The sequence below is a fragment of the Gymnoscopelus braueri genome (assembly GCF_963280865.1).
Source record: "Gymnoscopelus braueri genome assembly, chromosome: 16".
NCBI lineage: Eukaryota > Metazoa > Chordata > Actinopteri > Myctophiformes > Myctophidae > Gymnoscopelus > Gymnoscopelus braueri.
In genome coordinates, this window is record NC_137616.1 from 26,209,512 (window position 1) to 26,281,600 (window position 72,089).

The 72,089-nt window shown below is 41.4% G+C and overlaps 1 protein-coding gene across 1 annotated transcript; it reads left to right on the forward strand.

Annotated features, from left to right (window-relative positions):
- The first annotated feature begins 1,764 nt into the window (after positions 1-1,764).
- On the forward strand, positions 1,765-59,554 carry afg1lb (AFG1 like ATPase b). Its single transcript, XM_080453996.1, has 13 exons — positions 1,765-1,881; positions 3,260-3,567; positions 6,179-6,236; positions 7,281-7,382; positions 7,701-7,828; positions 19,481-19,580; positions 22,410-22,468; positions 30,283-30,365; positions 31,400-31,470; positions 32,606-32,706; positions 38,336-38,476; positions 38,954-39,061; positions 57,427-59,554. The coding sequence occupies exons 1-13, from the start codon at positions 1,767-1,769 to the stop codon at positions 57,571-57,573; spliced, it is 1,521 nt and encodes a 506-aa protein (XP_080310122.1). The 5' UTR covers positions 1,765-1,766; the 3' UTR covers positions 57,574-59,554.
- Positions 59,555-72,089: the final 12,535 nt, after the last annotated feature.

The following is a 72,089-nucleotide window of genomic DNA, read 5'->3' on the forward strand; positions in this document are numbered from 1 at the left end:
TAAACTGTGCATTGATATTTTATTATTGTGAATTTGATACGAATAAAAAAAAATATCTCAAAGATATTGGCAAGTCAAATGTGATACATATCGGCCCTGTTCACATGAACTGGGGACCCCCAAAAAATAATTATATTTGAACTGGGGAACCCCCCCACCCCTGATAAGCAATTGGAATTGTAGCCCTAGACTGTCTGTGACATTTCATGTATTCCAAATACACAGCCATAGATCGGTCCTATCCCTGCCCAGTGTCCGCCCCCGCCCCCCGGCTAGCAGATTGATCTCTGAACTTCACAGCGCTGCGTGTGTACTCGCCCAATAATTCATTCCTAAGACTTGGAGTCAGATTGTCCTCTAGTTTCATCTACATTTGAAAGTTCTGGCAGAAAACGTATGTTTAGTCAAATATCTCCACTTTTCCACGAGCTTCAGTTCACACAGCCGACTTTCTGTCCAGGCAAGGGGCCAGAAATGAGTGCAGGACTGAACATATCAAAACTTCGTTTGGGAAGCACAAATTGTATGGGGCATACACTTGACAGGTGGTGTGATTAATTACCAAGTTGTTATTGCGTATTACAACGCACCTGTCAATTGTGTGCCTCATACGTTTGTGCTTCTTAAAGGAGGTTTTCATATGTTCAGTCCTGCACTCATTTCTGGCCCCTCGCCCGGAGAGACTGTCGTTAGTTCGTGTGCATCTCGTGGAAAAGTGTATTATATTAAAATTTATATTTTACTAAACACACGTTTTCTGCCAGACATTTTGTTTGACTTGGTTCCACAGATAAATATTGTGAAAATAGCAGCTCACAATGCCTGGCGTTGTTGTGAGCTTGTAGATCGGCTATTTTCACAGTTTTTGCCTCTTTCTTATATTATTTGTCAATTTGGCCAATGTTTGACACGTTTGTATTACTTTTGATGCAGTAATATTATTTTTTTGAAGTTTTAAAAAAAGCTATTAAAAGTCCTTAAATTGTCACTTCACTGTCATCTGGGGACCCCCCCCCAAAAAAAATTAAATAAAAAATCATGTGGGGACCCGCTGGGGGTCCCGACCCACAGGTTGAGAACCACTGCCATAGAACAGTGATTCTCAACCTTTTTCCAGTTCCAAGGTCCCCCCTGTTTGATATGCACCATCAGGCTACGGTTGATTTTGATCTCTGGGATCCCATTGCCGTTCTACACTGTTCATTTTAATTTAACTGTTGACTGTTCAAAATGTAACCAAATGGACCCAGGTCCTATGTATGATTCCATTTGTATACTCTCGGAGACCGTAGGGATCCATTTGTTTTCCAGTCATTTCTTGGGACCAGAGGACCAGTGACAGAATCATTTAAAAATGCCAATAAAACACTAATTTGAAGGTCTACATGGATTGATTAACCAATAGCCATTAAACGTGAAAAAAACTATACATTGTAGAATGCATTTCAATTTGGAAAATAACTGTTTGCAAACCAGTTGAGAGAGGCGCATTCGTCTATGATTGGTTCAAATTTGGACCGTTGAAAATATAGACCAATCAGATTCTAATGCGCTGTTTTTAATGCAGCAATAATGAATGTGGACCTAAACGAAGCCTATTCAAGAACCTTGATCAATTACAAAATTATTTGATTGTAAAATTATACTGCGAGTTACTACTCGAAAGCGACAATTTTTTCAAGTGCTGCTACATAAATGTAATCGTGATTATGAATGCATTGTTTCTCTCAGGTGAATCAATAAAGTTTTATTATTTTTGAAACAACATGGCGGCTTACGCGTCGCCCTCGGCGACTAGAACTTTGATGAAGTACTTAATGAAATACACCTTTATGGGGCCAAAAAAAATGCGTTGTCTAAGTTCCTGTTACACCGCGAAAGGTGAGCTTTTCTTGGTTTTGTTTTGAGTCTTAAATTGTTGACGTCATTCATTGTTGGTTTGTTGTAGGCTATTATGTAGCCCTGAAACATGACTGTTACATCATGACGGTCATGACGAAACTTCAACCTGGTTTGTGCATTTTCTCCATTTACAGCCCGTACATCTACATAAACGTTCAGATTTCAAATATAAAGTGCTTATCCTATGGCCACGGATGTTACAATTCACTTCGGGTGGCTATAAGTACCCGTATCATCCGTATTGTTAAATAAAAAACATGTTAGTCCGATCGGCGGCCATTTTCTCATAGTTATAATGTATCAAAGTGCAATACACCTCCCAACCGATAAGGTCGCCTAGTTGAAAGCATATGTAGACAATTGCCACCGATCGGATTAAAATGCTATTTTATTGAACAATATGGAAGATACGGGTACTTATGTGGGCCCGAGTAGAATTTTAACATCCGTGGCCATGGGGAAAGCACTTTATATTTGAAATCTGAACGTTAATGTAGATGTACGGGTTGTAAATGGATAAAATGCAAAAAACAGGTTGAAGTTCAGCCATGACGGTCGTGACGGACGAGCGTCGTGTGATCAATGGCTAGCTAGCTATTATGCAGTGTGCATGGCTTTCATGCACTGCAGCACTTCTGGCATTTCTGGTCACACTTTCGAAGTTGTGGCTTCCCTTACTAATGACAATGATTCAGTGGTCGTCACAAGTGTCCGTACAAGGACAAATGTGTCCGTGGCAAAGACCTCATACTCGTCCTTGTCCGTGCAAATGTTACGTTTTTACATAACATTATAATGTTATTTTGATCATAAGACCCAATTACTGAATATCAGTCTCCAGGTTTTCTTCAGAATATATATGACACTTACTATGACACTATGGCATATTAGGAGTCCATTGGTACAGACTTTAGACTTTTCAAGGAGCCCCATAACTCTTGAGTGTGTACAATGGAACCAAACACACTCTCAGAGTTACAGACCACCTTCAAGGTGCCCCGAAGGTCCCTTGACCACTGTACAGTATATTTTAGGGCTAGCTCTTTATGTGTTTCTCTGGTAATATTATTGTCCGCTCATTTGTATTTCCGTACTCTATTTTGTGTATATGTCTGTTGGTTTTTGTAAAAAAAAAAGAAAAAAGGAAGCAATCCATATGTATGAACAAATGTATAATATAACCCTGTGCTTCACAATAAAAAAAGATTTGAAACATTTGTATTTCCGTGGCAAAAATATAAATTTAACAAATGTCCACCACAAGCCAGCATGGTGATGACCCCGTCTGCATTTATTACATTTATATATGTTTGATGATAGCTAAACTAATGGTCATTTGGTGATTTGTGGTGTCTAGGTTACTCCTCGAGCACAAGCGATGCATCTACTACATACTTCGTGAGAACGACACACTCAAATGTTAGCACCTCTAGTAAAATGATTGGACACTATGACGACCTCACTCAGGGCGGCTCCCTGGTGGAAGATCCTCAGCAACGAGATGTCCTACACCAGTTCAGTCAACTGCAGGGGACACTAAAAAGCTACTCCAACAGTATATACTTGAAGCCACCTACGCCAAAGGTAGAACCAAAGGGTGACAAAAGTAAACTTCATAAAGGAAAGGAGGAGCCCAGGTCCAGCAAAACTGAAAATGAAGAAAAGGTATGCCATAACACACAAACTATTCATCTCTCTTAACTAATTAAGTGGTTTATTTTGCATTTTTTAAGGGTCAAGAGCCTTTAGTAGCTTATTGTGCCTTCAATTTATTTTAGTGTGAACATGCACCTCTTAACTAAGTGAATGTTTAATGCTGTGGCTCATTATGGGTATGTTGTTAGGAAGGGTTTGTTGAACCCCAAATTGCAGGTAATTTCAGTGGGCTTTCCTGTCTGCAGTGACCGCACAGTGTGCAACATCTCTCTCGCTAAACATGATGCACACAACCTTCCTGTCGAATAGGAAGTAAACACTTAAAGTCAGTGTAACTGTAAAAACAAGAAAAAATCGCATTCAAAACTGCCAGCTGGAGCTCTGAATGAGACGGCTTTCATTCAGGCCCACCATTTCCCTCTCTTTGATGATGGTGTATCATTGGGGCTATACGCTGGTTCAGTGCCTCGTTTATAACAGGGAGAGGGATATAGGTATGTAATCAAAAATAGACAGGTTGTGTTTATGCATGGCTTCACTTTTACACTTAACAGAGAGTCATCTGAACTCCCCTCTGTCATAGAGCCCCTTTGCCATTTAACATAATGGGAGTACAGTACACTTTAGCAAACCCATGGCATTGTAATGCCTGTATTACTTATAGTGGGCATGGGGCTCAGGTCAAAGGGAGGGTAGGGGTCTGGGAAGTGTATTGTGTGTGTGTGTGTGTGTGCGTGTGGGTTTTGGGACAGTGTTGGGGGGCTGTTGTTTTTAGGTCAGGGGAGCTGACTGTCTGGTGGTGGGAGTTTGTGGATTGTCTGGCACACACACGGTGTTCGGGAGAGATTTTGGAAGGCAGCAGGACAGACCTCCCGCTGAGCTTGTCCCAGCAGTCCTCTCACTCTCACCGGTCCTATGCGGTAATGAGGGGATCCCCATTGTCCGGAACATTCTCGTCTTTTTTTGCTTTTGATTCCGGACTCCGCCAAATCGACACCAGCACCCCCGCTCCTCTTCAACCTGTCTCATACACACACACACACACACACACACACACACACACACACACACACTCTGACTGGCTGGGGCTCTTATGCAATTATTCTGGTTTGAATCAGGTCATAACACTGTCCTCTCAGTGTCTGTTCTCCCTGTGAAAGTGCCGCCATTGTGCTCCACTAACTGACCAAGTCTGTGAGGAGAGCACACTTGACTTAATATTGACCCAATGTGGCGTGGTTTTGCGGGTGGTCGAGTAACAATGAGCCATTGTTTGGGAAGATCCACCCAATTCAAGTGAGCCTCGCTTCATGAATTTCTCCTGTATAGGTCTCAAACTGATCAGTTTTATCAGTTGGCCTACTGTAACTGAGGAGACACTCATCATCATTAACCTTTCTTATAAGGGATATGAGTGGAGCTAGATCTCGTGGAAAAGGGCCATAGTGGCCAACACGGCATATGAACTTTCTACCAGTCTTCCAGTCTTTTACCTTCTACCAGGCCCAGTAGGCAACGAGGTGAGATGAAAGCTGGGTAGCTCTGCTATACAGACTGCCGGGAGCTCATTGGTTGAACTGCCTAAGGGGACAACGTTGTCCTTCTGCACTCTGCACTGTAGCTGTTGAGCCCACCATAGGAGAGGGTATCTTGGGAAGTCAGAGAGAAGTCACACACTGGTATGCCAAAGCAGACAGTTGAGAGTTGTTTTCTCCTCCATAGTTCCCTCTAGCACCAGACAGGACAGCCACATGATGGAGGAGGTTATACCAGTATCGGGGGTGGGGGTTAGAAAGAGGTGTAGGATCATAGGATGGCATTTTTTTAACCATAGTTCATGAATCATTGTCTAGAGTCAAGTGTTGCATGGAAGTGAAAGAGGACATTTATATATTTATAAATAGATTTAATTTAGAAATTATCAAATTTAGCTGGGTTATAAAGATGGGAAACCGTCTCAGCAACTTGCATTGTCCTAAAGGTCTAATGATCGTTCCTTGATTAAAAGTTGGACAACGTCAAGTAGCCGAGACCTACTTTTACCACATTTGGCTTTGCTATGAAATTCTCAATACGTCTCGCAGCCTGGTCACATGGAAAACAGTGTTTTTTGAAGCTTGGCCCTTTTGATGATAGGAGGCAGGCAGCACAATGACTTCCAGCAGCACCTCAATGGAACAGCACCGTATCACAATTAGCAGTGCTAAACAGGCTCTGTGGAGAAGTCCACTCCACCTCGTATAGAGCCTCATCCAGTCCTCCCCGTTTTGTCTGACAAATCCCCCCATTGTTCCTCTGATGATGCTTTTCTTTCGTGGGAACCCTGGCTTGTCTTGTTGATTAGATCCCCTTTGTCTTCCTCCCCTGCAGTGGGCTAGTCTGGAGAATGTGAAACCTCACACTGTAGTGGTGGCTTAATGCCTTGACATACTGTTTACTAAACGACGATTCAATCTTATATGGTAATGAATTTGATACAGTTTTATGTTGGACACAGCCTATAGTGTCCTATGTGATTTAATAGAAGAGTAATGTATGCTCGATGTTCATTGATAAGATCTGAACTGAAAAAATTGCTGTATTCTTTCTCCTTTTCTTCCTTCTCTTTTTTTCCCTACAGGAGGAGCCCCCTCCTCCACCTCCTCCACCCAGGGGATTCTATATCTGTGGAGATGTTGGTATGTGTATGCTACTACATAAAGACATGATGTTTACAGTGTAGCTATCACCACTGCATTTTCTATTGTGTTGTGTGTGAGAATCAACTGCTTTTGGACCTTGAGTCTGTATAGCACAGAAGATGCCGTGGCGTACACACTATTTCTTCCTAAAAGATAATCTGCCCTCATTGCAGAGGACAACATGAATTGATTTTCAAGCAATGTTCAAGCAAAATCCCATTGTTCTGATGTGAGAAGATCAGTGTGGGAGAAATACTCTATGGCTTCTGTGTATTTCTGTTGTTCTGATGTCAAACGCACCGTTTCGTGTCATCGGGAGTATGTGTCGCGTCATTTCGTACCAACGGTCCTAGGCCAGGCATACACTTAACACATTGATTGCCTAGATCGAGTTAACTCGTTTTTAGAATCCATCGCTTGATTGCCTAGATCGAGTTAACTCGTTTTTTTTTTTTTTTATATATTTTTTGACCCAAAGACCAAGGAGATATCATTTGTCGAAGATCTAGACTCCCATCCACTTCCTTGTTAACTTAAAACTTAAAAATGTTGTATCTCAGCTCCTGAGTACTTTTTTTTTTCAATGTAAAAACCCTGGCATGAAAATGCAAAAAATCTGAAATAATTCTGGCAATCAATGTGTTAACACATTTTGTTTATTATATGATCTCATCAACATCAGAACATTGGGATTTAGTTTTAAGGATTTAGTTTTAAGGATTTAGCGGGCGCCAGTGGCTCAGGAGGTTGAGCGGCCGCTTGGGTTCCAAGTTCGATCCCGGGCTCCCCCTGAGTTGGTGTCAAAGGAGCAGGTTGCTGCCTTGCAAGGTTGCATCCTCTGCCGTCTGTGTGAATGAGTGAATGTAATGCACATTGTAAAACGCTTTAGATAAAGGCGTTACTAAATGCACCATTTACCATTAAAACATTTTGGCTGAAGTCTCAAGTTTAGTTACAGTAATAAATAGTAGTAACCAGTAATAATTATTAGTAACCAGTTCTAATGGTTTTCTTTGTTGTTTTCATTTCTGGCACTCTCAGGCACAGGAAAGACCATGCTAATGGATATGTTTTACTCTCATGTGGAAAATGGCAACAAAAAGAGGGTCCATTTCAACGGCTTCATGTTGGACATCCATAAAAGTTAGTATGCAATCTACTCCTTCTGCATCAAACAGAACTAACTAACTGGGTTGGCATGACTTAGTGGAAATTGCAGAACAGATGTAACCGGTGCATTGTGTTGCATTTGTACACTCTCCGAGTCACAAATGGATAAATTAACACTGAGGATTTTTACTGTGTATATTTACCTCTCTGTTTGTCCTGAAGCAGTGCCACTAATTGTCTGCCATTATGCACATATGTAAAATTACTGCTTTAGTGTGTATTGTGGGGGGCTTCGGGTTGCCGATGCAGGTGTTCTTTAAGATTTTCCTGACGTTTGTGTACCGTTTAAAGGGATCCATCAGAGGAAACAAAGCCTGCCTAAACGAAGGCTAGGGGAAATGGTCACCTATGACCCCATATCGCCAGTTGCCATGGAGATAAGCAATGAAACCTGCCTCTTGTGTTTTGACGAGTTTCAGGTGAGTGAGTGAGTGAGTGAGTGAGTGTGTGTGTGTGTGTGTGTGTGTGTGTATGTATGTGTGTGTGTGTGTGTGTGTGTGTGTGTGTGTGTGTGTGTGAGTGTGTGAGTGTGTGAGTGAGTGAGTGAGAGAGAGAGAGAGAGAGAAAAATGGAAAGAGAGAAAGAGTGTGTGTGTGTGTGTCTCTCTCCTCAAGCAGGTGCATGCAAACTACCCTGTAGCTGCAATAAGAATAAGTATTATGACATTTGTTAAGGCCATATCAGTGTCCTATATATCAGTTGCAAAAAATACCATAAATTAGTGATACAGTGATAATGTTTCTGATGCCTTTAGTGTTGCCATAAACATACTGTTGCTGTAGTGGTGCAGTGTTTATTTCTGACACGCAGGCCTTACCTGACCAGTGAGGGAAATATTGACCATGGATCTTATGCATTCCACATGCAGTATTATTAACCTTCATTCACCATCATGTCTCTGCTGTCTCCAGATGAACTTGAACCCATGAAACAGGTCTGGGGCCACCTAGTGGCTAGTGTAAATGTAGCAGCTATGTTGGGTGACAAGATTAGGAACACAGAGACATTCCAGTGTATGAAATGCGTGACATGTTACATACATCTCTGAGGTTTAACCTGTACCACTTCTATCCTGTGTATTTGAGCAAGCTATGCCCACTGGCGAGTATTACCTGTTACCCATTCCCACGCTACTCATAGTCAAGTTAGTTGATTCTTGAGTCATCGTGGCTTGACTGTTGAGTCAAACAGACTATTCTCTCACTGGAAACAAAAAACAAAAGGAGGAGTACTGCAGAATGCTTTATTAGCGCAGTATTCAGTCAGGGACGGATTAACCCCCACACGGGCCCCTGGGCCGGCAATTTTTTAGGCCCCCCCCTAAAAAAATATGTTTTGGAATAATCTTTCTTTTAAATCTTTTTTTTGGGGGGGGGGGGGGCTAGTGAAAGTTACAGGTATGGTGTGTATGATTTGAAATCCTTAATCATATTCCATCATATATGGAAGGGCCCCAGGAGCTCTTGCCAGGGCCTCAAACCCAGCGAGAATCACTGCTGTAAATACAGAGGAAGGGCCCACACATTTGATATTTGATTAACCTATACATTTCAATTGAGTAAATTGTCGATGGCCGCGCGGCCCAGTTCCCCCGAAGGGCCCCTGGGCCCACGGCCCCGGCGGCCCAATGGCTAATACAGCCCTGCAGCCAGCAGTGGTGCTGCTTGCAAACAATGATCTTGGAGTGAGTCAGTCATTCAGTGCAACAGTGACAGACATAATATGCTCATGTCTTTGTCATTTATGTTTGTAATAGGCTATAGTCCTTCAGAGGCATACTGCTCATAGATATCATTATCTATGAGCTAATACTAGCAGGTCAGAGGTCACTGAAGGTGCGGTTATTCTCTCTAACCATTCTGGCTGCAAGCATCAAGAGCTGCTCCTTTCATCCCTGTCTTTCACATTTTAAACTACGGTGCAATTCTCATTGATTCGTTTTGTTTAGCATTGCCTGTTTTGTTGTTTTTTAACTGTTGCAACTGCCTGAGAATATGGGGGTGGGAGAAAACACGTGTGTGTGTGTGGTGTTTGTGGTGCATAAACAAGAGGTTGGGAGGTTGTAAGATAGGGGAGGCAGGCGTAGAGGGGAGGGGTTGTGTGGAGTCTATACCAATCAGTATCCTCCTCCACTCAGCCATGCAAATGATGCTCTGGGTATCAGTCGCACTCTCTTGGTTCCTTAAGTTGAGTGGAGCTAGAAAGCGACTGGCAACGGCGGCGGGTCAGATGGATCTTATCCTCTTAAATGCTAATGACATTTCTCCATTCTCTTCATTAGCGCTGTGCCATTATCAGTAATTTGTAGCCCCCTTCCGTCCTTTTGTGCCCCCCCCCCCAGTTCACTTAATGAATGCTCACCATTGAGAGGTCCAAGATGGAAAGATGGAAAAGGGTGGGGGGTGCAGACGGAAAACGAGAAGAAGGGTGAGAAGAAAGCGCTTCAGCGACATTGTCTCAGGGTTCCAGTCACTGTGGGCCCTGTGAAATTGCTCATAGGTTGTGTACATAAAGAGGTGTAGGATCAAAGAGGCTTAATTTGGCACCCGTGTGCCTCGCAGCAAACTGACGCCCGCCAGAGTAATTGGATGCTCATTTAAATATCGCCATTGACAGGCGGAGATCACGCCGTTATTTTTGTGTTCCGTAAGTGTAGTACATTAGCCCCCCCCCCCCAACCTTTCTCATTCTCAGGTACCTATTCTCTTTACACTCCCCCCGCCGCAACCCCTCCTGCTGCTGCTCATTCAGCAATCAATATGAAGCCCTCGTGAGTATGCCCACGTTGAGGGCACATTAATAAACAAATCCAGGTTCTATAAAAGGTCATTTTTAAATGATTCTTTTGAAATGAAAATAAAATCCTGTGGTTAGAGGAAAGGGGAGCCCATTCAGTGGAACATAGAGACTTGGCTTTCTGTTGGTTCTCATTACACAGACACGTACAGTACCTGGACATACTCATTTGATGCCCCGAGCCACCTCTCCTTAGCGAAATCAAGGCTTCTACACAAATGTTAATAGAGCATTGACAAGGGCAGCGAGGCTAATATGCAAAAGCAGAGGACTCTCCAGTGTATCAAAAGCAGCATATGTTGTGGGTATGGCCCCCAGAAGTGCCTGTTTTACACAGGAAGGTAGGTAAGAGGGGGTAAGAGCAGGGGGCGGAACACCCAACGACTGGAAATCATTCCTTTTCTTCAAGACGGGACGTCTTTCATCCTTCCATCCATGTGAGACACTTAAAGAAAAGGAAAGCTCATCAAAAAATGTAATCCGAGCGGTCATTTAAAAATTATCTAGTTTTTTGTCTTCGGCCTGGCGGATACTGTCCATCCGTGTGTTTGTCCGTGTCTGTTCGTCCTTGTGTGTCTGTCTCTGTCTGTCCGTCCGTCTGTATACAGCTAATCTCCGGCACCGTTGGACAGATTGATTGATTGATTGAAAATGTTATTAGGCAAAAGAATGTAAAACAACACAGTTACAATACTTTTGTCTAAAAGGTCCGATCAAAAAAGTCCTTGCTGACTTGTTTCCGTTGGGGTCCTTGTATTAATTTCATAGACATATATAGTAGCAACCAAACAGTTCAAATATCAACATAAACATACAGAGAAAAAATACCACTATGTACAAAAAAAATCACACCCTGTGTGAAGTGGGCGGTGTCTTGCTAGCTAATCACAATACTGAATGGAGTCAACCAATCATGTACAAAAGATAAATACATTTATTGAAACACTCTTTATGATGGACGAAATTGCTTATATAGGGTTATGCACATGTGTCATGTGACACTGGCCAATCACAGTCCTGAATAGACTGTGATTGGCCAATCACAGCGCAGGATAATTGTACACATTTCCTGGGCCCAGATCACAGCGCAGGAAAATGTACATTTCTCCAAATCTCACTTATAGGGGCGGTTTCACCGCCCAAAAAAGCATGAAAAATAAAAAGATATATACAAAAAAAGGGGAGGGGGGTCGTCTGTCTACCGGGAAACTGGTACTACCTCCTCTTATGGCCACGATGAGTTTTTAGGGCTATTTTAAATGAGCCCAGCAAACTGCATTTTTTGAGGGATGGGTCTCAGATCGGCGTTGAAACTGTGCACACACTCCCTGGAGGCCAGAGCAGAACCTGACCCACATTTTTCACATCAGCCTGTTATAGCAAAACTATTTTTTTAATATTACTCCTACAGATTTTGTCCAAGCTTCACGCAGATCGGTACATATTATCTCTATAGTCATGTGATCAAGACGGATCTGTCGATTTGTCTTATTCCATCCTGATTGGTCTAAGGTTGGTATCTAAAGGAGTGGTCCATTTTGAACAAAATCCGATTGCCATGAAACTTCACATTGGCCTTCACATTGACCACCAGGAGGCTGTTTTTAGCTAAATTATTATTTTGTCCAAACATCACAAATCGATACACTATCTCATTTTTGTTGTTGATATTTCAGCACAGGTACCCTCCCTCCTTCAGTAGTTCGCAGTACACAGTAGAGAGAGACAGGAAGTGACACGCTGCAAAGGTTGTCGGGAATCGAACCTGCGACTCGCATTATAGATGTGGTATGCACCTTAACCGCTAGGCCGGTCCACATTATCTCTATAGTCATGTCATCAACACGTGCCTGTCCGATTTTTCATATTTCATCCATATTGGCTAAGATTGACTTCTACTACCTGGCCTGGCGGAGACCTGTGCTCCAAGGAGCAAATTTTTCTAGTTTTATATACTTTTTGGAAATTTGTCACTAAACTATCAAACAAAAAAGAAAAACAACAAAAAACGTAATTGAATCATCAGAGTATAGGGTCTTTACAGAATGGACCTCTGATTTGGCATGAGTACTGCTAGGTGTCCATTCTTTCAGTTCGTGTGTGTCTCTTTTGGAAGAAAATTAAATTAATAAATTCTGTCACTGAATTGGATATTTCTATATTAAATAAGAGAAAAGGCACATTGTGTTTATAATGCTGTCCACTCTGAATACGTTTCAATGAGAAATGTTTCGGTTTCTCATTTAAAGGTGGTCGGTTCTCATCAGTCAGTCATGACACTGAATCAGTGCTTGACACAGCACATAATAATGTAGGCGCTCAGTTGAATGTAGCGTGTAGTTCAGGGTAACATGCTTTCTATACTCATGGATCCAACAGAGGTAGAGAGGGGAGTAAATGAAAGGATAAGAACAACGCGAGTGCCCTGGATTACTAATAGAAGTAGTGAACCTCTTGTGACGGCCCCTTGGCCTTAGAGCAGTGGCTTACTGTGTCCATGGGTGTTCATGGGATCCTCTGGGGAGAGACTCGTTAGTGGGGAATCCTGTACACCTGGGTGGGGTGATTGCTCACCCTATATAATGGGGCCTGAGTCTTCATTCTGTCTCTCCACCTGGTTTGGTTTGGTTGCGTTGCTTTGGTTCTTTGAGTTGTTTGTTTGATTTGCTTACGTTGCTTTGAATTCTCATACATCCATACCCTTGCACACATCACTGATATATTGATAAACTACTTTAACTCAATTACTTTATTTACTATTGCTTTTTCTAAATAAATTTACTTCTTATTGAAACTGAAGTCATGTGTGGTCTCCACTTTGTCTGCCTTTTACTTTAAGTCATGACAAATGGGGGCTCGTCAAAACAAATTTGGACTTGTTAAAAAAAAAATTTGGTCATATGGAGTGGAGTATCACACATGGCAGTAGTTTTTTTTGGAGGGCATTTTTTTTGGTTTAGTTTGATGAAATGGGGAGGTTTAACTAATCCTTTTGGGCTCGTTGGCTTGAGGTACACGGATAACGTAAGCTAAAATTTGGAGTGGCATTAGGTAGAACTGGTTCTCCTCGGGGGGCAGCAGTCTCTAATAGAGAGTCGGTTGCAGTTTTTTTTTCTTAGGTGACAGAGAAAACGCGGGTAGAGCATCCTAATTTTCCCTTCCCCTACATCGGCTCGGGATCACGTCTCAGGGTCTCTTGGGGGTCGCTGTGTATACAGTTGCCTTCCAACCCCTGAGGTTACAGTGAGTAAATACCCCCCGCAAGTATCTGTACGAAGAGGGGGCAGGGGAGAACTGGTATTTTGAGCCACTCGTTTGGTTATGAAGTTTGCCTCAAGTCTGTTTTTTTTTTGTTTTCTTTGGTTTGGTATGGCTGCCAGGGTAGAAGAGTTTTTTAAGTCTCCATCTGAGGAGTTGCTGGATCACTTTACTAAGGACCAATTGAATAATATTGCTCAACATTATTCCATAGACATTGATACCAAGCGTACAAAAGAAACCATTAAAAGTATCATATGGGCTAATCTGGAAGGTTCTGGGGTACTGGTGAAGGAGGGAAGTAAGGGTGGTGAAAGTGCGATGGCTGGGTTAACATTTGAACAACAGAAGGCGCTGTTAATGTTAAAAATAGAACATGAGAAGGATATGGAAAGAATGAAATACAAAAAGGAACAAATGAGACTGGATTTGGAACTGCAAAAAATAGGATTGATAAAAGAAGGGAAAATGTCTGCAACTGCTTTAAGTGAGGGATCCTCTGGTTCTCGGTTCGATGTTGGAAGTAACTTAAAGTTAATGCCTAAGTTTAATGAAAAGGATGTGGACACATTTTTTTGTATGTTTGAACGTGTGTCTGTTTCCAGAAGCTGGCCTGAGCAGGAACAAACTCTGATGTTGCAGTGTGTCTTTACGGGTAAAGCACAAGAGGCTTACTCGGCACTGTCGGTAGAGGATTGCAAAGAATACACAAAGGTAAAGGCCGCTGTATTGAAGGCCTATGAGTTGGTTCCTGAGGCATATCGCCAACGTTTCAGAGAAGGGCGTAAAAATGGTGGGCAGACACACGTCGAATTTACAAGGGATTTGTTGTCAAATTTTAACCGATGGTGTTCCTCATCTGGAGTAAAAAATTTGGAGGACTTAGGTGATTTGGTAGTTCTAGAACAGTTAAAGCTGTCGGTTCCTGATTATATTGCAACCTACATTAATGAGCGCAAAGTCAAATGTCCCAGTGAGGCTGCAGTGTTGGCGGACGAATATGTTTTAACACATAAGCGTATCTTTGGGGATCGAAATGTGGAGAAATTTCAGAAACCCAACTCTGTAGTACCTAAATTGGAACGCCAGTTTGGTGGTAGAAGTAACCCAGACCAATGTCATTATTGCCATGAAAAGGGACATTGGTTGAAAGAATGTCCTTTGCTAAAAGAGAAAAGGAGTAGTCCATATGTGAAGTCAGCTGGTTTGGCTACATCCATTCAAAATCCCATGGGTGGGGAGGGAGCAGAATTGGTGGGTCCTTTTCAAATGCATGTTAAGCCAATAGACCGTTCAGAGATTGACTTCGGTTATGCTCCATTCATGTCTGATGGGGTGGCAAAGCTAATTGGGAGTGCAAAGGAAGTTCCAGTCAGAATTTTGCGGGACTCGGGAGCTTTACATACTTTTGTAAGAGAGGGAGCCCTACCATTTTCTCCAGGTTCTGATACTGGGGGCTGCATTCCAGTTAGAGGCATGGGCATGCAAACTTTATTTGTGCCTGTGCATAAAATGTTTCTGTGCTGTGATCTGGTGCAGGGAGAGGTGGAGGTTGGTGTTCGCCCGGAACTGCCAGTCAAAGGAATTGACATCATTTTGGGAAATGACTTGGCAGGTTCCCGTGTTTGGGCAAATTACATCAAACCAGAGCAGGTAGAAAAATCTGATGTGTCAATGCAATTTGAAAAGACATGCATTTCTTCTCCAGAACCTTCAGAGGTCCCTGAGCCAGATCGGGCACAGATCACAGAGCAGCAAGGTGTATCGAAGGGAGAAAAACCTGTGTATACTGTTTGTGCTGTGACTCGGGCAATGTCGGCTGCTCTGGTGGAGGGTGATATGGTGTCAGAAAGATCTGAGGTAAAAAACTTTGTTTTGCCAAGTGAACTTTCGGTTTCGCGTTCAGTACTGGTGAAAGAACAGCAAGAAGATCCTTCGCTGAAAGTCCTGTATGATCTGGTTTTGCCTTTCTCTCAAGTGAGGAAGGTTAGGCAGGGGTATTTTCTCCAAGATGATCTATTGCTTAGAATGTGGGCTCCTCATGGTGAGTCATTCAGTGGTGATCCTATTGTACAGATTGTAATGCCTTCAACATTTAGGTCATCTGTAATTCAGACAGCTCACAATGGTGTGGCCGGACACATGGGAGTAAAGAAAACTTACAATCGTGTACTTCAACATTTTTTCTGGCCATGTTTGAAACGTGATGTGTCGGGTTATATAAAGATCTGTCATGTTTGTCAGGTTACAAGTAAACCAAATCAGACTATAAAACCGGCACCGTTGTACCCTATTCCGGCAGTGGGTCAGCCATTCGAACATCTGATCATTGACTGTGTGGGACCTCTTCCTCGGTCCAAGTCAGGCTGTTTGTATTTGTTAACCGTTATGTGTCAGTCAACTAGATATCCGGCTGCATACCCACTGCGTACCATTACTGCAAAATCTGTAGTTAAAGCAATCACTGAGTTCATATCTGTTTTTGGGATTCCGAAAGTGGTCCAAAGTGATCAAGGATCGAATTTTACATCACGGCTGTTTGCACAGGTTCTCAAACAGCTTGACATAAAGCACAATAAATCCTCTGCATACCATCCACAAAGCCAAGGTGCACTTGAGCGCTTTCATCAGCATTTAAAATCATTGCTGCGGGCGTATTGCACAGAGTGGAAGGCAGATTGGCAGGAGGGTTTACCGTGGCTCATGTTGGCTGCTAGAGAGGTTGTCCAAGAAAGTACAGGATTTAGTCCTAATGAGCTTGTTTTTGCACATACTGTCCGTGGTCCACTGTCTGTGGTGCAGGATCAGTGGATGTCAAATAACCCTCCACAGAACTTGATTGCTTATGTTAATGGTTTCCGACAGAGGCTCTATGAGGCTGGGGAAATGGCAAAACAAAACTTGCAAGCATCGCAGAAAAAAATGAAGAAAAGATTTGACCGCAGTACAGAGCGACGAGAATTTAGTACTGGCGATCAGGTTTTGGTTTTACGGCCACTTGTTGAATCTCCCTTTCAGGCAAAGTTCTTTGGTCCTTGCAAGGTGATCCGTCGGGTTTCAGAACAAAATTACCTGATTGAAATGCTTAATAAGAGGAAGTCCAGTAAAATTTGTCATGTTAACCTTCTCAAACCTTATTATGCAATTGATGAGGTTGTTGAGGAGTTTCCAGTGCTAATAGCAAATAACTCTATGTTAGACTTGGAAGAGGAGATGTCGGAGGAAAGTGTGTTGCAACCCCGGCTTAAAAACTCAGAAACTCTAGCAAGGTTAAGTACAGTATTGGGACATCTGGAGAACAGCGAAAGTAAACAGCTTGCTAACATGATACAAAGTTATCCATGTCTGTTTTCAGATACTCCTACTTGTACTAATCTAATAGAGCATGATGTTGATGTGGGGGATGCGAAACCCATCACTCAACGTTTTTATCGAGTGAATCCAGAAAAGCGGAAGATATTGGATTCTGAGGTGTCATACATGTTGAACAATGGTATTGCTGTACCCTCATACTCTAGTTGGGCGTCACCCTGTCTGTTGGTGAGTAAACCAGACTCCACACATAGACCTTGCACTGACTTTCGGAAAGTTAATGCAGTGACAAAACCTGACTCGTTTCCCATGCCAAGGATGGAAGATTGTATTGATCAGGTGGGCTCGGCCAAATATGTCAGTAAATTTGACCTTCTGAAGGGTTACTGGCAGGTACCACTTTCCGAAAGGGCCAGAGAAATTTGTGCCTTTATAACACCATCAGGTCTGTACTCTTACACAGTGATGCCATTTGGATTGCGCAATGCTCCAGCCACATTTCAAAGGTTGATGAACAAGGTGGTGCGTGGGTTGGAGGGTTGTGCAGTCTATTTGGATGATGTGGTGATTTATAGTGACTCGTGGGAGGAACACCTTGCAAGGATACATGCTTTGTTTGAGAGGTTGGTCTGGGCCCGTTTGACCATAAATCTGGCTAAATGTGAGTTTGCTAAAGCCACAGTGACCTATTTGGGTAAGGTTGTTGGGCAAGGCCAAGTTCGAACTGTTGAGGCTAAAGTTATGGCAATACAGGCGTTTCCAGTTCCATCCACGAAGCGGGAGTTATTGCGCTATCTTGGTATGTCTGGGTATTATCGCTCGTTCTGTCCCCATTTTGCCACTGTAACTGCTCCGCTGACTGAGTTATTAAAGGCTGATACAAGTTATGTCTGGTCTCCTACTTGTCAACAGGCTTTTGAACAAGTAAAGGAATTGTTGACATCATCTAAAGTGCTGGCAGCTCCTCGGTTGGACCTGCCCTTTAAGTTGCAAGTAGATGCCAGTGATGTGGGGGCTGGGGCAGTTTTACTTCAGTCAGATGATAATGCTGTTGAAAGACCAGTTAGCTACTTTTCGAAAAAATTTAAGGTCTATCAGAGACATTACTCTGTGATAGAAAAAGAAGCTCTTGCACTGATTTTGGCCCTAATACATTTTGATGTCTATATATGGTCGCGTTCTCAACTGGTAGTGTATACGGACCATAACCCATTGACATTTTTGCGGTCTCTTCAAAACCCTAATCATAGGTTGATGCGATGGGCCTTATTTCTCCAACCGTATCACTTGGATATACGTCATATCAAGGGCAAGGACAATATAGTTGCAGATGCTTTGTCGCGTGCGCCTTGGGCTTAGGGTTTTGTTAGATTTGCTTGTCCTCTTCTGATATTTCTGCTGTCCAAGATTTTCAGGTACTCTTAAAATGCTTCTTCCTGTGCTAAGGTTGCTGGGTCCTGAGGATAAGTAGAGGTATTGGGAGGGGATGGGGAAAATTCTATTGAAAATGTAGAGTTTGTTGTAATGGATTAGAATTGGAAAATGTTTGTGGATTTTGGAGGTTGGTTGCATTTGTGTTGATATTTGTTTTGTTGTTTCAGGGTATGAGGTGGACCTCATTCATGGGGAGGGGGATGTGACGGCCCCTTGGCCTTAGAGCAGTGGCTTACTGTGTCCATGGGTGTTCATGGGATCCTCTGGGGAGAGACTCGTTAGTGGGGAATCCTGTACACCTGGGTGGGGTGATTGCTCACCCTATATAATGGGGCCTGAGTCTTCATTCTGTCTCTCCACCTGGTTTGGTTTGGTTGCGTTGCTTTGGTTCTTTGAGTTGTTTGTTTGATTTGCTTACGTTGCTTTGAATTCTCATACATCCATACACTTGCACACATCACTGATATATTGATAAACTACTTTAACTCAATTACTTTATTTACTATTGCTTTTTCTAAATAAATTTACTTCTTATTGAAACTGAAGTCATGTGTGGTCTCCACTTTGTCTGCCTTTTACTTTAAGTCATGACACTACCAACGTCCTAGCTTCAGTGTTTTCATAGAACCCGGTTTATTGTGCAGTCATGGAAATGCTATGTGTGTGTGTGTGTGTGTCGGGTAGCAGACAGTTGAATAGTGTCAGTGTATTATAACTTCATGGGCTCTGCTTAGTTTAGAGACAACACACACACACACACACACAGTCACACACAGTCACACACAGTCACACACACACACACACACACACACACACACACACTGTTCAATTTCATCAGTCTCTACCTTTATATGGCCAGCTGGGCTACAGGCTTTGTCTGCCATTGTGACCTCTGTTTGAATTCATATCGCTCCATTTTCATTATTCTTTTCTCTTGTGCTCTCGCTCGCTCACCCTCTGTTCAGTTTGATTAGCTCAGCCTCGCTGCCTTTCCTCGACTACTTGTCCTCGGCAGAAAGCCGCTTCGTGACCATTTGCAGTCATCTAGAGTGGATTATGCGTGTTTGTGTGTGTGTGGCCATGACCAAACAGAAAGAGTAGAATGAGCACACCTGAATGACACTAATCAACATGGACTGGAGTGATGATTCTTTTCTGGCAAGGTTTGACCTGTGGAAACATACTCTTAACGCCACGCACACACAGACAAAAAAATAGACATGAATTGCAAATTAATTAATTTCTCTTCTCGTCTGCTACTGTTTGGTCAGGTGACAGACATTGCTGATGCCATGATTCTGAAGCAGCTATTTGAGACGCTATTGAAGACGGGGGTAGTGGTGGTGGCCACATCCAACCGACCGCCTGACGGTACGTACAGTATGACCTGTGTGGAGTGGGCTGTGCTGTGTGCATATCCTGTGTGCTTATTTTCTATGCATATCAACTGTCTTTGTCCTAACATTACTGCAGATAGAATTCCACAGCTTGGGCACCAGGAGACATGAGGAGGGACACTGTCTCTGTTCCTCTGTGTCCATCTTGACCTTCCAATTTTCTCAGCGAATGAAGGGGACTTTAAGGCCCTTGCACGCTGAGTCTGTATTTTTCGTATCCGTTTTTCATCTGTCATCCGATAAAAATCAGTACACACAGAAAGCTTGCACACTGAGTCCGATGTGTATTATTCTATTCACTGTGAAAAATTCGCAGAACGAAACAAAGTTTAGTCATCAAGCAGTGAAGGTGATTTTGTGGTCCTCTTAAATAAAAAAGGAAACATTGGGTCCTTCCAATACTGAGATCACACAAAGAGCAAGGAGAGTTCCACTTGCTGATCAAGGAGCTGTGGAATTATTTAAGTGGCCCAGTTTGTTGCATTGCTATCAATACTGGAGCCACATATTATAAAAAGAAGACCACCAATCTCCACTGCCCAATTGATACTGAACAGTGGCTGGCAGTATAGTTACACACACACACACACACACACACACACACACACACACACACGCACATGCACATGCACATGCACATACACATTTTTCAAGAGTTTAATAGAACCAAATGGACCTGTAACTTAAGGCTTCAGTTGGTTCCATCTTGTACCCTCTAAAGAGTTAGATTACCACTCAGGATTTACAGTGAAGTACCGCAGGAGCTAGGTGGAGACAACAGAATAAGGGTCTGAACAAGGTGCATGATGATTTGGCAACGACGACGATGCTCTTACGCTCTCATCTATCTCGGTCATTCTCTTTCCGGGCCACACACTCTCTCTCCATCTCTCCCTCTCTCTCCCTCCCTCCCCCTACTCCTCTGTTCCAGGGCGAACGTTGGTATCTTGAAACATTGAGTGGGCCCGGGGTGGATGGCGGCAAGATGGCTCTCGCAGACAAAGACCAGCTTCACTGACATTTAGCCGCTATTAAGAACAAAGCGACAAACCGTGCAAACTTGATAGAGAGCCTGCTTGCTTTTAATTACACGGTTAATGGAACGCTAAAAGCCTTAAGAGACAACAGGACATGAAAGGCACACATATTCTATTTTTAATGATTTGTGTGTACACAGCGCTATCAAAAGGCCCTTGGTGTGGTTTGAGTGATTTTTGAGTTTTGTCTTGCTCTGCTAAAGTAGCAGTTTTGATGTGGCTTTCAGTATATTGGTGTTCATAGATACTGATTAAATTGAAGAGTATAAGGGTGTCGGTGTGTGTGCATGAGGGTGGTCTTGGAGCAGAAGGCTCACCATTCACTTCAATTAACTGTTTTGAAACCTGTACTATGCAATGTTTTAAGCAAAAATACAAGCGTTATCAATCTAAATCACACGGGGGATTAAAACCATACAAGATCACCCCACTAGATGTTGTACATTTAATGCACTGAGCTTCAGTGGTCTGGTACGAGTGGCACAGGTATCAAAACGGTTACTTCTCATGACGTTTGGCAGCTAAGTATGAAAGCTCTCCCATACTGCTTTAAGGGCTTAATAGAGTTATCCTTCATCATACTGTGAATTTAGCTGTAGAGGTATAGGTGACATGCATCCTTAAAGTAAGCTGCAAGTGATATTTTCTGTGTGTTAAATAGCTCTATATTCCGATATATAGAATAGAGTGTTTGTTCAGTGACGGGGGTCTCCCTGTGTTTCCAGTAAACACAAAATAAGGTCAGGTCGGGATAGCAGTTGTATCCAACTAGGAGAGAGAACTCATACAGGTTACAAGATATGAAATTGGAATTGATGAAACAAAACAAAATATGAGCAGACATAATTGTAACTGGATAAACTGGATCAAAATTGAAGCTGATACATGATCTATGTGGGGCTCTCTTAACTGATTGGATACAATTGGTATCCCGAAATGAAATGTATTTTTTGTTTATTGAAAAGCTTTAGAGATGGGGAGACCCCTGTTATTGAACTCTATACTCATTGCTATACTATAGCAACGATTAGAATCAGAATATAGAGCTTAAACCTTTAACTTTATTTTTTTTTACAAAAATATATCAGTTATACTCTGTTTATTCGTTACCAGAATGTAGTTTTGTGCAAACAATTATTTTAAGTCTTCGAACATTTTTATGTCAATGATGAGATTGTACAAGCAGTAGCAAAACAAATAGACTGTGTGCTACTTACAACAATTGTCTCCCAAACAGGAACAATTCAGCACACTATAGCAATTTTCCCCAGAAGTATGATTCCTTTGTTAGATCCTATACTGTGGTAAGCACCCCCCAAACCTTTAACAACCACTCGTTTGCATTTGCAGCTGTAAACAGTTTAAGCCTCAGTGTGCGTCTGCCCATGTGTTTGTGTGTCTACCTCTGCACGTGAATCCCTATCTGTTTTATCTATCAGGGATGCTACTTCAGATGTAATTTGTTCCAGCCGAGCTAATTGAAACCTCCATTCAGAAAGCCCCTACGGACATTGTCCGCGCTGAAAAGGCGTCGGTCTTTTCTCCTGCCACCATTGTTTGGGAATGTAATGAATTTTATGTTGCCGCCGCTTGCCGGTAGAGAAATCCATTTTTCCTCCCCTGGTCCCGGACCCTTTTGTGCTGCCTTCCCCACCCATCCTTCAGCTCGTCAATAGCCACTTTATCTGCCAATCTGTGGCGGGAGAATGACATTATTAGGAGGCTAAACAGCAGTGCTAATACAGGCGCTCCCCTCTCTGTTTCAGATCTGTACAAAAACGGACTTCAGAGGGACATCTTCCTGCCTTTCATCAATGTGCTGAAGGTAGAGACAAAGTCACCCCCCCCCCCTGTTAATTTATTCATCTGTTTATTACCCACTTGCACACATGCATACGCAAGCACACACACACACACACACACACACACACACACACACACACACACACACACCTCCGTTACTCTGTTTCTGTCCTTTTCAAATATGCCTCCATCTCGCTCCCGGTTTGATGTGGTGTCGTTAGGATGTGGTGTCCTACACTACAGTACCTGGACAAGCATGTTCTTTGATCATGCCAGTGCACACAGTGAAAGACTCGGAGAAACAGAGATAGATGAAAAAGTGAGTGAGAGAGCACTGTGTAAATGCAAGTGAGCAAGTTAAGCGACTGAACTAGCCTAATTGCATTTCAAAAGTTTGTGTGTGTGTGGGGGGATGAAAGCAGAGGAGTGGAGGTATAGGTTAGCGGCAAAAAACGACTTTGCAAAAGCAGACGTGAGTATTGTCAGTATGCAGCAGAAATGATTATTGATGTGTTTGGAGTGATTATTTGCATAAATAATTGCATTTAGTTGTCATGCATTTTGCCAAAGAGGACCATACCGCTCACAAGGTCTCACAAGGTTTAGCCCATTGACTACAACTCAATATAATTGCGCCATTATTTGTTGTCAAAATTAAGTAGCGATAGATAGATAGATAGATTGTAGATTGATTCCCCAGTGGCTCATCGTGTAAGAGCACATAGCATAACGCTATAGTGCTTCATGCACTCCAAAACAGAGATGGGGTGGAAAAGTCCAAAGCACGTGGGGGAGATTAGCTGGTCCTAGATACGCGCTAGTTGGCTTTTAGACCAGTGGACTCCGTGAACTACTTTGACTCCATGACGTGCACAAATAGATATGTGGACTGTCAAATCTCAGCAGTGTTGGCCAGTAACGTGTTACCAAGTAATATATTACTGCAATATAATTACTTTCCCCAACAAGTAGTGTAACTTATTACAATAGCCATCAGTAATAATATTGCAGTTATTAATACAAGTAAGGGCGCTTTCACACTATGGTCCCGGGTGCGCAGTCCAGACCGCTTGGCAGGTGTCGCGCTAGTGTGAATGTTGCGTATCGTTCCCCGAAACGGATAACCGTATCGTACCCGAAACCACCTCCGGAGGCAGTTTCGGATCCGGATCATGCGTTTTCGGGTACGGTACGCTGCAATGTGAAAGCAAGCGTACCGTTAGACGGAAGTGGCCCGCTATTTGTAATAGGTGACGGTATATAAACTCGACAAAAACAGTCAACAAAAACACGTCGCAGATCAATCCACAGGGGTTCAACCATGGCCGGATCCCGCAGTTAATTACTGACCGCCGCTCCCTCCCGCAAGAAAAAATTAAATCCCATTCTGTCCCGCGTCATCCCACGGGTTCATTTAACATTTACTCCCGCCGCATCCCGCGGGTTAATTTCATCATTAAATTATAAAATGAACCCGCGGGATGATGAAAGATTTAGTACCGCATCATCCCGCGGGTTAATTTTATCATTAAATGACCAAATGAACCCGCGGGATGATGCGCTAAAACCCGCAATATTTATATATAAAACTTTTTTTTTATTATATAAAGCACTCTCTCTTCTCTGCATCATTTGTCAATGAGCCACGATGTGTGTCCGTCCCGCTGCCCAGTCAAACAACATAGTAGGAGGTACTGTAGTCACATGCGAAAAAGGAACAGACCTACTGTACAAGTTATCAACACGCTGTTTTGCAGAGCTGCACCGTTTCTAAGGTTGGGATGGTTCCTATCGACAGTGTAAAGGACTCCAGAGTAATATTTAAGCCTGATTTATTCTTAGTGGTATGACGGTATCCCATGCCAAAAACAGCAGATCTACAAGTTTGTAGATCTTCTATCCTCAGTGTTGGACACTGTTGTAACCCGCCTAATGACAGATGCTGTAAGCTCCGGTAATATGACTGATATCAATTCATTTTGTTTTGATCTGCGACAGATCAATCTATGTATTTTCAAGGCAGATGATCTGCTTGAAATTTGATTGATTGATTGAATACTTTATCAGTCAGAACAGCATGAGGTACAGTCAGACTACGCTAAAAGGATAACACAAAAAAGTCCTGGGGACTTGTTTCCATTGTGGTCCTATGTATTCAACTCATCAACATAGTATAAAAAATGAACACAATAATAGCCTATACAGTATCATCAATACAAAACACTATACAAAGGAGAAAAAGGAAAATGTCGGCAGTGAATGACCTTTCACATTGATTTATTGATCATGATTATTCATAATGGTTCAGTTCATAGCCCGCAATAACTAGCTCATATCTAGCTCATACTGTAAATTGGTGTGCGGGTTGAGGGGTACCAGGCGCACACGTACACACAGACACAGACATCTCTGTATGAGCATGCACAGACAAAAATACAAGTGCACAAGTTACCACTGTAGAACTGTGGTGGCTTCAAGTCACCCCCTTCCAAAGTGACCCCCCCCCCACAAAGCACCACCCTTGCCCTTTCTAATCCACCCTCATCAATGCCCTGAATGCCTCTTGTCCCTTTCTGCTCCATGCTGCCTCCTCTCTTTCAGGGTCCCATGTTCTCCTTTGTGAGGCCATCTGGTTTGGGGTTTGGGGGTCTTGGGGGTGTCTATAGTGGCCTGTTCTGTAACGTTAGGTATGCCTTAGTGGGGTCATCTTGCTAACTAGCTGACCCTTAATCAATTGAATTAAAGCTTGCGGGGACCACTGATTAGGGCGCTCCTCTGACTTGCTGTGTGTGTGTGTGTGTGTGTGTGTGTGTGTGTGTGTGTGTGTGTGTGTGTGTGTGTGTGTGTGTGTGTGTGTGTGTGTGTGCGTGCGTGTGCGCAAGAAAGGAGTGAGTTTTTTTCTATAGTGAGTGAGGGAATGAATGATGGAGTTAAAAAGTAAAAGCCGTACTGACCTCGCCTCCCCATCACCTGAGCTGGAGTGTGAAGGGTTAATCCTTCCACTCTGTCCCCCAGGGCTGATGTCTTTATTTATCTATTGACTTCTGGTTAGACGGGACTCCCTCTGCCACCATGCTGTGGCCTCCCATACTACTACCTTATATGCTCTGATTCCAAATTAACCCTAGTCACACAGTTAAATCCTAGGTGTTTGTTAAAAGGTTAAAGCGCTATATTCCGATTGCAATCATTGCGTGTTTGTTCATTAACAGGGGTCTCACATTCTCTTACAGTTCTTTAATAAACAGAAAATAAATTCTAATCTAAATCTAATCAGGAAAGAGAACCCCATTTATCAGAATCTATTTTGTAGTGTTCCAGTTTCAATATTGTCTGCTGATTTTTTTTGTGTGTTTAGTTTGTTTCATCACTTCCAATTTCACTCATTCTGTCCTGATTGGATAAAATCCTGACCTGGAAATATTATGTTATGTTGACTAAAGAGCTGAGAGGCGGGGACAACCTTGTTACTGAATAAACAATATATAGCAATGAATACTATTGGAATATAGAGCTATTTAACACAGTTATCACTTATCAGTTCATGTTTTGTCAATATTAATGTTTGCCATTAAACAGGCAGGACAGCACAGTGAGGTGAGGTGACAATGTGTCACAAGCTGCAGTTTGAAGCCATGACAGGAAAATACTGTATTAGATATAAGTACCAGATGGACTGTAGCATGTTTGCCTGTTCATTCCGCCATTCTTGGTAAAGCTGTGCGTTTTTCCACTCTTTTCTTTCTTCCACTCCACCTTCTATTGCCCATCCTCTCTGGATGCCTCCAACCCCTCTCTTCTTTGGTCTCACTCTCCTGTTTTGTGCCTTGGCTTTACCTTCCCAAGGTCAGGTCTCTGTGTTTTGGTTGCAATGTAGTGACCCCCCCGCACCCCCCCCCCCCCAACACACACACACACACACACACACACACACACACACACACACACACACACACACACACACACACACACACACACACATACACATAATTAAAAACAGATGAAGCCGCAACCTGCAAGCTCCTGTCGAAATGAATAAATAAAATAAAACAGACAGACAGACAGACAGCCAGCCAGCCAGCCAGCCAGCAATCAATCAATCAATCAATCAATCACTGGCAACACTGCAGGAAAACCTGACTTTAAACTTTTGTTGAAAAAATAAATACATAGAAAGAAAATGAAGGTGCAAGCTCCTGTCGAAATGGTGTTGATGATATTTGGTCATTATTGTCCTATGATGCATTTAGTAGCAGCATAAGGGTGTACTCTGCATGCCTGCAAAAAATACGCACTTCACTTTATGTCAGTAATGGTTGTAAAAGGACCGTTTTTTCCCTCAAATTAATAATGTTGGTATATAAGTACAGCCATCTGTTGTTAGATTATTTTGTATGCATGTACTAGTACAGTATAAGTCAATGTGCGACAGCCACCTTGGAAGTCCTAGATTGCATGTTTATCAACGTATTCTATTCAATATATGGCATATGAACATTGTGCCGCACTAATTGTATCTGTCTCAAATGTTTTTGCACCTCTAACAGTTTTAATTCTTCACCTCTCCACTCACATATAGCACCTCTATTATTACTTAACCTTGAAAGGTTTATAACTACAAATAACAAATAAGAATTATGTATTTGTTAGGCTAGGCTGGGTTGCTTACCAGGGGCCCGCAAAATTTGAAAGCCAGTCATAGCCAATTGGAATGGAATCAGCTAAATCTGATGGATACATCTTGATCACATGACAGAGATGTACAGACTTTTGGACACAATTTGTAGGAGTAGTAGCAAAGTGTGTTTTGAAGAATCTGGAAATCTAGCCTGGCACAAATGGTCGGGGCCTATATGTGGATAAAGAAAGATTTTGATTGTTTGACCTACGGTTCAAGAGTTACAGGCCAAAGGCCTGTTATAGCATGAGGCCAATTTGAAGAATTTAGGGCAGAGGTTCTTCCTTGGCCTACTGGGAGTGTGCGTGCAAAGTTTCACGCCGATTGGTCCAACAGTGCTGTTGACAAACGGACTCACAGGAGTGAAAACATTTCCGGTGGATAAAATACCCTAATATTGAGCTACCTTCATATTAGCCACATTAGTTATTGAATGTGATCTTTTAGTGTGCTCCTACTAACATCATGCGAGGCCCTCTGTTGGCCAGGTAGGTAACACAATATCCCAGCTGAGGCTGTTTGCACAGTGGTTAACTTATGTTTTAGTATGGTGAGTCAAAAAGGGGTGGGGGGAGGTTCAGTGGGGTCCAGGATCACGAAAGGCGGGCCCCGCGCTAAAAAGATGTTTCCCCAAGAGGAGCAACCGAGGCAGGGGAGGTTGTGAGAACGACCCCTCAGAACAAACCATCCCTGGCCCAAGGCGGTCACACTTTAAGGGAATAGATCATTAGGTGTAATTAGGGTGTTCACATTGTTCCCCCCCCCCCCCATTCCCCCACCCCATTCCCCAAGACTGAATGAATACACCAGATACACCCCCCCCACACACACACACGCACGCACGCACGCACGCACACGCACGCAAATGCACACACACACACACACACACACACACACACACACACCAGCTCCCCAGTTACTGAAAACACTTTGATGTCAGAAGAGTCTTCCAGGACTCGGCAGCATAAAGGCACTGTTTTAAGCTTTCTCTTTTTTCTTTTCTTTTCTCTACTCTCGACCCCTCTATCACTGCCTCCCTCTTTTCTTCTGTCTCTCCTCACAAGCCTGTAAGACACACATGGATGAATGAAGGACAACCTTTCCCCTTCTCCCTCCCTCCCCTCATGCTCTCTCTCCCTCCCCTTCCATCTCTCTTTTTTTCCCCCTTTTCTATTTTTCAGCCTTCCCACCCTGCGTTTCTTTGAGGCCCTGGTCAATTCTCTGGGCCAAACAAGAAGAAGAAAAAAAAAAAAGCCCATCAAATGTTTTCTGCTGCCAAGTAATGAGGGAGTGGACCTCATCAGGGCCCAATAGTCGGCTATCTTGGCTTTTGTAGCAGCTCAATGGCACCGCGCTCTTTGAAAAACTCAAAAGCAACTTTTTGAGAAGCAAAAGGATAGAGAAATATAGGGTACGAAGGGAGTGTGTGTGTGTGCGCGCGCACGTGCATGCCGTTTTTATGGTAAACGGCTGTCCAGACAGCTCGGACAATGACATGATTGGAGCTACATGTGTTTGCGATGACTTTCTTCTAAAGAGACTGTGATTCTCATGTCTGTCATCCGTCTTCTTGCTTGCACCCTGACAACCCTCCCGCGGTTTGTCCCTCTGCGTTTGTGTTCATGTCTGTGAACGAACGTGGGTGTTTTCAAATCGTACTCGTAGAACGTAGGGAAACTACAACCAGCACATTCATACTGTTTTATTTGTATATTTGATATACAAAATATTAAATTGAAATAAAAGTTGGCAGAAAAGGACAAGTTAAGACGTAGATAGGCATAGGGCTGAGATGTCAAAGTAGATTTACACGGACAGGCCTGTGAGTCGAGTGTGTGGTGTGTGTGTGTGTGTGGGCTGTGGGAGGTGGGGTGGTGGTGGCTGGGGGATACACTACTAGAGAATATAGGTGGATGAAATCCCAGAGGAGGGAGAACTTGACAATCCCTTCAAGATGAATAATCAAGTAATGACCCTCTGCCTCATCTGATTATAAATAGTCGATGGAATCATCACTGCTGATTATGTTTCCCATCCTACTTCGTTCTCCTCTCTTATTTTCACATCGAGACCATAACCCCCATCAGCTGTCTATAGGTCTGTGGGGGGGAAGTGTGGGGGGGGGGGGGGGGGTGGCAGAAGAAAAGACGAGCGTGGATTCTTAAGACGTGGCGGTGATGGTGACAACTGTTGTGTTTTTTTTATTTTAAAGGGACTCTTTACCCATTGGTGGCAGTGATGAGGTCACGGTATGGCTGATGAAATGACACCTCCCTTTTGTGCGCGGGGGAGGGAGAGTTTGTCAGGTTGTTATTAAAGCCTGATTCAGCCAATTGGCTCGGAGTAGGAACCCCGTTTTGCGCGGACGCAGAGATAAAAAGTTGACAGCAGAGAAGAATGGAGTATTTCCGTCCCCTTGCTTTGTAGTGATTGCTAATTATCCTCCAGCTCAACGAGGCCGGTGGCAGAAATTCACTGATTTCATAATTTGCTGGAGCTGTCAGTGAATAACCCAGTTGCCCGGCGATTGGTTTGGATGGGATGATAGCAATTCTTTTCTTTGCTCTGATAGAATGGAGGAGATGATGATTATAGTTTGCGCTTTACTCCCTGACATGAATCCTGTTGACGTTTTACACCAAATGAGAAATTTTGAACTCTGTATCACAAGTTCACTCTGGTTTAGCCTACTCGACTACTAGATCAGCTCAACAACAGGTTTAGAAGTGACACAAAGTGCCAGAGCTATCACAGAGAGCCCCAAGAGACTGGGTTACACTTGGATGAAGTGTTTTCCCTCTTGCCTCTTGTGGGTCTCGTTAGGAATTAATTAACTTATTGAATGAGGTGACAGTAAGAGGACCATCACAATAAAATCCAAAGTCTTAATGCAACTCACAGTTAAATGAACACTCGACATAATGACAAAGTATTCAATAATAATCTGTTATTCGTGTTTCTATATTATACCTTGCCACATACCTAGCTAGTAGATCTGCAATTTCCAGTGCGTGACACCAGCACACTACTAGTGTATGTGACAATAAACAACCGTGAACCTGGTAATCAAAGAAAATTCTGAAAGCCAATGCATAAACACACAAATTAACTACATTTACTACTTTTAATTGCTCCTGTGTGCACTTATGTGTTTGTAGGAATACTGCCAGACCATCTGTTTAGACTCCGGAATTGACTACAGAAGGCTAGACAAGGCTGGAGCAGGGCGTCTGTACTACCTGTAAGACACACGCACGCACGCACGCACGCACGCACGCACCACGCACGCATGCACGCACACACGCACACACACACACACACACACACACACACACACACACACTCCCATTTGTGTCCCGGTTTGTTTACTAGCTAAGCTGAGAGGGTGCACTTAAGGGTGTTTTATAATAGTTGAATATGACTTTACATCTCACACACACACACACACACACACACACACACACACACACACACACACACACACACACACACACACACACACACACGGATGTACATGGACTGTCCATATTTGTTAAGAGTTTCTATTCAACAGCTGAAAGAGAAGGGACACATACAGTAGCCTATATAAATGGTGAGAAGCAGCCAGGAGCACGTAGAAAGACCTGTATTACCTTGGGAGAACCATCAGGAGAATCAGAAAACGGGAATCAATAGGGTATGAGACAATGGTTCACCTTTTAAAAAGCTACTTTTCTGTTTTTCTCCCATCGCAGAACACACACACACACACACACCCACACACACACACACACACACACACACACACACACACACACACACACACACACACACACAGTATGAATAACGCTGCTGTTGCTCATTGCTATGCTGGAGCTTTCAAGTGCCTTCGTCTTTTCAGTGTATGTAAATAGAACACATCATACTTTCTTTTTACCTGAAGTTAACACACACACACACACACACACACACACACACACACACACACACACACACACACACACACACACACACACACACACACACACACACACACACACTGCAGTCTGATTCTGATGTGCATTCACAGTCTGATGCTTGTGTTTAGAGTCTAACATCCTGTTCTTTTCTGACGGAGTGAAAAGCTAAGTACCCCCCTCCCTAGCTCACGTCGCTTTCACCGTTTGATGTGGCTACTTCAGCAGTATTATATATATATTTCATATTCTATTATTCCCCCTTTCTCTCTCTCACTCTGTCTGTCTGTCTGTCTGTCTGTCTGTCTGTCTGTCTGTCTGTCTGTCTGTCTCTGTGCAGCACAAGTGAACCCGATGCAGAGGCCTTCATGGATGATCTGTTTGATGAGCTGGCCTTGAGACAAAAGAGTGGTATGGAGCTTAATTCACCTCTCCTGATAAAGTAAAAGAGTGAGGGTTGAATGGAGTGATGTGTGGCCAATGTACAGTTTCTATATGCATTGACTACATGCAGGGTAGCGCTAACTGGCTCGTCATTATACCATTTAGTCTTGCGTAGCCAGACTATTGGAGATCTCCGTCTACTCATTAGATTATAGTCTACAACTATCGGGATATCCCGACCAATCAACTTCAAACTGGGTGTATGTACTGTTACTGTATCGCAAGGACCCGGGGGAGTGATACGCGAGGGGGAAGTTGGTCAGATCAGCGGATCTCAAAAAAATATAGATAAATCTGCATATCCCATATGACGTCATACAACAGAAGTCATAGACTGGCCTGGACTCCATATTTGGGCACGCCTGACATGGAACTCCATATATGGGCATAAAATAATAATAATAATAATAATAATAAACTTTATTTGTATAGCACCTTTCATGACATGAAATGCAGCTCAAAGTGCTTTACAGAGCAAGAATACAATTACAGTTACAACCAATTTAACAATAAAGAAAAAAAAAGAAAAGCTAAAGCATAAAACAACATTAAAATAATAGCAAAAGGCAGTGAATCAGGCAATACAGTGAGGTCATGGGTAACAACACAGAGATTTAAAAAATCAACCAAAAAAATCAGCTAAAAGCAAGAGTGAAGAAGTAGGTCTTGAGCTGTGCTTTAAAGCTATCGACAGAGGCTGCCTGTCTTAGGTGTAATGGGAGTTTATTCCACACTGTCGGCCCGTAGAAGCAGAATGCTGCTTCACCGTATTTTTTATATGTCATTGTAGGCACCTCGAGCAGGTAAAAAAAAAGGGACACAGACGGGTAGACGGGTACAGCGGCATAACCGGGGCATGCATTCCCAACTTGCATCATTCCCTATTTGCATCTTTCCTGAATAGCTCTGTGCTAGCAGTGTAGTATCTCAAAATGTACATCCCCCAAAATACCAGTTGCGGCCTTCAAGCAGTGCTGTCATATTGGTGTGTGTGTGTGTGTGTGTGTGTGTGTGTGTGTGTGTGTGTGTGTGTGTGTGTGTGTGTGTGTGTGTGTGTGTGTGTGTGTGTGTGTGTGTGTATGTGTTCGTTGGGCTTCCATAGTAGCGGGTCCTCGGGTGCTCACGGTACAGGGTCGAGAATTGAGTCTGCAGAAGACCTGCGGCACCATCGCAGACTGCACCTTCCATGAGCTGTGTGATAGAGTGAGTTTTGATTTTATTCATTCATGTTTGTTTGGGTCCTGTGTGGCGAGGGGGGGTGTCAAGGTGAACATGCCACTTGTCACCTGTACAGGTTAATATAGTTCATAGTTTCCAGCCTTATTTTGTGTCAATTAACCAGTGATTCCACTGCTAACACTTTAACTGTGCAGCACTTGCTTTTCCTTTAACAGCATACATCTTCATGAAGCACCCATGGAAACACTGCATGCATATGGTTACATATTACTGCTATTCTGACAAGCTACACACCGCATTCTCACTGATGTGTGGCAGGGTTATGCTGTACATTGTAATCACTTCCTTGTGTGACTGTGAACAGAATAACTAGAACGGATGGCTGGATTTTCAGGAAAGTTGACGGCAATAAAGGCAGTAGTCTGCTCCAAAGGGGTGATTCAATAAGGGGTGATTAAATTTTGGGTCGAAAAGGTCAAAGACACAGTCATGGTCAAAATGACCTAATTGGCCACATCTCAGGCACCAAAGTAAAACAATCACTGAATAAACCAACCAACCAAACAACCAAGTTGTCACTTAGGCAGAAGGTGTTGATTCAGGCAGGGTTTGCACTCCCAGGAGCATTGCATTTGTGACACGCTTTTGTCAGTAAAAGGAGCACTTTACACATAACACCATCTTGTCCTTGGGTTGAGTGAAATTGATTGCCAAAATTTATTTCAAGTTTATTTCATTAATTGAGAGGATGCTCTGACTAAATTTGAATTCCTAAAAAGCTGTATTTAACACTTGAAAGAAATTAAGGAAGTGTCTTACTGATGGCATCACTGGAAGAAAAAATAATAGTAGGGCAGTTTCGAGGCTCCGTGAGCACCCCAAGAACACATCTCTTAAACCTGTTTTTGTAGGACCCTAAAGGTGTCTAGTTATGATTTCTGCTTGTTGCCCATGTCAACTAATGTCCCATGGGGTTTATTTTTAACCCTTTCTGACACCTACCCCCAACCCAAACCATAACATGGAGATAACAGAGAATACCATAACTCTTGAAGTAAACAACATACAGCAACAAATGAACACATTTTTCTATATCATTTTGACCCAAGGAATTCATTAAAGTGTTTTTTATTAAGATTCAAACACATATTGACTCTATTTCAGGGCAGAAACAGCCAAAAACTAGCAGAAAATGTTGAAATTATAATGATCACGTCTATATTTCTCTTTGTACTAAACGTTTACCGTGTATTCTTTTTTACCATATGTTTTTTAGGACCTTTATGCGGTCTAGTTAAGATTCATTCTTGTTGCCCAGGTCAAATAATGTCCCATGGGGTTTATTTTAACCCTTTCTGACACCTGTTCGGCTATTCCCAATCTGAACCATAAAATGGAGGTAACAGAAAATACCATAACTCTTGAAGTAAACAACATACAGAGACAAAATTAACACATTTTTCTATATCATTTGGACCCAAGGAATGCATTTAAATGGTTTTTATTAAGATTCAAGCACATCTTGACTATTTCAGGGCAGAAACAGCCAAAAACTAGCAGAAAATGTTCAAATCACAATTATCACATCTATATTTCTCTTTGTACTAAACTTTTAAGGTGTATTCTTTTTTACCATATGTTTTTTAGGACCTTTATGGTGTCTAGTTAAGATTTATTCTTGTTGCCCTGGTCAAATAATGGCCCATGGGGTTCATTTTAACCCTTTCTGACACCTATTCCCAATCAAACCATAAAATGGAGATAACAGAAAATACCATAACTCTTGAAGTAAACAACCTACAGAGACAAATTAACACATTTTTCTATATCATTTGGACCCAAGGAATTCATTGAAGTGGTATTAAGATTCAAGCACATTTTGACTCTATTTCAGCCAGGACAGAAACAGCAAAAAAATAGCAGAATATTTTGAAATCACATTTATATTTCTCTTTGTACTACATTTTTAAGGTGTATTATTTTCTACCATATGTCTTTTAGGACCCTAAAGGTGTCTAGTTAAGTTTTAATCTTGTTGCCCTGGTCAAATAAGGTCCCATGGGGTTTATTTTAACCCTTTGTTACACCTATTCCCAACCCGAACCATACAATGGAGACAATAGAAAATACCATAACTCTTGAAGTAAACATACATAGACAAATGAACACATTTCTATATATAATTTTGACCCAAGGAATTCATTAAAGTGGTTATTATTAAGATTCAAGCAGGTCTTGACTCTATTTCAGGACAGAAACTGCAAAAAACTAAAAAACTAACAGAAAATGTTCAAATCACATCTATATTAATCCTTGTATTAAATACTTAAGGTGTATTATACTTTCCCCCATGTTTTTAGGACCCTTATGGTGTCTAGTTAAGATTTCTTCTTGTTGCCCAGGTCAACTAATGTCCCATGGGGTTCATTTGGTGACCATTTTAAATCGATGTCCACAGGAGTGGCGTTTTCATATCTGAACCAGACAACGTACAAAGACAAATAAACCCACTTTTTCATTGAATGTTTACACCAGGAATCTAATGGAAAGGTCACTGACATGGTACAACCATTCTTTATTGGTGAAAAACACACAAATATCAAATTCTGGCTTATATCAAAACACAATTTCACTGATCAGTATCATCCATCTCATCATCAAACTCCACCTCATCCTCTTCCCTCTCATCATCATCATCACTGATGACACCAGCAGCCAACAGGTCAATGAGAGATAGGGACAGAATTGGCCCACAAGACCAGACAGGCTCCAAAATCCCTCCTTCTGTCTTCTGGCACCCCTGACCATCATCCTAGGATTTAGGCCTCCAAAAGATTGGCTCAGCTGCTCGCTTGTAACAGGTCACTCTATAGTTCACCCACTGGATGTGGGGGATGAGTGTGTCCTGGCATGGGGGCAGGCGAGCTAGTCCACGCCTCAGCCTCTACTGCGCCTTGATGGAATCAAGACCACTCTTGATTCCATTAAGGGCGCAGTAGAGGCTGAGGCGTGGACTTTCTGAGAAATTCATAGTGCAAGGTCCAGGCACCAGGAAACCCCAGGACTTTAAGTTCTTTCTGGGCAATGTGGAAAATAAGCGACAGCTCTGCCAGTTGATGCTCAAGGTCTGGGGGAGTAAGGAGGCAGCATCCCGGCTGGCAAAATGTGAAACAGCTGCTCTCATCGTGGAAGGAACAGCTCATAAACTTGTGGCATTAGATTGAGAAGTGAGTTGATTGATCAATACCTATATAACTTTGGTGAGTTCTTGTGTTAGCAGATTTGCCAAGAATGATTGTTGATGTTGATGACGACATCAACCTGCTCATCTACCTTGACACTGGCACAGGCAGGCACCGTCAGCTGGTAAATGTCACGGAGCTAGCAACCTCTCTTGGGCAGCCATACTGTAGCACCCTGCTTGGGTACCATGTATTCAGTGATCAGGGCTGTACTAGTTCCTTCAAGGGCAAGGTGTCACCACTCAAAAAGCTCCAGAATAACCCCAAATTTCAAAAGGCTTTCAGGTTGGTGTATGATCATCCTAATAATATTTAATGATGATGATGATAAGAGGGAAGAGGTTGAGATGGATGATACCGATCAGTGACATTATGTTTTGATTATTTAAGAAAGTTATATTATGCCTAAATATAAGCCAGAATTTGATATTTGTGTGTTTTTCACCAATAAAGAATGGTTGTACCATGTCAGTGACCTTTCCATTAGATTCCTGGTGTAAACATTCTATGAAAAAGTGGGTTTATTTGTCTTTGTACGTTGTCTGGTTCAGATATGAAAACGCCACTCCTGTGGACATCGATTTAAAATGGTCACCAAATGAACCCCATGGGACATTAGTTGACCTGGGCAACAAGAAGAAATCTTAACTAGACACCATAACCACTTCAATGAATTCCTTGGGTCAAAATGATGTAAAAGAATGTGTTCATTTGTCGCTGTATGTTGTTTACTTCAGGAGTTATGGTATTTTCTGTTATCTCAATTTTATGGTTTGATTGGTAATAGGTGTCAGAAAGGGTTAAAATGAACCCCATGGGCCATTATTTGACCAGGGCAACAAGAATAAATCTTAACTAGACACCATAAAGGTCCTAAAAAACATATGGTAAAAAAGAATACACCTTAAAAGTTTAGTACAAAGAGAAATATAGATGTGATAATTGTGATTTGAACGTTTTCTGCTTGTTTTTGGCTGTTTATGTCCTGAAATAGAGTCAAGATGTGCTTGAATCTTTATAATAACCACTTTAATGAATTCCTTTGGTCAAAATGATATAGAAAAATGTGTTCATTTGTCGCTGTATGTTGTTTACTTCAAGAGTTATGGTATTCTCTGTTATCTTCATGTTATGGTTTGGGTTGGGGGTAGGTGTCAGAAAGGGTTAACAATAAACCCCATGGGACATTAGTTGACATGGGCAACAAGCAGAAATCATAACTAGACACCTTTAGGGTCCTAAAAAAACAGGTTTAAGAGATGTGTTTTTGGGGTGCTCACGGAGCCTCGAAACTGCCCTACTATAAGTTTTGACTCGTTGACACAAACCAAATTATAGTTTACACATTATAATTGTAGATTATGTACATAATAAATGTTATGTTTTGGATTGCTTTGCCGTACAGAGAATTTTACGCTTGTCCCTCATGTGCTCACACATATGCGCACGCACACACACACACGCACACGCACACGCACGCGCACGCGCACGCACACGCACACGCACACGCACACGCACACACACACACACACACTGGTAAACCAAAACTTACACATGCTCCTAAACAAAAATACCCACATTCAAAGAATTCCCTCTGCCTCTGAATTTGCCTTCTTTTTGTCCCTGCTTCATTCACCACATCTCTCTGTCTCCATTTGTATCCTCCACCTCACATTGTTTTCGTCTCATGCTGTCCTTCTTGCTTCTTTTGTCCTCTTCCAAGCACTTACTGTCTCTTGCTCTCAAACTGCATCATGGCCACTCCTGTTCAATACGCGCGTCCCTGTGCTGCTCAGCGTCAAAGAGCTACAGTCTATTGGCGGTTCTTTTTCTTTTCCCTTTTTGCTCTGTACAAATGGCACTGCCAGTCGAGACTAAAATAAAGCAGAGAGGGAACGTATATATATAGCAAGGACGAGCCGCTCCCTACACACACACATACACCCACAGTACAGTACATTAACACTGATCGACTAAAATTCCATCATTATTCATTTTAACACTATGATCAATGATCATAGCACTGCTGGACTGCTATTAATCTGGGACTTAATACCTTTTAGTTTTTACTCATTGTAATCACTTTGCTCTCTGCACACATATTTGACTTTATATTTGACAATACATTTATGTTGTTATCCTTACTGGCTGCTATGATAATTGAATTTCCCTTAATGGATCATTAGTCATGTATGTCTGTATGTCTGTCTTGTTTATGATCGAGTGTTTGTGTGTGCATATGTGTGCATAAGCCACTTCGACAGTGCCTACAGTATACTATGGTTGTTGGCCGGGGGTTAGCATCCCCCGGCCAACAAAGTGCCTGACAAGTGTGTCTTGTGTGTTAAGATATAGACAAAGTGTGTATCGATGATCTGCGGTGGCTAACCTGTCTGATTGTTGTGTTCCAGCCTGTGGGTGCCAGTGACTATCTTGAGATGGCGCAGGTCTTTGACACGGTTTTCATCCGCCATGTTCCCATGCTGACTCTGACACTGAAGGACCAGGCCAGACGCTTTATCACCCTCATAGATAACTTCTATGACCGCAAGGTACTTGAGCTGGAGGTCCCTTTGTTATTATACAATACTAGGCATCCACAGAAAATGTAATCTCAAGGAGGCTAAGCAACACCTGGAACTCTCTTGCAGCACTATTTTTTTGAAGCAAGGTTACAAAGGAGTTGTTGCTGTGTGTTCAACATTTATCCGAAAAACGGAAAATGTAGAAATGTTTAAAGACTTCTCCTGTTCAGCAACATAAAGATGAGAGTGTCCAGGAACAAAACATGATATAATACTACTACTACCACTGTTACTACTACTACTTCTACTGTAATAATAATAATAATAACTTTTTGTATAGCACAATTGATAATAAAAATGAAATTCAAAGTACTTCACTGAAAATCTGAATAAAACCTAAACATAAAATTGAATAAAAAGAGAATGAAATAGATTTAGGCACCTTAAGTTAAATCAACACTAAAATACCCTCAAATGAACGGACCTGAAATGTCTCTGTCCCAGGTGAGGGTGGTCCTGCTGGCAGCGGCTCCACTGGAGCACCTGTTCGTCCGTTCTGGAGGGGAAGATGAGAGGGACCGTTTGCTGCTGGATGACCTGGGCCTCAAAGAGGTAAATCAACCTCTGTGACCACATGCCATTTAACCTGCTGTGCATATTTTGGGCATGTCATTATAGGCAAACCCTTTCAAAAATAGCAAAAATATAGCACATCTACATGCTCGGAAGTTGTCGGAACGCGTCGTGATGTGCAGCGCTCGTAATACAACAAAGTATATACTGTAAGGGACCAGTCGAAATTTACAGAAGGGGGTCCCTGGCGGAAAATAGGGGAGGGTCATGCCTTTCTAATTTTAGTCCAAGGGAGGGTCAGGTAATTTTACTTTGAATCCAATGGAGGGTCATGCAATTTTGAATTAATAAAATAGTCCGTTTTTTATATACCTTTTTAGTACAGCAGAACAGTGGTCAATGACCCCTCTCCATTTCAAAAGATACAAAGGATTCAAATCAAGTAACACCTTGGTCTATTTAGAATCAATGACGGTCGTTAACAAGCCATCAACGCACAGCGAGTGTGAACAACCCAGTCAAATCTATTCAGCGTCTTAACGATGGTGGTTGAACAATTTGCGCAAAACTTCCAACAGGCCATCAGCCAGGACCCCAAATATGGGGTCATCAGTAACATCTGAGGGGAATAATTCTCATAGTGTTTGGGTAGGTATACACCCCTAGTGATAGGAAAAATGTGAAAGCCTTGCATCGGTGGTAGCTTTCTGTGTGTTATCTATCACTCATGCAAAAACACAGTTTTCAAAATCCAAATGAAGAATTCTACTTCAAACTGATAGTTCTCTTATATTATTGACCCTCTCTCTTTGAAAAATTGGGATGGGTTGGGAGGGATAAAGCTCAGACTATATATTGTTCAGAAAGATTGTTAAAATTAGCATGTCTCGATTTTTTTTTCTATTACAGGCAGTGACAACATAGTGACTATATAATTATGACATAAGATGTACTTCTGGTTTTCATGAAAGATGGAACACAAAGGTTTCCTTTGTAAATTACCTAAAGATCCATTTAGATAAGAATAAAATGTATACTAGGCTACTATTTAGAATGGAGGAATGTTAGTGACTCACTCAGGGTCCCAAATTAACACCCACCAGTACTGCAGTATTTGCAGTCAAGACACTGCTACAGGAACCCAAATGTGGGTAGATCTAATCTTTGGTGAGTAAATTATGGAGACCATCCACCACTCTGGACGTCATGTATTTCCTACTACTGTGGATCTGCTGTGCTGCTTGTTGATGTAGCACGTCGGGGGTAACTAGATTAGGCAGGGGACCATAGCTATAAAATAACTTGAAGTTGGTGGCCACAAGACTGTGAGAAAAATAGTTCATAGTTAACCGTTTAGCCGTAAACCGTTAAGAAGTGTAAGTGAGAATCTGTCAGCACCACAGCCTTAAACATGTACAGTTGTTAGTAGTATTGGTGTATAAAGTACTTGAAAACCATACTTGAGTAAAGGTACAGATATCTTACTTGAAAGATATTTTACTCCAGTAAAACTCAAAAGTCACCCATAAGAAAATCACTTGGATCAGTGTTCAAGCAGCTCACATTATGTACTTTCAACATTACGCCATTACATCAAATAAAGAATTATTCTTCTGCATCCATTAGCTAGTTTTATACAGTATGATTCATTCATCCTCAATAGTGTCCTGGGATGAATAATGGTCTAACTCTGAACTGATTGGATCATTGTTAGAGCTTGTGCCCTTATCATGAGAGACTTCCAGTGATGACGTGAGGAGCACACACGCAAGGTGGAGGCTCCTGAACTAAATCCTTTTTATCTCTTCATAGCGGCTCTCTTGAGCAGCCCTGCTAGTTTATTTCTTGGACAGCTTGATTCATATACAAAATGAGCAACTCAAAGCAGAAAATTGAAACTAGAAGCCATCTAGCAGCCGGCAAACTACAACCCCCCATGGCGTCCGCAGCTGCGACAGATCAACTCAATCAGAGTGATCCAGTTACCAAATCTGACTTGGAGTTGCTACTAAACAAACAGCGTGAAATCTTCAAAAATGATATGGCTGCGTTGATACAGCAATCCACACAATCTTTGATAGCCTCTGTGGCATCGCTGGGAGAGCAAATGCTGGCCTTTGACAACCGTCTAACCAAAACAGAGACAATAGTGGGGGACAACTTTGAGAAACTCACCACCGCTGAGACCAATGTGAAGTCCCTCCAAACACAGAATAAGGAACTGCTGGACCGAATTGAAAGCCTGGAGAACAAAGCCAACCGACCGATTCTGAGAGTAGTCGGCATTCCAGAGGGAAGTGAATCTGGACTTGACCCAGTCAAGTTTGTGTCCGAGCTGTTAATGGAAGCTCTGGGCACAGAAGTTTTCACTAATCCCCCAACACTGGACTATGTGTACCGCTCTGGAGGAAAACCGGACCAGAAGAACCCACCGAGACCCAGAGCCATGGTCGTCTGCTTCCACTATATCCAGGAGAAGGAGAGGGCCTCGAAATGGACCCGCCAACATGAGTGCCGGTTCCGAGAGGCCCCGCTACGATTCTACCCACACACGACGGTTGCTACGGCCAAACGACGCGCCGCTTACAACTCAATCAAACAATCCTTGTTTGAAAAAGGAATGAGCTCCCGTGTATTAAGCGCAGGGCGTCTGCAGATAACTTTTCAAGATAAAATTGTAATCTTCAACTCCCCTGATGAGGCCCAATCCTTCTATGACCAGCAGATCAACGTGCTACCCGCACCGTAACTGACAATCTGTCGGGAGACCCCCTCAATATTCATCACCGCTGTTTCTTTAATATAGCCCTAATGTATTTCTTTTTGTTAATTTATGGACATAATTTTAGCGCCTCTCTGAATTACACCAAGACGCCCTGGAAAGACTCCCCCCCCTCCCCCCCTCTCAGTACTATTACCATAATTATTTTTTATTTGTATTTCTTTGCTGCGCACAAATGGACATCATTTACTCTTTTTGACTTCTTCACAATTACCTTGCTTTGCCTTGACTCATGTGCACTGGAACATTAAGGTATGTGACCATTTCAAGTTTAATTCGCTTACTCTAACGGGAGATTTACTACTTACGCCAATACATCTTTATTTGTATTTATATATTTTTTCTTTTCAGCAGGCTAGTAGCTTGAACTTGTGATTTTGATTCATGAAAGAGGTCTACTTTCCCATGCACTCTTTTTTTTTGTTCGTCTTTTTTCTTTCCTTCCCCCTCTTCCCTAGAGGTGCCTGCGTATGTTTTTTTTATCTATCTTATTACTTTCTTTGTTAATAGGTAACTATTACTAACGCTATTAGTTAGGTAAGTCCCTTTGTTAAACGATCTGGATTACATTTAATAACGCGCCTCTCATCGGAGGCGCTCTGGTGGTGCTTATATATGGGGGTTCTCCCCAATATGAGATCTGTTAGCTCCACTGTTAAAAGAGGAGGAGAGGGAGAGAAGAAAAAGGAAAAAGCTGTTCATTGCTATGACTGGTTGGTGCTCTCTTGAGAGCCGCTGTGAATTGTGACTTGAGATATTGTGCGTGAGTTGAACTGAAGCTGTGCTCGGTCGTGCGGCGGACCGCGTGCCGGGGTTGGTGGGGCTGCGGGCTCACAGCGCACCGCGGACGCGGCGTGCTGTGGGCCGGTGAGCTGCCCGCTCTCGACGCGCGGCCCGCTGTACGGCGGGGTACAGAACGTACTTTGCGCTCCCTGACAGTCCTTCCCTTCGCCTACACCACTATTATCATGCCACCCCGCATGTCTCTCTCTATGTAATTTTTCATATGTGATTGGGGTGCATGGCTCTTTTAGTGTGCTGTGTCATCTCACAGGGGAGAGGGGGGTTACTGATCCAACATCTAGTTAGTACACATAGGTTTGCACCCTCTTTTACGTTTGCGCGCGCGCGCGCGCACACACACACACACACACACACACACACACACACATTGTTAGTGATTAAATAGTGAAGGATAATAAACCCTTCACTCAAATTAAAATGTCTGCATTCATGGAATACATTTTAACAACATCTAAATCCTACTTACAATACAAATGGATGTAAGACGAGCTTATTTACAGCAGCATTTCAACATCCATTCATTACTTGTATGATTATTATTACTATTACTGACATTGCTGAAAAATGTTCTGTACCATCACTATCTACCCGAAGTTTTTTTTATTTTTACTTTCCACTTTTCAACAAAATCTAAGCATTTATAATACCTACAGCAGTATCTCACTACTCATTTATTACTTTTATGATTATTATTGCTATATATTATTATTGTTAAATAAGTTTATTTTCTACCATCACTAATTACCGGAGGTTTTCTCTTTCAGTGGTGTTTAAGTACTTATAATACAAATGGATGTAAGATAAGCCGATATACACCAGTATTCCACTATCCATCTATTACTTTTATGATTATTATTACTATTATTAACATTGCTAAAGTTTGTTCTCTATCATTATCTATCAGAGGTTTTATTCTTTCATATTTTTTCTACCCTTTCAACATGGTTTAAGTATTTATAATATCTACAGCAGTATCTCATCACCCATTTATTACTTTTATGATTATTATTGCTATATATTATCATTGATAAATACGTTTGTTCTTTACCATCACTAATTACCGGAGGCTTTCTTTTTCAACAATGTTTAAGTACTTACAATACTAATGGATGTAAAACAAACCTAACTACAGCAGTACTCCACTATCCATCTATTACTTTTATGATTATTATCATCATTACTATTATTGTTAAAATTCTTGCTCATTACCATCATTAATTACTGGTTTTATTATCATTGGCACTAATATTGGTTTTATTATTATTCCCTTCAAGACTTATTCACCTTATTAATGACAACCTTTATTACTGCTTTAGTGGGAATTGTTTTTGATGCTGTACTACCACTTGGTATGCATTGTAGCCATTACAATAGATTTTTCTGTCACTGTTAGTGGCTTTGTTTCTTTTTTATTTATTATTTTATTTTATTTTTTATTTTTATTTTTATTTATTTTTTAGCTTTAAGGCTACATCTCACTGTCCAATCACTATTGTTGTAAGACTTTACTTTTATTTTTATTTTTTAATTTAATTCATTTAAAATTTTTTATTTTTTATATATATATATATATTTTTTTTTTCTTCTCCAATTTCTTTTTGTATGCACACGAGCATATACACGTGCGCGCGCACACATTCACTTCCATACACTCCCAAGGAGGGTGCTACGGTGTGTGGACAGCTGGAGTTGAAAACAAAGTAATTCATACTGTCAGGAGCTTTGAAACTCATGCCCTACCACAATACTTGATATTATATGTTCAGGAGCCCTCACTATGATAGAGGGTTCAGAGTATAGTGCGACCGGAAGGACATAATGTTTAGGGTCCTGCAGCTAGTCTTTGCAGAGAAGACATGCTTAGGAATAGGGATAATGTTAGGGTTTTTAAATCTAGTTATGTTTAGTTTGATGTGTCTGTCTGTTCTTTGTTTGGTTAGGGGGGACAAGGTTAGGTATTGGTCCTTACTATATGCCTCTCATACTGCCCATGTCACTGTCTATGTGTATTTTGTTTTGGGGGGGAGGGGGGTTTTGGGTCCTGGTCTTCACCATATGGCTTATTTGATCCGTCTGTTGGGGCTGGTTTGGTATACTAAGTACTACTACACCAGCTATATTTTATCAGCATTGCTCTCCACTCTTGTTCTTTTTTTTCTCTCCCTCTCCTCTCTTCTTAAATTTGTTTATTTAATTTAGGCTAAGATTATGTCTAATTTGACTAATAGTGGCGTGCGGATGGGTGGGGACTCCCTGAGGTTCACCTGTTGGAATACTGGGGGAATGAACAGGCCAGTTAAGAGAGGGCGTATTCTCTCTCATCTGAAACATCTTAAAACAGAGATTGCCTTCCTACAGGAAACGCATCTGACCGTAAAAGACCAACCTAGACTGAAGGCACATTGGGTGGGTCAAATCTTTCATTCAGGCTTTGATTCGAGGACACGGGGTACTGCCATTCTAATCCATAAAAAGGTTCAATTTACTACAAAGGATATTATTTCTGACCCTTATGGTCGTTTCATTATAGTTTCCGGATGTCTTTTTAATACACCAGTGCTCTTGGTAAACAATCTACGCCCCTAATTGGGACGATGAAGCCTTTATCAATAAGATAATTTCTCTCCTGCCTGATCTGAATTCTTATCATTTGATCTTTGGAGGCGACGCAAACTGTACCATTGACCCAATTTTAGATAGATCGAGCTCAAAGAAAAGACCCCTCTCCAAGATGGCTAAGGCTATATCATCTTTTATGAGTCAAGTGGGATGTGTGGACCCCTGGCGTTTTCAATTTCCTGATAAAAAAGTGTTCTCATTTTTCTCTAACGTACATAAAACTTTTACTAGAATCGATAACTTTTTCATTGATAAGCTCTTTTTACCCTCAGTTAGAAACGTTGACTATTCAGCCATTGTAATCTCAGACCACGCCCCCCTGTTGCTTGATCTCAATTTTTCAAATTTAAATAAACCTCGTCCTCCTTGGAAACTAAACCCCTTATTATTAAACGACCCTAGTTTTTGCTCCTTGATCTCCAATAAAATTGATGAATTTATTTTAAACAATAAATCTGATTTAGTATCTCCATCCTTACTCTGGGAAACTTTAAAAGCCGTAATTCGTGGTGAAATTATATCATACTGCTCAAAGCATAATAAATTAAAGAAAAAGCAACAGGACCAGCTAATTGAAAGCATTACAAAATTGGATAACGATTACTCAACATTTCCTTCCCCTGAAACGTATAAAGAGAGGCTAAATTTACAGATGCAATATAATTTACTTACCACAGAGAAAACTGAGAAACTGTTACTGAGGTCGAGAGGCCTCGTGTACGAACATGGAGAGAAAGCAGGCCGCATACTCTCCCATCAGCTCAAGAAAGAGAGTGCAACTAGAAACATCCCTCAAATAAGGACCCCATCTGGTATATGCACAGTTATCCCAGCTGATATTAACAACACGTTCAAAAGCTTCTACTCTGACTTATACTCCTCTCGGTTTCCCGTAGATACCACAGATATGATGAGTTTTCTTGGGGGCCTCCAGTTCCCGACTCTCCACTCTGTTAAGCGCGAGACCCTAGAACAACCCTTGAATCTGAGTGAGATAAACGACTCAATTTCGACGATGCAAAATGGGAAAGCTCCTGGCCCGGACGGCTACCCAGTTGAATTTTACAAACTATTTTTTAATAAACTAGCTCCACTTTTACTGGATATGTTCATTGATTCACTAGACCAAGGCTCCCTACCACAAACACTCACAGAAGCATCAATCTCTCTAATTTTAAAACCTGATAAAGACCCATTGAACTGTAACTCATATCGTCCCATATCCCTTTTAAATGCTGACTATAAGATCCTTGCGAAAATTGTGGCTTCACGAATGGAGACGGTTGTAGCCGACATTATTTCGACTGACCAGACAGGTTTTATTAGAGACCGCCATTCCTCATCGAATATTCGCCGTCTCCTTAATGTTATTCTCTCTCCCGCATCCTCGGAGACCCCCGAGGTGGTGGTCTCCCTGGATGCGGAGAAAGCCTTCGATAGGGTTGAGTGGGGTTACTTACTTGAGGTTCTCCAGAGGTTTGGTTTTGGTTCCAACCTGGTTTCTCTGATCTCGCTTCTCTACTCAGCCCCAAAAGCCTCTGTTGTCACCAATGGGTTGAACTCTCAGATGCTCACACTCTCAAGAGGCTGTAGACAAGGTTGCCCAGCAAGCCCCCTACTGTTTGCTCTTGCAATTGAGCCTCTCTCTATCGCCCTAAAGTCAGCCCCTTTTATTCAGGGAATCCGTAGATGGGGAATGGAATACAAACTCTCTCTGTACGCAGATGACTTATTGATATTCATATCCGACCCAGTTTCTACCGCCCCAAAGATCATTGAGCTGTTGAACAGATTTGGTACCTTCTCTGGCTACAGATTAAATTATAACAAAAGTGAATGTTTCCCAGTAAATAACTTGGCCCGTCATATTCCAGATGGATCACTGCCCTTTCGCACCTCAGATTCTGGCTTTAAATACCTGGGGGTACACATCCGTAGGACTCTAGATGAGCTGTTTAGAGATAATTTTTTACCCCTTGTTGATAAACTTAAATTGGACCTACATAGATGGGGAATTATCAATATATCTCTGGCAGGGAGAGTAAATTGTATTAAGATGAATGTTCTGCCCCGTTTTCTGTATTTATTTCAAGCTCTGCCGTTTTTTATCCCCAGATCCTTTTTTTGTAAACTTGATACATTACTCTCATCCTTTATATGGGGAGGTAAAACTCCAAGATTAAAGAAGGAATACCTACAGAGAAACAGAGATGACGGTGGCCTTGCCCTGCCTAATTTGAAGTATTATTATTGGGCTGCTAACATTTCTAAAATCACTTGTTGGGCCCACAACCCTGATCTGGACTGGTGTCAAATTGAAGCAAATTCCTGTCCCAATACATCTTTATTGGCCTTAATCACCACTAAATTGCCTATTTCTCCTAATCAGCAATCTTCCAATCCTATTGTTTTAAGCACACTGCGGATATGGTCCCAATTCAGAACCTTCTTTGGCCTCCGTGAAATATCCCTCTATAGCCCTATAAAAAACAACCACCTATTTGCCCCGGCAAGGACAGACCCAGGTTACTCTATGTGGCATAGGCTGGGTCTCTCCAAACTAAAGGATTTATACATTGATGGAATTTTTGCTAACTTCGGGGAATTGGCAACTAAATACGAACTCCCAAATTCTCACCTGTTTAGATATTTTCAAATTCGCAACTTTGTCAGAACATATAATCCTTCATTCCCTAATATTCCGGCCAGATCAGGGGTGGAGTCTATCTTGGATGCTCCCAGGCAGGTAAAGGGCCTCATGTCTTCTATTTATAACATTATATCCTCTTTAAGGGTCACCTCTCTGGATGGAATTAAAGCAGGGTGGGAGGGGGAACTTGGGGAATCCATCACAGACGATATCTGGAACCAAGCTCAGATCCGAGTGAATGGCAGTACCTCGTGTGCTCGACTTAGCTTGATACAACTCAAAGTCTTACACCGCTCTCATTATAGCAAAGCCAAACTGTCTAGAATATACCCTACTGTGGATGACAGCTGTGATAGATGCCATACATCCCCGGCAAATTTAACCCATATGTTTTGGTCTTGTCCTCGACTGGAGAGTTATTGGGTTACCATATTTAGACACTTATCACAAATGTTTAACATTAGCTTACAGCCTAGCTCTGTAACTGCTATCTTTGGGGTCCTGCCCAAAGATCTGACCTCTAATAAATTAACACAGAATGGTATTGCCTTTCTTACACTGCTGGCACGGAGGAAAATCCTCCTAGAGTGGAAATCTCCATGTGCCCCGAAACCAGATCTATGGCTGAAAGATGTAATGTTATTCCTGAAACTAGAGAAAATTAAATTTGACTTAAGAGGATCACCAGGTGGATTTATGTCCGCCTGGGGTACCATAATAACCTATCTTACTAATCTGACAAGACTCTCTGATGCCACATAGGGTTGCCTGTGACAAAACCCCTCCACTGATCTGGAGACCCCCCCCCACCTGTCCCTCACGCCGTCACTCTGTCTTCCTACCTTCGTCTATTTTGTTCTCTGTTGGGGAGGAGGGGAGAGGGAGAGAAAAAGGGGAAAGGAGCATTCTTAGGTTATGTTCCTTTTTTTTTTATTATTTAATTTTTTTTCTTTTCCCCTCTAGAGCATGTTGTGGACTTTGCTGATTTTCTTTTTTCCATGTGGTGAAATGAACGGTGACTAAAGACCCATGAGGGAGGGAGGGAGGGTATGGGGAAAATTTAATGTTGTGTCGAACTGAACCAGCCTTGTACTCTGAACCAGCTGAGTGTTAAACGTTATGTGAATTGTATTGTAATGTCTGTTCCTGTACGTAAGGAAAAAAAAAGAAAAAGGCATGAGTCTTATTGTACCTGTAACCACATTTACTACATTCTGAAACTAATGCTGAATAAAAATCATAAAGGGAAAAAAAAAAAAAAAAAAATCACTTGGATCAGTGTTCAAGCAGCTCACATTATGTACTTTCAACATTACGCCATTACATCAAATAAATAATTATTCTTCTGCATCCATTAGCTAGTTTTATACAGTATGATTCATTCATCCTCAATAGTGTCCTGGGATGAATAATGGTCTAACTCTGAACTGATTGGATCATTGTTAGAGCTTGTGCCCTTATCATCAGCGGGATGCTCCAAAACACAACAACAAATAATCTTCACCTCGCCAGCCTGCTTTCACTTTTCTTCTCACAAAGACGTTTCCATGGCAGGGACAGAGCGACCTAGCTGCATGCACGGAACACTGAAATATCTAATTCCTATTTTTTCAATATTCAAATCAAAGCCTGTGCACTATAAAGGACGGGCACAGAAATGATCCTTTCAAACCTCAAAATGCATGAATGCAGTATGAAGCAAGCCCTAATAAGTTATCATAAAGGAATATGACCAAATTGTTGTGTCCTATATAGCAGTGGTTCCCAAACTGGGGGTCGGGACCCCCAGTTTTCAAAATGATTTTGGAGGGTCCCCAGATGATTAGCTTAATATGTAACATTGTTTTCTCATTCAACAGTAAACAAACCAACATACAGTATAAGTGTATAAAGGGTATCTGCACATTTATAAAGTTACAATTTAATTACAACACCAAATTGGCCAAATTGTCAAATATTCAGTGGCGGCTGGTGGGAATTTTGGGTGGGAGGGCTAAGCGTATAATTAATAATCTGTATAATCTGTATAGTTTACATATCCAGATTTAGGAAAATATACTTTTATTTGACAAAAGTATACAAATCAGTCAGTCACACATCAACATCTAGTGATGGCACATATGGCATCCTGCCTGAGAGCATTTGAGCATCATCAATGCACTTGCATTGATATCAATGATATCAAAAAAATCACACCCTGTGTGAAGTGGGCGGTGTCTTGCTAGCTAATCACAATACTGAATGGAATCAACCAATCATGTACAAAAGATAAATACATTTATTGAAACACTCTTTATGATGGACGAAACCATAACTTGAAAAAAACCAATATTTGGTTTTTTTCAAGTTATGGTTACTTATATAGGGCTATGCACATGTGTCATGTGACACTGGCCAATCACAGTCCTGAATAGACTGTGATTGTCCAATCACAGCGCAGGATAATTCTACAAATTTCCTGGGCCCAGATCACAGCGCAGGAAAATGTACATTTTTCCAAATCTCACTTATAGGGGTGGTTTCACCGCCCAAAAATAAAATCATACTGTGGCAGTCAGTCAGACAGACAGACACACAGACACACAGACAGACAGACACACAGTCTGTCTGTCTGTGTGTCTCTCTCTCTCTCTCTCTCTCTCTCTCTCTCTCTCTCTCTCTCTCTCTCTCTCTCTCTCTCTCTCTCTCTCTCTAAGAGTTCTCCACGGGCCTGAAAATTAAGGCCTGGCCCTAACTGGGCCCTACTGGGCCGGTCCAAACAATTACCATACTTTTAGGCCCAAAAACCCCGTAAATAAATTTCTGATCATGAACAATCCAGCTTTCTCCGCTCATAAGCTTGCCATGGCTTCAAGCTCTGCAATTTGTCTCTGCATATCAGGGCCGGATCTAGGCATGGGCAAGGGGGGGCAATGCCCCCCCAAATGCCCTGACTGCCCCCCCAAAAAAAAATCTAAAAAGAAAACTAAAAGAATATATATTTCTTTATTTTATTTTTTTGACGGGGGGGCTTGTGAAAGTTACATTTATGTCATGATATGAAATGTGAGCTTACCATAATCAAAATAATCCTTAATCATATTCCATCATGTATCATTGCACAAATCAAATAATCCTCTGCCCTGATTTTCCATGGGCAGTGTTGCCAGATATTACTACTCCTAAACAATAGGAAGCAGTATTACACAAACAGCCGGAAAAAACGCAAAAAAAACGCCCCCCCCCCCCAGCATTTCTTAATGCCCCCCCAATTAATAATTTCTGTATCCGGCCCTGCTGCATATAGTTTCCACCACAAAAGGCTTTTGAACCTATGTCATTTTCTTTTAGTACTTTGAATAGTTTACCTGGCAGGTGTCTCGCCTCCACTGCCCGCAAAGTGCTTCCACAAATTGTATGGCCTTAACCCATTTTGGGCGGGAACCCCTATTTGTAACTATACTTTCAGGACGGGAACCCCTTTTGGTGTTCTTGTTGGTACGTACAGTATATACTATATACTGTACGTACCAACAAGTATATACTGTAGCAACATACATTTGTTGTAATTTTTGTAATTTTTGAAGTTTTTCAGAAAACTGGTCAGGATTTAGAAGGCGTTTTTAGAATCGGCCTCAGGTCTAAATGGGTTAATTGAGCAATTTGACCTGCTGTGGTACACGTCACAGGCAAAAGACTGACAAAAGACACTGATTAAGTAGAATAAACCATTCAATAATGACACAGTAGGGCAATAATGCCCTACTGGGCCGGTCCGAACAATTACCATACTTTTAGGCCCAAAAACCCCGTAAATACATTTCTGATCATGAACAATCCAGCTTTCTCCGCTCATAAGCTTGCCATGGCTTCAAGCTCTGCAATTTGTCTCTGCATATAGTTTCCACCACAAAAGGCTTTTGAACCTATGTCATTTTCTTTTAGTACTTTGAATAGTTTACCTGGCAGGTGTCTCGCCTCCACTGCCCGCAAAGTGCTTCCACAAATTGTATGGCCTTAACCCATTTTGGGCGGGAACCCCTATTTGTAACTATACTTTCAGGACGGGAACCCCTTTTGGTGTTCTTGTTGGTACGTACAGTATATACTATATACTGTATGTACCAACAAGTATATACTGTAGCAACATACATTTGTTGTAATTTTTGAAGTTTTTCAGAAAACTGGTCAGGATTTAGAAGGCGTTTTTAGAATCGGCCTCAGGTCTAAATGGGTTAATTGAGCAATTTGACCTGCTGTGGTACACGTCACAGGCAAAAGACTGACAAAAGACACTGATTAAGTAGAATAAGCCATTCCATCCAATAATGGATAATAATAATGACACATATAATGGGCAGGAAATCATAAGGTCTTGACGAAAAACACAATAATTATGATTCAGGAAAGTTATAAACTTGCTGAAGTTAGTCAGTCTCTCTCTCTCTCTCTCATGTCAGCTGTCAATCACTCAACTCAATGAAAGCCAATGGAAGCTGATTTGGGCTAAAATAAATCAGCCCGTTTTGACATATTTTGTGTTTTTCTTGTAACTATTTGATGCTGTTGCTGCTCTAGGTTCAACCAGCTTGTACAATAATCTATTCGAAAACATTTTAATAACATTTAATAACATTTTAATAATTAAAAAATATATAAAAATATATATTTAAAAAATATATATAAATATATATATATATATAATAATAATTTCTCATTTTTATTCAATAACATAGGGGGGGCTTAGCCCCACTAGCCCATTGATACCAGCCGCCCCTGCAAATATTACATAAGAGGCAAACATTGTGAAAATAGCTGATCTACAAGCTCACAACGCCTCGCAGTGCAAGGCGTTGTGAGCTTGTAGTTAGGCTATTTTCACTATGTATCTGTATAACCGAGTCAAACTAAATGTAATGCCTTAGCACACACAACAAACGGTTAACCACAAACATGGTCTTGTGGCCCCTGACTTCAAGTCATTTTACAAGTGTGGCCCCCTGCCTAATCTAGTTGAATACCCCTGCTCTATGGCATGGAGCACATGCATCTTCAGCAGACACTGGGTTAGATATCAACTATACTGCACATGGCACGCACGGAAGAAGTACTTCATCATGTGCGTCATGAGAGAAAAGGTGACAAGTTAATGTCAATGTGTCTCCCTGCACATTCAAACTGGTGGATGTGAAGTGTAGGACGAATGAAGTTGTCTACCCACTGTCAGCCAGTAGGATGGAGATGCACAGTGTCCAGGTAGGCCACTGCTGTATCTCTTCAAATGTCTTTGGCCCATTTGATAGAAACCACTTCAAGATTGCTGCTGATACACTCAGGACTTACCACTGAACTTGCCTGTCAGCCCCCCATATGCTGCAACCATATGCATTTCCAGTGCTGAACCTTGCATCCGTTTTGCAAAGCAGCTGAAGAATGACTGTATAACATGCATCCCACCAGGATGCACAATTACATTATAGAGCTGTTCTGGCTGATTCCAGCATACCTGCAAGGTGTCAAAAAACGGCTCCATGTCAATCGTGAGGTGAACCAATTGTATAACCTTTTGTATTTATTTTTTGGGGGGGTTAAGTAGTATGTTTCCATATATTGACCCATGCAATTTTCGCATAGTGTTATAAAATAAAATGCATGATAGCACCCATAAAGCTACCATTGGTGAAAGGCTATATTTTCTAACTCTATAGACATGCCTACCTTGACAAAAATCACTATGAGCATTATTCCCCTCAGATGATAATGACCAACCCCCCTGGCTCATGGACTATTAGGCATATTGGAGAGATGCATGATCCCAATTTCCAACACAGAGATATCCTCCTTTAAGTGTGTTATTGTTGCTCATAGAATTACACACACCAGATAGGTTACAATGACCAATTTATAACTGGATATTCATAATCATTTGGAGTGATTCTGTGCATGTGATTAATTTGGACCTATATGGACAGTTGTGTATAAATACCAGCCCAGCTCCACAAGTAAAACCAGAATCATCAGGCCATAATTGATAGCCTAATTTGTTTTATGTAGGCAACAGTGTAGTCACTGTATGACTGCACTGTCATGTTGTTGTATTTGATGGGGAGGGTTAGGGGTGTCAAGATACACTAATTTCACGATATGATACATGATGTTGGACATATGTTATCGATATGATACATTATTGTCTCCGCCAGGCTGAAAGGCATGGCGAGAGTATGTTTTTGCCCCTGTCCGTCCGTCCGTGTGTCCGTGTGTGTGTCCGTCCGTCATTCTGTCATCTTGTGCACAGCTAATCTCCGGCACCGTTGGCTTGATCGCAGAGAAACTGTGCACACACACTCCCTGGATGCCAGAGCAGAACCTCTGCCCCAAATTTTTCACCTGGGCCTGTTATAGCGCCACCAGGAGGCCGCTTATTGCAAAACACATTTTTGGACAGTACTCCTACAGATTTTGGCCAAAAATCCCGCAAATCGGTACACAGTATCTCTATAGTCATTAAAAGAAACGGCTAATTTCAGATTCTTCATATTCCATCCTGATTGGCAAAAATTGGCTTTCAAAGTTTGCAGGAGTACTCCGTTTCGAACAAAATGCCTCAAATCATGAACACAGCATGCAATTTCTGTGACATTTTGCACACACATTCCCATTAGGCCGAGGAAGAAATGCCATTTGAAAATGTTCAAATCAGCCTCATGGTGGCGCTGTAACAGGCCGATTCGTGTTTTTACCTATAACTGCACCAATCGGTGTAAAACTTTGTATGCACACTCTCTAGAGGCCAAGGAAAAACCTTTGCCCTGCCTTTTTCACATTTGCTTTTTATAGCGCCACCAGGAGGCAGACTTATGTAAAACACATTTTTTGATATTAAGCCTTCAAATGTTATCCAAATTTCACGCATATCGGTACACATGATCTCTATAGTCACGTGATCAAGACGGATCTGTTTGATTTTTCATATTCCATCCTGATTGGCTAACATTGACATGTCATGTTTGCAGAAGTGGCCCGTTTTGAACAAAATGCAGCAAATCATGAACGCAGCGTCCGATTTTGGTGAAACTTTGAATGCACATTTGCACTACGTTGAGGAACAAATGCCACCCTTTTAACATTGGCCTGTTATAGCGCCACCAGCAGGTCAAATTTAGCAAAACACATTTTTAGAACAAAATGCTTCAAATCATGCATGCAGTGTCCGATTGCCATGCACGGCCTAGGAATAAATGGCACCCTTTTCACATTGGCCTATTATAGCGCCACTAGGAGGCCAAAATAACCTACCTGACCTGGCGGAGACCTGTGCTCTTTTTCTAGTTAAGTATCATCAACATTTGCCATCATCTTAAGTTTAAAATATCTTTATAAAGCACTTTAAAAAACAATTACAAAGTGCTTTGTACACACAAATAAATACATTTGTGCAAGCTTAAGGGAGAAGTGAAGTTCTCACTAACTATAAACCCCATTGTTTCAGAGGACAGATACACTAATAACAAATATAATATAATGCATAACTATAAATTCCACAAACCTCATATTTTTGTCATCTGGACTTTAGCAACCAAGTGCAGCCTAGTTATTTCCAACAGCTCAAAAGAATATCTATAATACCAGATACAGTATAATACCATGTAAAAGATCTTAGATTAGATGTCTATTTGAGAATGCAGAGGCATAATTGCTTTGATGCATGTAACGCATCAGCTGGACACAGACACACACGCCTCCCCTCTGCAGTGCTTTAAACTGAAAGTGACTGGAGTCTGTTTCATTTCTCTCCAAAATACCTTGGATATGATGGAAGACATGATTAATAATTACTGTGATTATTAAGCTTACATTTCATATCATACACCATAAAGTAAGAACTCCTATAACTTTCACCGGCAAAAAAAATTCAGTGTTTTTTTTAAATAAAATAATAATTAAAAAAAGATTACGATACAGTATGACATCATGACAATACCTATCGTCACATTTTAATATCACGATAGGGTATGTCGTGGGACAATATATCACCTCCTGGGGAGGGTTAATCTTTTTTTTTTATCACTTGGGGAGGGTCATTGATTATTTTTTTTTGTCAAATGGAGGGTCATGGCATTTTAGATCAGGGCACATACATTTTCTCCAGGGGTACACTTCTTTAAAAATCGACCTGTCCCTAAGTCGTGAAGCTAGTTAACCTTTTTTTGTGAATATAATTTAATTTTGACCACCTCTAATGGTATCCGTCTCAGCCAACTCTATTGGCTCAGTGGTAAACATTTCAGCACCCGAGTTTGAATCCCCGGTAGGTTTTGATTGATTGACTGCTTAATTGACACATTTTTTAAGGTACAGACAGCACACAAGTTAAATGACACAAAAAGCCCCATTGGCTTAATTGTTTCCATTGTGGTCCATTAAACATTCCACACTCTAACAACTGGACAGTGCAACAGTGCAATACAAAAACTACACAAAAATATAGAAAATCTAAATATACAGTTTAAATTCATGATAACGACATAAAAGGAGGTGGAAGTACAACACATGGAGGACGTCACTCACAGGGAGTGAGACGTTTACAACCCTGGGTGAGGGAGTCCAAATTGAATGTCCAAGGAGCCATGCTTTTAGGTCATCCTTAAAATATAATGGGGAAGTTATATATAAGTATTCCACTGTGTTGTGCAGCTTTAAGTGGTTAACACTGCACAGTCTGCATCAGAACATAGTGATCTAGAACGCAATGAAACAGCAGACGGTAGCCGCTGTTGTAAATGAATAGCGTCCCCAGTTCTGTCCTCCTAACAGACTGTTGTTCAGTGAACATGAGACGTCCAGGTGGTTCCAGGTACAGCAGGTACTACAAGGTACTACTTGTTATTATATCCTAGGTACTTACTAGCGCATGGTTGTTTCCTTAGCACTCTTAATTTGTGGAGAACTGACCCTGTTGTTGGTTGACAAAGGTTCATGGTGCTTACTAGGTGGCTCTGCATTAGAGTGTTTGCTAACTGCCTAAATTGTAATTTGCAAATAACTGCGTTTCAAAATAGAAATTGGAACTGAAACTCCCTAACCTTTTTTATGGAAGGCGGTGTAGGGGAATTCAGCATATTTTTTTTCCTTGAGCTCTGTTGTGTGAGACTTAGTAGCATCAGAATCTCAAGAGAGCTTCTTCACACTATGTTCTCAGTAGAGATGTACCAATAAAGAAAGATCCCGAATCCTTCCCGATACGGATTCTGATTCCCATAACTTATTAATTCCATTAATAATGGTTAATGTGCAGCTACAAGTTAGTAAATGTATAATGTAAATAGTACAGTAAGAGTATAAAACAGCCGAGCAACATCAACTGAAGCAATCAAAATATGACTGTAAATGAAATATAATCTTGATAAATGACATGGTATTGGATTGGCATACTCGCCGATACCAGCATTTTGCGGCAGCTTTTGCGATACTGATATCGGTATCGGAACAACTCTAGTCCTCAGTTAAATGTTGTAACAAAGGAAGGTACTTTGAGCCCAGCCCTGGTGTACTGTTCTCTCCTCTCTTTAGACGGCGGCGGAGGTGCTGACCCTGTTCACGGCCGAGGAGGAGATCTTTGCCTTCCAGAGGACCGTCTCCAGACTGACGGAGATGCAGTCAGAAACGTACTGGATCCAGGGAGACCGCAGTCACGGCAAGACACACTCAGACACATAATGTCCTCGGCCTGCTGGTGTGCACATATGCTGCATTATGTTATGTATTATGTTCACATTATGCAATAGGCAGAATATATACTCTACCTCATGAACCACCATGTTTTCTGCTGGTGTGCACATGTACTGTACATGTTATATGTACGTTCACATTATGCAATGGCATATGATACTGTACCTCATGAATCACCTTGTTTTCTGAAATCAGAAAATGTTCAGATTTCAGTCCAAGCAGTCACAGGCAAGATATAGGGAACATATGGGATCCTGCTTCTGCAGGCGTTTGTACACTCTCAGTAAAGTAAACACCCAGGATTTTACTGTGTAAGAATAGAAGATAACGTGTGTCTAATGGACACCAGACATCTCTGCAGAAATAATGCGGTGGCCATGGTTTTCTTTTGGATTGTTTTCTTCACATCTTGGCACAGAGTTTGAGTTTAATACAGCATATTGATTAATTTTATTAATCCCATGGACAGGAAATGAATTTCCTAACCACACTGAAAGATACAACAGTATGGACAACTAATATGACAGTAAAGACTACAATGTGTACTGTTACTATAAACCAAAAACGACCTAAAAATACTAGAACCTTTGAGGCATAGGAAAAAAATAGAAACGGCATCCACAAATAGTTAAACCGTGAACTACAAATGTTTTTAAAAACTTGACAACAGTTGGAACAATGAACCTCCACAGCCTCTGTGAAACAAGGCGTCATCTACATTCGTACACAGAATGTACTTCTAAGATCATTCAAAATACTAAATAAAGGATGGTCTGCAGTGTAGATCTAGTTCACATTTCCATTGTAACCTCTAATGAGTCAGGGATGAGGCCAGTTATAGAGCCTGTAGTTTGTTTTATGAGTTTGTTAAAGGAGGAGTTCACCCAAAAAAATGACTTATTTTCTATCAATTGCACACCCTATGAAGCCTTGAATCCATGGATTATTTTTCGTTTTTGTCGCATTCCTAAGCTAATAATTTGATTCCCGTCTCCTACCGGCTAATGTATCCGGTAGGAGACACAAAGTAGATTCTTTGTGTCTCCTACCGGAAATACACACGGTCATCAAATTATTGTCTTACCACAAAAACAAAAATAAATCAAGGCTTCATGGGGTGTGTAATTGATAGAAAATAAGTCATTTTTTGGGTGAACTCCTCCTTTAATCATGTTTCTGTCTTTGGCAGTAAGGCTCCCTCCCCAGGAAAGGGAAGCATAAAAGAGAGACCCGATAGCCGAGTGGTTAGGGCACATAAACCACATGGCTGACAGCTAGTCCCCGGTTTGATTCTTGGCTGGCTGGACCATTTGCTGCATGTCACTCCCCTACACTCTCTCTCAATGTTTCCTGTCTCTCTCCACTGTACCTATAAAATAAAGGCTAAAAAAAAGCCAGCCCCCAAAATAATAACCCCCCCAAAAAAGAAAGAGAAAAAACTGAGAACTGCTAAAATGGTTTCTTAACCTTTAAACCTGTTTGTCGTGAGGCGTGCTCTCTTCCTCTTGTGGATAGCTGCTATACATAGTTCCTAGAGAATAGTACATCCTAACATCAGTTTAACATAAGGCTAACAGGTGTTCATCATTGCAGAGAGAAATTAGGCAACAAGTGGCCTCCACAGAAGATGACTGCTGCCCTCTAGTGGTTGAAATGGAAACATGAGAGCGAACTAATTCTGCTCATGTCATGTCCTCTGACGTTTTTGTTTGTTTGTTGCCCTGACCATGTGAACAGGGAGCAGTCCTTTCCAGATGTATGTAGAGATAGAAGTTGAAATAAATAATAGTCAATATTTATTATTTTAATGGGACAAAAGCAAAACAGATTTGTCTGTATGCACTGTGTGTTGGAACTTGGAAGGGAATAAAAGGTTAACTACAAAAATGTGTGGAAAATGTTGAATGTTACATTTGAAGATTACCATGCCTAACCATGCCTTCAATAAATATTTCACAGTTCCATAAAATCGTTTTTGTATTCTTTTTAATTACTTTCATAAATAAATACAAAATGATACATTATTATTATTATTGTTATTAGATTGCCAGGGCTGTATCGTGCAAGTGGATGTCTCTGACCCAATCTCACTTGGATTTGGTCTTCTTCCTCTGTCTTAGCCACTGACACTTTTTAATTGTGATATATTGATGCATTGATTGCACAAAATCAACTGCTTTATTTATTTGGACTTTACATGGTCTCATTTGCAATCATGTTCATTCTCATTCTCTCTATTTGTACTGCTGTTTGGATCTTATTGACTGTCACTGTTCATTATTATTAGTGCTTACTAATACATACGCGTATACTATCCTCTGAGTAAGCCTAATTTATGGTCTAGTGGTTGATTGTCTTGAAACCAAGATCCCCCCCCCCCAAAAAAAAAAAAAAAAAGTGCTGTCCACCATTTGAAAAATGCCACACCAATGACTTATTGATTAATATAGGTAAAGTAAGGTAAGGTACATTTTATTTATAAAGCGCCTTTCAAAGTAAAAATCATTACATAAAATGCACAGAAATAACAGTAAAATAGGAAGCAAAACACATTTTTTGCAGGTTTTTTAAATAAACAACTGAATGCATTTTTTATTGCCAGGGTAAGGCGGTTTCATAGAGTAGGAGCTGAGACGCCTTTAAGTCACCCTTAGCTTTTGATTAGAAGGCATTGGTCAGAAGACCTGAACGATTGATTCAGATTATGTCAATTAGGGCCAATCCATGTAGTGCTTAATATATGAAAACATTTTATAAATTGATTCCACAGTCAATGGGTAATCAGTGTAACACACACGGCAAGCATTGGTGTAATGTGTGACCTGCAACGTGTGTTAAAGGGATATTTCACTTTTTTTTTTTTTTAAATGGTCATTTTATTGTCTACTCAGGCTTTTGGGAGCACCCCGGACAGTTTTTAAGTTGCTTGATTCAGTATTTAGATATTTAATATTCATTTGATCAGACACGCCCCCTTCCTATTCAAACCCATTATAACTTCAAACTCCATTTTAACCATGTTAGATTCATCGGAAACACCTGTCCTTGGTTCTGGTGACCTTCTAATACGTGAGGGGGCTGTGTTTTTTCAATTACTTTTTTCATTTATTTTTTATATATTTGTTTTTAAATGACATTTTTTTTAATACAATTAAAACATTTAATAAAATAAATGAAAAATGTAATCGAAAAAACAAGTAAGTCTGCGTAGCAAAATCATAGATAGCATGTTCACTAAAATGCATATAAATTGATTGTTGGGCTTCAGGAGAGCCATTTTATTATCTCCAGCAGAGTGTACTGTACTTTGTTTCACAGAACTTTTCATAAGTGTCTGTAGGTGGCAGCAGAGTACAAGTGATCGCAGGAGGGTTTGTTATTGCGTCCCTCTTAAGGATGAGGTCATTCTAGTGCACCACTCTGCCTGTCCAGGCTGGACGCTGGGCCCAGCCCAGCTTGTCTCTGTCATCCCAGGCCCTAGACCATTGGTTCTCAACCTTTTCAGGCCACGACCCCCACAATAACCACATTTGAACTGGGGACCCCCCGCAATAATCATATTTGAACTGGGGACCCCCCACCCTGACAAGCACTTGGAGTTGTAGGAGTTGAGGCATTACATTTTGTTTGACTCTGTTCCACAGATAAATATTGTAAAAATAGCAGATCGTTTCAAGGCGTTGTGAGCTTGTAGATCGGCTATTTTGTTGTGCAGTAATGGTCTTTTTCTTTTCTTTCTATTTTTTTGCTGAGGTATTAAAAACAGTCCTTAAATTGTCACTTCACTGTCATCTGGCGACCCCCAAAATATCATGTGGGGGTCCCAACCCACAGGTTGAGAACCACTGCCCTAGACACAGTAGGTACCAGCGCCTCCAGAACATAGTGCCATTTTCAAAGCATCCCATTAGAAATGTTATGCTACATGATCACATACTTGGCTGGGCCTCTTCTTGATGTAGCCTACTGTAATGACACATTCCCGGGCAATGTTTTGATGTGGTCGTGATGGGTGTGTTTTAACCCAGTAAGACCTGAGGACGATTCGCCTTCTAAATCAGTATAGTCCTCAAACCTTTTCGTGCCAAGGACCCCCAAATTGATATATGTTTGGCCGCGGCCCCCCGTCTGAAAATGCTTTGTGCGAGGCAGGGACCCCCGGAAGAGAAGATTTGTGTTTAAAAAATTCAAAATTATTCCAACTTTCACGATTTTTCTGAAATGTTCAAAAATAGCAGATGTACAAGCTCGTGACACGCTGCGAGCTTGTATATCTGCTATTTTTGAATATCCATCGCAAAAATCTACAATGACACAGATGCTTTCCTGGTTTATGTGGTTATTTTGTGTGTTTCTTTTTATTATGTGCCATTACGTACGCTACGGTATAGTAGGTACTTGTATCTAAGCAGCCAGCATCACATTTCAAGAAAGGAAATGCCAAATTAGATGTATTACATAATGACATCCAGGGACAAAAACGGACACAAAGGCCAACAACAGCCAAAGAAATATGTGCATTTGTGTGTGAATATAGGCCTATGCACTTGTGTTTGTTTGTGTACGCGAGTGTGTGTGAAACATAAAAGTTTGTCTGTTAGTTGGTGAAGCCGCCAGAACTTGTCAATGAAAGAAAAATCAATCACGCTCTATTCTGAGGCCCCTAATCCAATCAGAGTATTACGCCGTTCGGGACAACATCAGACGCAAACAGAGATGGGCCACCCTCTTTTGTGAATGCCTTAATTGGATGATTTACGCTGGCACAATGGGGTGGTTGCTGCGGTCCTCGCGTCCTCCGAAGCACGGCTGTGGGTAGGCTACCTCACTGACCCTGGTTGGTGAGCCTGCAAGTGCATGGGGAAAGTAACTAAGTACTAATGTACTCAAGTACTGTACTTAAGTACAATTTTGAGTTACTTTTACTTTACTGAAGTATTTTCAATACTTTTAATTCTACTCTCCACTACATCTCAGAGGCAAATATTATACTTTTACTCCACTACAATTATTTGAAAACGTATAATTGTAGTGGAGGACCATGTCGCATGCAACGCGTTGTGAGTTTGTAGATCTGCTATTTTCAAAAGATTTTTATACATTTTATACATTTGAAACCTGTGAAATGGGACATTCTCCATAATGAGTAGCCTACTTTCTACTTTCTACATTTTGATACCAATACTTTTGTACGTTTACTAGAATTCCAGACTTTTACTTATTACTTATTTTTCTACATTGCACTATTGATACTTTTACTTAAGTAAAACATTTGAGTACTCTTTCCACCACTGCTGAGAAGGAAATTAAACAAAACTTGTATTTCTGAAGAAAAAACTGAAATGCACCATGTTCACTCTGGCTTGTATTTACTTACCTGGTATTTGTTGATATTTTAGGCCTATGGGTATTGTGTGTGCAAGGATGATGGGTACAGCTTCTGCCTTGCTGCTTTGTCTCCAGTCCTTGAACGCATTAGAACTGATTATGCTGTCAGTCTACTTACAGTATTTAAGTGTATTCCTGCTGTTGCCTTCACCTGAACTCACACTGTGTGGAGAAGTGATTTCAGGTGACAGCAGTGATTTCAGGTGATGCCTTAAAGCAGTGGGCCGGGGCGGATATTGCAAGTGGGACCCCAAATAATTGGCCAAACAATACGTTTTTTTTAATGATAATATAACATTAATATTTAACAATATATATATTAAAAAAAAACATGTCATGGTATTTTTTCCTTCAAACCTTGAAACTAAGTTTTCTTTGTGATACTGCTATCACCATATCACCATTGATCCAAGCCAGAACACAATCATTTGTAACACGGCTGCCGTGTTAAGAGGTCAGATGGGTGGGCCGTGAACGCTTTCTAGATTGTCAAGCGGGCCCTGAGGGCTCTTATTGCAGAGTGCAATAAGAACATGTAATTTTAGGTGACATTTAATTGGATATTGCTTATGACTTCCGCTTATTGTCCTGGTGCACTGGTCCAGCCAATCAGGGTCACAGACCAGTAGGAGACCTAAGCTTTATTTGGACCACCTCAGCCTAGAAGGGGAATGTGTGTGTGTGTGTGTGTGTGTGTGTGTGTGTGTGTGTGTGTGTGTGTGTGTGTGTGTGTGTGTGTGTGTGTGTGTGTGTGTGTGTGTGTGTGTGTGTGTGTGTGTGTGTGTGTGTGTGTGTGTGTGTGTGTGTGTGTGTGTGTGTGTGTGTGTGTGTGTGTGTGTAGCGGAAGGGAGTGGGGAAAATAACAACATTGTGGTTTATGTGTGTCAGTCTTCCTTGGCCTATATTGTAAATGCAGGGCTTTGTTTGGGAGGGTCACTCTAATTGAATTGTTTATGTTGTTTCTGGGAGGTGCCAGCCGTTTGTGCATGCAATCCTCTTTTAGTCTTGGGGGGTGCACATAAGGTGAAAGCGTCTTTCTTGAATGCCAGTGCACAGGCATTTCAGCAGCATGATCCCCGGCACAAGATAAGTCATGATTCCTAAAATGCCTTTAGCACAACTGCACTGTTAAATCAACTCTACATTTATACACCCTCAGAGTTGAAAATGAGGACATGAGGCTTTTTCTATGTATGATTTGATTTGATGTATTTACGGGCAAAGTAAAGTACAGGCCTAAATGTTAAAATATGCTTGAACATGTATACCTATTTGGATATTGTGTATTACATATAGTTATTTCGCGTGTTGAACACACAGTATATGAATATGCCATATACTCACCAGACTCCCCACTTTTGCTTTTGGCCAGCCCATCCATTTCTTTGTTTGGTTAGGATTTTAGTTAGGTCTCAGTTTTGTCCCACTTCTACAGTATTTACATTTTCAGCTATTTGTTTTGTTGTGTACAAAAATAAAAACTCTTGACATATTTTTTTCTAATTTAAAATAAACTAAATGCGAGAGAGACCTGACTTTGTCCAATTATTATGTTGTAGCCCTTGGTGTTCGAGCCAGGTTTGAAGGGCCGTAACACTATGTTATATATATGTCACAGGGAAAATGGCATTCCAGGGAAATTGACAGGGGAGCGCTTGTTTTATAGGCACGGGGCGGTGCTGCGAGGCGGGGCTTTGATGCGAGGACGACGACCACAACAACAACATACTAACCAGGAAGCTACGCTAGGGGAACGCTGAAAATAAAATGGATAATATGAGAGAAATACTCAAGTAAAGTACGAATACCTCAAAATTGTACTTGAGTAAATCTACTTTGTTACTTTGCACCACTAGTACAAGCCTCAGTGGCGCACTTCGATAATCATTGGACTCCCCACCCACTACCACTGGGAGCCGGGGTTTGACTCCAGCTTGGGACATTACTTTTTCAAACAACCGCGGACTACTTTTTTTTCGCTGATAAAGTATAGTTTTGGACCATGACGGAAGGCGCTCCGACTTAGCAGACCTTGAGGCCGAGGAGTCGCGCGAGTGCCCGCGACGACCGGCCGATGGTCTGCTAGTCGACTTAAAGATGGGGTGCCATGATATTTTTCAACCTTAAAACCTGATCATAAGGTATTATTATTATGTAAGGATTTTTTTCAAAAAAAAAAAAAGTGTACAGTAAGTGTAAAATGTTGTTTTTATGTGGACACGCCTCCAGTTCATTAAGTATACCTGGTTCTCACCTTAGCACCTCCTCCACCACCTTAGCACCACCCACCTGTCCTAGTCCCTCCTCCTCCTCATGCCCACACCTGTTGTGTTATGATAATGAGGGGGAGGGTATGGCATTGTGATGTCACAATGCCCCTGTTTCTCTATTGGCACTTTTGACCCTCAAGGTTTCAGCCTCCAGGAAGAAACTCCAAATAGTCAGAGAAGACATAAAACACCATAAAAACACCACCGGGGGGCTTAATGAAGTTCTATCAACCTCATAGACACATGAAAAACAGAAAAAGTGCAAAACCATGGCACCACCTCTTTAAGCGCCGTCCGAGTTATGTACCGATAGGCACAGAATCGTAAATGATGTTGTGTGGGGACTGCGTTTGCCCCAAGTGCCACTCACTGCACTAACATAGCCCGCCAGGCCCGCCCCCTGGAGTGTGTGTGTGTGTATGTGTGTGTACACGCGCGCGTGTGCGCATGCGTGTGTGCGTGCTGGTTTGTGCATGCGTGCGTGTGTGGTGTGGGGCTCATGTCTGGCTTGCATTGCCCTCTAGCGTTGATTCTACAGAATTGCATGAGGGGCATGAAAACAAGCATACCCCTTTCAATTTCCCTGGAATGCCATTTTCCCTGTAACATATACATTATACAGAATATGTAAAGGAAAACACAATACAAGCAGTCCATGGTGATCAATTGGGTTCCAGTTTTCAGAGATTATTCTGGAGATTACATACAGTAATTTAATAATATTTTTGTCCGCACTCCTTTGCGGTATATGTTGTGTTTGGGAATTTCTATACTATGCGGTGATATGTGTATGTAATTGAGTGAATACTCAGACATAAGGTTATTTATTGGTCAATAGACTACAGACTTATAGCTAGATTGCGTCATCACCGTCTGCTTGAAATGCTATATTTTTGTAATTAAGGTTTTTATTCCTTTTTCAACAAATAAACATGACATAACATAACAGACAAAAACCAACAACACAACATAACAAACAGATAAAACAACAACATAAAATACTTAAAATAAAAAAAAACATAACTAACTAAAGCAGGCAGGCATACCTAAGCTAATCGGACAACACCCCACACCCCTTTATTTATCACTTGTGAATATATGTCAATTGTGTCACTGATCAGTGCGGCAAACCCTTTATATATAGAAAGAAGTAGTCCCATACTAGATGGAACTTCCCTTTAACATTGTTTTTTCTGGCAATCAAATATTCATAGGATGCGGTCTCTGTCATGAGTTGGGTCCAATCTGCCAGCCCTGGTGTACATGAGCTCTTCCAGTTCCTTAGTATCAACCGAGCTGCAGTAATGAGCCCTGCAGTTATCAGTGCATGTTGACCTTTGCTGACTCCTTGTGGCAAGAGTGTGCTATCTCCAAGAAGACAGAACATTGGAGATTCGGGCAATGTTTGTCCCAACCAATCCCCCATTTTCTTCAGCACTTCTTTCCAAAAAGGTATTACCACAGGGCATTCCCAGAAGGCATGTAGAAATGTTCCAGTTTCTCCTTTACACTTCCAACATCTTTTGTCTTCGACCAAACCCATCCTAAAAAGCTTCACAGGAGTATAGTAAAATCTATGTATGATCTTGTACTGGGTAAATTTGCTTCGAATATCCCTAGTGGCCCATCCAACCTTGGACACTATATTTATCCATTTATCTTTGCTTATTTCACATTCTAGATCTCTTTGCCATATTAATCTAAGATTCTCAGTCTTCGCACTTTGTAGCTCCATTATGTATTTGTAGAATAGTGAAGCACTATGCATTATTTTTGGTAAATTAAAAGCATCTTGTATCATGTTAGATTCCCCTATACTCCTGCTAAGCCCGAACACACTCCCCACACTACTCCTCAATTGGAGATATTTCCAGAATTCACCCCTTTCCACATGAAATTGATCCACTAGCTCCTGATTGGATTTAAAAGTTGCATCCTTATATAAATCATCAATCACACCCATACCCTTTCTCTGCCAAGTATCCCAACAATATGAATGTTTACCTATCACGATACGTGGATTGTTCCATATAGATGAGTAGCCCTGTTTGTATTGAGATTTCCCCATCAACCTATGCACCTCCGACCAAACCCATCGAGAATGCTTCAAGATGGGGTTCTTTTCCCCCTGTACCATTTTAATCTGAGAGAGAACCTGTATGGGCTTGAAAGGAGCTACCACAGACATTTCTATTTTAACCCAGTCCGGGTGGGAGTCATCTTCCGCCCAATGCCTCACTAATTTAGCCAATTCGAAAGACAGATTATACATTTCTACATTTGGCAGGGCCAAGCCCCCACTTTCCCTAGGAGTACACAACTTTTTAATGTTGATCCTTGGCTTTTTCCCATTCCACAGATAATCTTTCACCATTTGATTATATTGTTTATATATCCCACTAGGAATAGTTAGTGGCAACATCATTGATATATAGTTAAATTGTGGCGCTATCACCATCTTTATCGTATTGATTTTGCCCCATAGAGTGAGATTAATTATTTTCCATCTTTCCAGCCTATCTTTCATTTCTTGAAGTAGTGGCAGTAGGTTCATTTCCATTATGACAGACAGATCAGCACTTAACTTTAAGCCTAAATATTTCATTCCCACTGGAATCCATCTAAATTGAAATCTAGACACCTCTGACCTATCACAGGACCTGGACACAGGCATCACTTCCGATTTCTGCCAATTAATTTTATACCCAGATATTTGAGAGAATGTTTCAATCTTATTTAGAATGATGGGAATAGAATTGCCAGGGTCCGAAATCAGTAACAAAATATCGTCCGCGTACAAAAATAGCTTATGCTCTGCCCCCCCACTCCACACCCCTTTAACACCTGTATCTGCTCTTAGGGCTGCCGCCAGGGGTTCCAGAAATACGGTGAAGAGCAGTGGGCTCAAGGGGTCCCCCTGTTTCAGACCTCTCAAAAGGCCGAACATAGGGGACCTCATACCATTAGTTAAAACAGACGCCCTTGGGGACAAATATATAATCTTTATCCACTTTATGAAACCTTCTCCAAAACCAAATACCCTCAGAGTATAGAAAAGATAGTCAAGTTCACACGAATCGTATGCTTTCTGAGCATCTAGGGAGAACGCCGCAATGGGCGTGTCCTCATTGCGGCTTGCCCACATAAGGTGTAATAATCGCCTAACATTGTCCGATGATGAGCGCCCTTTAACAAACCCAACTTGATCCGTATGCACTATATCAGGCATTGATCTTTCTATTCTTGTTGCAAGCACTTTGGTGAGAATTTTGCCATCAACATCTATAAGACTTATGGGTCTATAGCTTCCCGGATCCGTAGGGTCCTTGTCTTTCTTCAGGATCAACGTTATTATAGCCTCATTAAATGTATCTGGTAACTGTCCCATATCAAATGACTCCTTGTAAACTTTTGTCAAAATAGGTGCCAATAAGTCAATATACTTTCTGTAATATTCAACAGGTAGACCATCCAGCCCGGGTGATTTCCCTGTTTTCAATGATAGTATTGCTTCTTTAACTTCCTCTTCAGTGATAACTCCCTCCATTTGTGATACTTGTCTTTTTGACAGTTTTGGAATATTTATATTTTCAAAAAAGGCGTCATATTGTTCGACTGGTGGATCTACTTCTGAGTCATAGAGCTTCATGTAAAAGTCTATAAACTCATCATTAATGTCTTTTGTACTTGTAACTAACTCCCCACTTTCCTTTTTAATTGTTGGTATTATAAAGCTGGAATCTTGTTTTTTTAATTGCCAGGCTAATAATTTACTGGCCTTTTCCCCGCTTTCATGAAAATTACTCTTCATTCTAAACATAGCATATTCTACCTTTTTATTGTAAAAATCATTCAATTGGAGTTTTAATTCACATACTATTTTCAGACGGCCCTCAGTGTGATTATCCGCCAGTTCCTTTTCTGCATCCTTAAGCTGTGATTCTAATCTTAACATTTCCTTTTTACTTTCTCTTTTTTTCTTACTTGAGTGAGCTATTATTTTGCCGCGGATATACGCCTTTGATGATTCCCACACTGTACCTAGCCTCTCTACCGATCCTATATTAGTGTCAAAAAACATTTTAAGGTCCTCCCCTAAGAAATTGGAAAAAGTTTCATCTTGAAGCAAAGACACATTCATCCTCCACCTATTGGACTTATTACCTTCTGGACCTATTTTCAACCCCAATTGTACCGTAGCATGATCTGTAAGTGCAATGGGTCCAATTGTACAATCTACTGTTCCCTCTACAAGGTCTTTTGATATCAAAAAATAATCCAATCGGCTGTGACTTTTATGCATATTTGAATAAAATGTATATTCTCTATCTCTGGGATGTATTAGTCTCCATATATCCACAAGGCCAAGGTCTCTCATCATTAAATGTATGGCCCTCCTGTCTCTCGGTACATTATTTGTAAAAGACGTTTTGTCAAAAAACCCATCTTGTACTTGGTTGTAGTCGCCGGATACTATAGTATGGCCATCTTCTATTTCCCCCATCAGTTTGTTTATTTTGTGAAAAAAGTCAGGGTCTTCCTTTGAAATGCTATATTAAGAGTAATGAAGATACATGACAGAAACATGATACATGACATGACACTTATATCTGGACATGTCACAATGACCAGCCAATGACACTTGTGTCTAAAGGTCTGTGATTCAAATAGAGCTGAGAGGACAGACGGCACATCATTAGGACTGCAACATGAATTCTGATGATGGAGGCAGGAGGCTCATATGGAAACACCTTGTGAGTGGTAGGTAAGAATAGATTTGAGTCTGCTTGGTATATAAGCACCCAGGAATTACATGGGGGCAGCCCACTTCCGCCACCTGCTTGTGCGTGTGCTAGATTAAACCTAGAATGTTGTAACATGAATAAATAGTGAACATGCGGACTGGTCTGTCATCATTGCTTGGGGTGCCTTGCTCCTCGAGAGATTCCATCACAGTCGTATCTGCATTTAACCCATCCTAAGTATCAGGAGCAGTGGGTGCTGCGGGGGCAGTGCCACTGCCTCGATGAGCGGGGTTTAGTGTCTTGCTCAGAGACACCTCGACACGTTTGCCCGGGCCGGGAATCGAACCTGGCACCTTCTGCTTCCCTGGCAGGCTCTCTACCCATACTCTTTCATGGCCACCCCACCTTGCTTTAAAACAGTTTACAGTTTACAGTTTAGGTATGTAGCAGACGGTCTTAATCCAGATTTACATTAAGCAAGGACACAAGATAAAGCCACTATGCTTTAATGGAAATGACTCAAGTACATTATAATGTACTTAACATCGGCTTCGTATGACTTAATGACATTTAAGGATATCAAAATAATTGTCGCCACAGAGGAAAACCTGTGCACACGCACACTTCCTCCATGCATCCAGCGAAGAGTTAACTCTAGTTCTCTGTAGGGACCAGACTGCTGTATCAGGCATTCTCTTTGATATAAGAGGAACAAAGACTGCTCACAATGTGTGTGTGTGTGTGTGTGTGTGTGTGTGTGTGTGTACAGTATATATATATATATATATATATATATATATATATATATATATATATATATATATATATATATATATATATATATATATAGGAGACATACTGTATATTATAATAGTATAGGCCCAGCATAGACTCCTTTTCAGTGGCCTGTCAGCTTGCATGTCCTGACAGCAGAACAGAATGGTCCAATAACACAGTCAGTACCAGACCACTACAAGAGTTCTTCCGATACCAGTATCGTAAAAGCTGCTGAGACTGCCTAAAATGCTGGTATCGGTATTGGTATCGAGTATGCCAGTCTATGCCATTCCGATACCACGTAATTTATCACATGATGATATTTCATTACAGTGATATTTTGAATGCTTCAGTTGATGTTGCACGATTGTTTTAAACTCTTTACTGTACTATTTACATTATTATTTTAATAACTTGTAGCTGCACTTTTAACAATAATGAATGGACTTTTTATTTATTCCTAGATCTGCGGTTCTCAAACTTTTTATTTTCAAGGACCACCATAACTCTGAGTGTGTACAAATGGAACGAAAAGTACACTCTCCCGTAGAGTCCCTAGAGAACCACTGTCCTGGATTCGTTTAAATTACACACTGGTATCGGATCAGAATCGATATATCGGGATTAAGGAAAAACTGGTATATCGGTAGGCCTACTACATCTCTAACCCACTACACATGGAAAAGATGTTTACAGTCTGCTGTGTGCAGCAGTGCACTCATCGTACACACTATGCGCGCCACTGGTGTGTACGTGTGCCGCGCGCGCATTCCTGTACAAAGGCTCACGGGAGCGCGCAGCTGGACCGTGTGCACCTTTCAAGGCAGCTTCAGTGGAACAAAGACACGGAGGAGGAGGCTATATGAAAGTGTCACGGAGGAGGGAGCAGGGACCGAGGGAGGGAGGGAGGGAGGGAGGGAGGGAGGGGACCAGAGCATCACCTGCAGGCCGGAGGAGAAGAACCGGATTCCTTCCTATCGACTTGTTAATAAATAGGATGACGTCATGTTAGATGGATGGGGGGGGGCGTCCTCTGCGCCTTTGGACACAAGTGATTGACAACATTGCTCTGCAGGACAAAGAGAAGCAACGTTAGGAAGTCCGGAAAATCCATAGCATAAATATGCTATATGTTTTTCATTTCTATCGTCTTTCAGCATGCAGCATTGTGCAAAGAAGTTGCAGCACAGTAAACAGCAAAAGCACTGACATCATGTCCCATGCACATTCATTTCAATTCCCATGTCATGTCAGTAAACACGTTTGATCAAATAAATAATATAGCATAATATATCCTAACCTGTGGCGTCTGCAATTAACGTAT

Coding starts and splice junctions, on each gene's coding strand:
- afg1lb (XM_080453996.1), top strand. CDS start 1,767: ATGGCGGCTTACGCGTCGCCCTCGGCGACTAGAACTTTGATGAAGTAC. Junction 19,581..22,409: donor ATCCAACCGACCGCCTGACG/GTACGTACAGTA, acceptor TCTCTGTTTCAG/ATCTGTACAAAAACGGACTT. Junction 38,477..38,953: donor ATAACTTCTATGACCGCAAG/GTACTTGAGCTG, acceptor TCTCTGTCCCAG/GTGAGGGTGGTCCTGCTGGC.